We start from the raw sequence: 70,616 nt of genomic DNA on the forward strand, positions 1-70,616 counted from the left end.
TTTTCCTTTAGTTCTTGGACATGGTTTCTTTTAGTCTCTGAACACATTTAAAATACCTTGTACCATATGAGTCACTTCTCAAAGTCTTTGCTTCTTTTAAGTCCAATGTCTGAGCTTTCTCAGGGATTGTTTCTATTGATTGCTTTTTCTCCCTGTATATGGACCAATCTTTCTTGTATTTTCACATACCTTATAATTTTGCTGCTGTTAAAACTAGACATTTAAAATGATGTAACGCAAAAACTCTGGAAATCAGCTTTCTACCCCCTCCCCAGGATGTTGTTGCTGCTACCGACAAATACTCTGAACACGACACAGGCCTTGGGCCAAATTCCTTCCAAGCCTGAAGCCCTTCTTGGGTGAGTAGACTGTCACAGTGGGTTTTTTGCCTATGGGCATGGAGCTCATTTTAGGAAGATGAACATGGATTGAGCACCCTCAGTGCACTCTGATCATGACGCCTCTTTGAGGCTCTCCAGAACATCAGATGCAGCAGCAGGGATCTCCCCTCCACACTTCGGTCTTTGGCCTGTCTCCCCAGAATCACCAGAGTGTGTTGAATCTGCAGACGTCACGTTCAGTGATCCTTATCCAGCCTGGCCCACACGATCCAAGCCAGGCCTGGATGACCTCCCCTGGATGTCTGGCTGGGTGTGTGAAGAACACATTTCTAGCCTCTTCATCCAAGAAGGTCATATTAGGCAAAATAAGAATGATGCCAAAGCCTGTTACCAGCTGGAATGATCAGTGCCCAGATGTCACCTGGGCCAATAATTAACCAGGGGCCTGGAAGATGCCCAAAAGGTGGGCAGGGAGAAAACATATGGGTTACAAAGGGTCCAAACCAAAGGAAGACAGTGGGAGGGCTGACAGTCTCGAAGGGCCTTTCCCAGAGGCACAGATGGTGGGCACTTTGCCCAGGAAGGGCCTTCCTCCTTTCTAGTAGATTCAGGGTTAGGACAAGAGCTGAGAGAACAGAAATCTGTCATAGGCACACCCCCTACCCAGTGCCAGACTAAACAGTCCTGAGGGGAAGAAGGCAAGGATGCTAAGGCCCTGGGGACCTTCAACCCCAGGCTGACACAAGCTATCTGTTTGTGCAATAAGCATCTGTTAAATGCCTACGAGGGTGTGATGTGACAAGAGAGTGGACTTGGAAAGCGCTCAGACCTGGATCCAATTCCAGACTCTGCCAATTATCAGCTGTTGTCACCTTGGCCAAGTTTTAAGTTTCTCTAAGAAAAAAAAAGAGGATATTCACACCTAGCTCATGAGGTTGTCGTAGGGTTGAATGAGTTGCGTTTTTATAGAGTGCCTCATGTATACTAGGTAGTTGATCAGTGAAAACTGTTCAACCTTCTTTGAAGCATTGAATAAAGGAGAGAAATAGACCATGCCACATTTCCTGAAACCCTTCTATGGCTTCCTCTGCCTTAATCATCCTGCAGGCCTGCCAGGATGCTTTCCAGGCTAGCACAGTCCACCTTGCTCCCTCAGCAGTCTAGCATATAGGGGGGTAGTTCCTGCTCAGCCCCCTTCCCAGAAACTGGACCAGGAAACCAGGGTACAAAAGTGTTGCTCTGGTAAAGGGTGCCTTCACTGGGGGCTAGGGGGACTCGCCAGGAAATGTGGGCTCTTTCCCCAGGGCTGCCCTGAAGCTGACCTGGGCCTCAGGCTGCCCAGCCACTGCTCATCCCCTAAGAACTTTAGCTCCTCATTCAGGGGGTCATCAGACACCCACCTAGGCCCTGCCCAGACCCCAGTCCCACCCACACCAATCCCTTCTTTGTCATGGCTTGCAGTCTGCATGAGGTTAACCTCAGCTTCTTCCTGGTCGCCTCTGATTCACTTTCCTGGCTCTGGCTGGATAATGGTTTGGGGTTTGGCTGGACCCTTCTACTTGTATACTCGAAGCCAGAGTTCCTGACCCTGCTGTTAATAGGCATCCGCTGCATCCCTGGGCCATCCCCCGCTCTGTTTCCCACCTGTCCTGCCCTTTAGCCAAAAATCCTTGAGCTACAAGGTATCTGAATGTTCACCCTGGCAGGAAGCGCCTGGCTCTGCTACCTTCTGCTGAGTATAACCAGGCTCTGGCAGCATCCTGGGTCCCCAGTGCCTGCCCAGAGAGTTTGGCCTGGGCACCATGGGACCAGCTGGCAGCACAGCATCAGAACATGCTTTATCTGAGGGTAGCCTTTGGAGTCCACAAGGTGCTTTGGGGTTCGTCCCTGTGTTTGAGCCTCAGATCAGGTATTTTGTTTTTCATTCGCAAAATCATGTCTGACTCTGCGACCCCATGGACTGTAGCTTACCAGACTGCTCTGTCCATGGGATTCTCCAGGCAAGAATACTGCAGTGGATTGCCATTTCCTTCTCCAGGGGATCTTCCTGACCCAGGGATCACATCCACGTCTCCTGCGTTGGCAGGCAGATTCTTTACCACCCGGGAAAGCCCCAGATCAGGTTTATCTGTATTCTTAAACCAGTTCTAAAGTTGAGGAGAAACCTGAGGTTCAAAGAGATTAAATACTTCCCCAAGTTCACACAGTTATGTAGGAAGAGATCCAAGCCAATGGCCTGAGTTCTTTGGCTGTGAATCTGAAGTTGATAGTGTTCCACAGATACAACTGAAGCAGCGCCTGCAGCACATGAAGCCCAAGAAAGGCCTACTGAGATTTCTGGATACCTCCTGGGGCCTTTGGAAAGGAAAGTGAGGAACATGGGCATTTGTTTGTTTATTTGCCAACTCTGGCTTAAAGGCCTTGAAGTATGCATTTTATCTACTGCACAGGGATCAGTTAGGGTTTTAACAGCCTCATCTCCAGCAGAAGCTGGGGACACCTGCTGAAAATATCTCCTCTGCTAATGAGTTGTAGTCATTAGAAATACATTCCATTTGGCTAATACCAGGAAAGCCCCTAGAAAAGGTCACCATGAAATCTGGCCGGAATTTACCTTACTATACTTTTGTTCATGCATTCAGTATTAGCTGTTTGATGCACATTTATTGAGCACCTACTGTGTGCCAGATACTCTAGCCCAGGGGTGCAAGGAAGGACGCAGCACAGTTCCTGCCATTGTCAGTGGCCTGGTGGGACAGACAGGCCCTCAGTCTGTGGGAGCACAGGGGAGGAGGGAATTGAGCCAGGGTGGGCCTCTGGGATTTGGGTCAGGCTGGGAAGGCTTCTCAGAGGAGGTGACTTCTAAATTGGGACTTGAAGAAAAAAATACGAATAAGTTTCTTCAAAAATCTTTTCTGAGGGGCTTTGGATAGAAAGGGAAGAGTTAGCTTAAGAGAAATGATGAGAGACAGGGTGGTAGTGGGGACTTGGGACACAGAGGTCACTTGGTTTCTGGCATGTTCGCTTGGTGCCCATTCTTACCCTAAAACCTTGGTTTCCTAAGTCCAGGGACCCAGGCTTTCATGCAGTGCTGTCCAATATGATTTTGGAGGTGATACGAATGCTCTGTTTCTGTGTTATCCAACATGGTAGACACATGTGGCTATTCAAATTTGAAGTGTGACTAGTACTACAAAAAAACTGAATGTTTGCTTTTATTTCACTTTAATTAATTTAAACCCAAATAACCATCACATTAGACAGTGCAGCTCTACATGCTTCTGATTCTAAATCACGTGTGAATCCCTTGAAATGTCTTGGAAAGCTTCTGAAGCCTGGTGCCTGAGATTCCAATTTTGTTGATCTAGGATGGGGCTTAGGTACCAGTCTTTTTGGAAACAACCCAAGTGAGTTTCAGGAGAGCCAGTGTTGAGAACCATTGATTCAGTGCTCTTAGCAGTGGGGAGGCGCCCCAGCCCCACCCCACCTTGTCCCAGCCTTGCCCAGGGTGTGCGTTTGGGCTCTGCTGGGCCTTCAGTCCCTCTGGACCTTCCCAGCACCCCGCTGCCCCTGAAAGGCTGCATCCTTGGTCTCCTCTCCAGAAGGAAGCTCAGGGCTTAGGGCCACTCGCGAAACTTGCTGGCTCTCTTTCCTTCTGCCCACCTCACCTTGTTCCCAGTCCACAAACAGGGCTCATTCACCTCAGAGCCTGCTAGGACCTGGACAGTAGAGCTCAGTGGTCAAGGAGCCTCATCTTTACAGGGCCCTCGGGCCCTTGGACAGAGCCCAACCAGCCGTTTTCTTGGGCTGGGCTAGGCTGTGCTGGGGCAGAGGCTGGTGGCCAGGCATGAGGTTTGGCTGGGTTTTGTCCTACTAAACCCAGATATGCAGATGAATGTGTTTGGGACAGCGATAATGCAGGAAGTTTTAGTAACAAGAATGGAACTTGGAGACAACTTTTCTTCCCCAAGTATTTTGAAAAATGCTTTCTGAGCTGGAGCACCCCCAGTAGCTACTGGCCACCCCCCACCCTTTTTGCCACCCACACCCCAAAAGCAACTTTTTCCATGACTCACACATGGCAGCTTGTGCACTTCTTTTATTATTAAATATAAAAGCAGCTTCCTATTTTTTAAATAGATATTTAAATGACTTCATATAAAATAAATCACCACTTCCAAGTATAAAAACAAAATCTCACAGTGTGTGAGCCAATGTTCCCTCTCGACTTTCTCAGAGAAAAGAAGGGTTCCTGTGCAGGCAGCCAGGTAGCCACCCAGAGGGGCTGCAGGGGCCCCTCCCACTCCTGGATCACCAAGAGCGCACAGTTTCTGTGATGGGTTGGATTCGCTTTCTTGATCTTTAAAATACTATACGTTCAAGGGGTGGGGAGTGAGGGAGGAATGTTTTTTCTGTTTTTTTTTTTTTTCCCCCTTCCACTTTTAAATACAGAGTTTTTAGTATCAAATATAGAGTCTGTGACTAGGAAAATGGGCCTCCTGGGGAAAGTTCTTCACTGCCCTTTCCTCAACGGATAGCAACAGGGCAGGCAGGGACCAGAGGACCCTCACTTTTAAGGGCAGGAAGGGAAGCTCATAGGCCCTGGTCCAGTGGCCAAGTCCAACAGGATCTCGTGGTGGAGGGCCTGGAGCAGCAGGAGAGGAGGGACACAGTAGCACAAAGGCTGAAGGCAGTCTACTGGCCTGTCACCTGATGCCCAGAACTCAGAGTCGCAGCCACTGGCTGGTCAAGGGAGCTGAGGCCCTCAAGGCAGACTGGAAGCAGCTGCCTGGACTCCGCGAGTCCCTCTCCCACCCTGGCTCACCTGGTTAGAGAGATGATGCTAGTGAGGGGTGGGACGAGAGCTGGAGGGGGTCACTGCCTCCGGGGCTCCTGACAGGGACACCGCTCAGCCCAGGTGTCTGCTGACAGCAGCCTTTGGACTGTGGTGAGAGCAGGGGCCTGGACAGGGAAAGAGGCAGGCCAGGGGGATCAGGGGTGCTGACCCCTTGCCACACCTCAGGGGCAGGGCCTCAATTTCAAAGACCTGTTTGCTGTCAGAGCTCACCCTGCAGTCTCTCTCTCTGTGTCCGTCCCTCCCCTCCTTTCTTCCCTCCCTTTAGTTATGTCCCTCTTGGGAATGTCAAAGTGCAAGATGCAGAAACCTGGGTGAACAACGCAGCCTAAAGACCAGCTCTGGCTGCCGGCCCTGGGAAGTTCTCCCACCCTGATCCATCCCAGGGAGTCAGAGCCGGGTCAGCAGAAGGTCAGGGCTCAGGGGCTCCCTCAGTCGACAGGCGAGGCCGGCTCGGGCGCTCAGTGCAGGAAGCTGGGGAGAGGCTGGAGGAGTGGGAGGACGGACAGGTGTTTGCTCTCCGGGATGGATGGGGCAGGCTGTTCAGCAGGCAGGTTCAGTATTCACAGTGCGATGGTTTCCTTCAGAGGAGAGGCTCTGCACGGCCTCCTGGAGGAGCTCTGGCAGGCCTCGGGGAACGGCGGGGCAGAGGCCAGCGCTTGGTCTTGCCCTGGGCATCCAAGCCAGGCCAGGCAGGTCCTGAGGGCCAGGTTGGCATCCCCTCTCTGCCTGGCTGCCAGCAGAGGGCACTGAGGCAAGTGGAGGGTACAGACCCACTCCGGGCGATCAGTGCAGACCAGCAGGCCCAGAGGCCTTCTCTTCCCGTCTTCTGGGCTACACGCCTTTACGGGAAATCCAACAACGCTGTCCCGCCCTGTGAACCTCATGCTTCTCTCTCTGGAGACAAGTCCCTGCTTGTCGGTGCTGGGATCCCTCGGCAGCAGGCAGGTCCTCTGACACGAGGGCTCTTCCGTTCCTCAGTGCCCACCCTGCTTTCCCATGTCCCATGGGCCTCCGGGTCCCTAGAGGGGAGTGGGCAGAGGATACAGCCCCTGAGGGGCAGAGGGTCCCCAGCTGGGCTTGGCAGCCTTCCTTAAGCAGATGGGAGCCTCCAGGGCCCCTGATAAATATCAGCAGCATGGGGGGCATCCTCCAGCCCTCTCTTAGTCAGTCCAGAGTCTGAGGGTCAAGGGCAGAGGAGCCCCAGCCTGGCTGCTCTGGTCTAGCTCTGCTCTCCAGGAGTCCAGGAGCTCTCATGGTGGGCAGGCCACATTCCCAGGAGAATGGTTGAGGAGGGGTGGTGGTGGCCGTCCCCAAAGTATCTCCTCCCATGGAGAGACTGTCCTGTGCGCCCAGCTGTAGGGGAGAGAAAGAAAGGCTGTCAGCTGAGTGGGAGTCAAGGGAGGGGTCGCTGAGGACATGGGTGGGCGAGCTAGAGCGTTCCTGCGGGCTGCTGGTGGTGCAGCAGACAGGACTTCCTCCCATCCTTTCCCTAGCCTTCCCCACCACCCCAGACACCGCAAGGGCCCTGGACAGCTTTCTCTGGCGGCAGCCCAAGCCTCTGGACAGACTGGCCTCACCTCCTACCTCCTCCTGGGGAACCAGGGACCACAGGGGGAGGTAACAGAGCCTGGCAGAGGTCTGAGCAGAGCCGGGATGGGCATTACTCAAGTGTAGGGGTCTACCAAGGAGGGAAGGGCGCACTCGAGTGTCCTTAGATGCCCATCTCCCCTCCCACCACCCCCCACTCCGGCAAGACCATCTCACTATCTTTGGTCTAAAAAAACCAAGAGCGAATCCTGCTAACTCTAGCAAAGAAGAGGAATTTCTCATTCCCACTCCACACCATTCATCACAGAGGTCATCACACACAATACTCAGGGCAGCAGGGCAGAAGTATCTGAAGGGAAAGAACTGGAGGAAGTTCCAGACAAGGAAACTCCCACCCTGCCATTTGGCCTGCTAAGCCCTAAGCAAGCCAGCCTCCTTCCGGATGGGCCAAGGGACTTGCCTCCCTGCATCATGCATAGGAGTCAGGGCCCTGCTGTCTCCAAGCCTTCCCCCATCCTTGTCCTCAGAATGCTTTGTTCCCAGAGCAGAAATCCCCTGGACTCCATCCAACAGTTTGACTTTGGACCCAGTGCGGAGCTTCCCTCCCTGACTATCCCTGGGCCCTACCAGCAAAACCTGTGATGGATAAGGAGGAAAGATGGGACCACAGCTTCTGGCTCCCAGCCCATTCCCATGCTCTGGAAGGCAGGCAGGGAAGACCATAAACTGGACCTGAGCCATGCTCGGTATTGCTGGGCCACAGGCCCTGCTGGGGCCAGAAGGGAAGAATAACCAAGTGGGCAGGCCCCAGCCCACTGCCCCTATTTCTTGGTTCCTTGGAATGGAGGGGTCAGGGTCCACATTTCCTTTCTGAGGGTCCCTCTGTCATACCTCTGCCTCTGTGTTTCCCCCTCTCATCAGGGCAGCATCTTCAGGTGGCCTTAAGGCTCCTACTGCCTGGCCTGGAGACCACTTTAGGGCAGGATCCAAGTAAGGGTCTGTATGTGGCCCTGGCCCTGGATCACTCTCTAAGTGAAATCTTAAGGGGAGGAAGAAGAAAGCTTGGGAGGGCCTGAGATTAGGCAGGCAGAGGGCCAAGGCCAAGAAGGGAGGCGGGCGACCAGTCAGAGGGTAGTGCAGCATTGAGCCATGAAGTCCCCAGGGACCTTGTTCCATCCTCTGCTTGCCAGTTCTGAGGGGTCTGCCTCATTCTCACAGCCCTGCCAGTGTCCCATCTGACCCATTTGAGTCCACCTTACCAACAAGGTGGCCCCCAGGAAGTGTTATCTCTTTCACATGTGTTCCACATGTGTTATATCTTAAAGAAAGAAAGAAAGTGAAGTTTCTTAGTCATGTCTGACTCTTTGCAACCCCATGGATGTAGCCTACCAGGCTCCTCCTACCATGGGATTTTCCAGGCAAGAGTACTGGAGTGGGTTGCCATTTCCTTCTCCAGGGGATCTTCTTAACCCAGGGATCAAACCCGGGTCTCTCACATTGTAGGCAGACGCTTTTACTGTCTGATACTGGGCTGGAAGAAGCACAAGCTGGGAATCAAGATTGCCGGAGAAATATCAATAACCTCAGATATGCAGATGACACCACCCTTATGGCAGAAAGTGAAGAGGAACTAAAAAGTCTCTTGATGAAAGTGAAAGAGGAGAGTGAAAAAGTTGGCTTAAAGCTCAACATTCAGAAAACAAAGATCATGGCATCTGGTCCCATCACTTCCTGGGAAATAGATGGGGAAACAGTGGAAACAGTGTCAGACTTTATTTTTTGGGGCTCCAAAATCACTGCAGATGGTGACTGCAGCCATGAAATTAAAAGATGCTTACTCCTTGGAAGGAAAGTTATGACCAACCTAGATAGCATATTCAAAAGCAGAGACATTACTTTGCCAGCAAAGGTCCGTCTAGTCAAGGCTATGGTTTTTCCAGTGGTCATGTATGGATGTGAGAGTTGGACTGTGAAGAAAGCTGAGTGCTGAAGAATTGATGCTTTTGAACTGTGGTTTTGGAGAAGACTCTTGAGAGTCCCTTGGACTGCAAGGAGATCCAACCAGTCCATTCTGAAGGAGATCAGCCCTCAGATTTCTTTGGAAGGAATGATGCTAAAGCTGAAACTCCAGTACTTTGGCCACCTCATGCGAAGAGTTGACTTATTGGAAAAGACTCTGATGCTGGGAGGGATTGGGGGCAGGAGGAAGAGGAGATGACAGAGGATGAGATGGCTGGATGGCATCATGGACTCGATAGACGTGAGTCTGAGTGAACTCTGGGAGTTGGTGATGGACAGGGAGGCCTGGCGTGCTGCAATTCATGGGGTCACAAGGAGTCGGACACAACTGTGCGACTGAACTGAACTGAACTGAACAGTTCTCTAAACAGGCTCCCCTGGTTTTGAGCATTTGGCAGATACCCTATCTCCCTAGGAGGCCCAGACCTGTCATTCTACATATGAGAAGGCCCTGAAGTGCTTGCTTGCATTTGGCATGGGGTGTGACTAGAAACGTGAATGGGTTCTCCAGCTAGTCAGCCAGCCTGCCAATCAGCAATTTAGGCAAGCAGCCAGCTAGTCAGTTAGCCAATCAGCTTCATCAATCAACTAGCTAGTTAGGCAGTGACTAGCTAGTTAGTTGGTCAGAGTCATCCATCCAGTTGGTCAGCCAGTCAGAATCAACTAGTTAGTTAGTTAACTGGTCAAGCAGAAGGCTGGCCAGTTAGAGACAGTCAACCAGGGTCAATCAGCCAGTCAGCCCTGAAGTCAATCAGTCAACATCTATTGAGTTCTTAGTGTGAAACATGAAGAGGCCCTCTCTGTTTAGGACTCAGGATAGAAAAGAAAATGCAAAAAAAGTAGAAGACACAATCCCTGTGCTTCAGGAGCTTACAGACTCCTTAGGGGTACTCATACGCATAAAGATTTTAAAATGTATGAAAATAAACAACATCCAAGGAAGTACAAATCAATATAGCAAGTTAAATACAAAAAAGATGAGTAGGAATTAAAGGAGCAACCAGAGGATGATGGAGACCATCAGGAAGAGCTGATTCCTGCAGGCTGATTGTGTTTTGAGGGGAAGGAAGGGAGGAGGGCTGCAGAGTGCCTGGAATTGGGGCTCCAGGGGTGAGGAGTGATAAGAGTCACATGTTTATCAAATACATGGGTGAAGACAACAGAAGACACTCACTGATGTGCAGGAGACGTGCTGAGAGGGCTGTGAATACAGAATTAGGATTCAAAACAATTCCAGTTGGCTCGGGTGAGGGGCTGAAACCAACAAGGTGGTTCTTAACAAGGAGGAATATAAATTCTTGCACACTGGTTAAAAAAAATTAAGTTCTCCAAGTACAGGATAGAGTCCACAGGTTTAGGGGAAATGGAACTAGGGGGTTCAATAGACCACAAGCTTAACATATGACAACAGAATGATGTGGGGGTTTAAAAAACAAAACAAAAGAGCAATGCAGTCTTAATTGGTACAAATAAAAGAACACTGTCCATATCAAGGAAGGTAACAGTCCCTCTGAACTCTGAGCTGGTCAGACGATATTGGGGAGCACTATGTCTAGAGCTGAGAGTCACATTTTCAGAGGGACATTGACAAACGAGTGTGTCCAAAGGAGGATGGCCAGGATGGTGAGGGGTCTGAAAACCATATCATATAAGGAATGTTTAAGGGACTTGGCCACACTTAGCCTAGAGAATTCATAAAGGGGACATGGACACATGAGTTTAAATATCGGAAGTCTCTCATGAGGGAGGATGGGGAGGGGGCAGGAAGCCAATTCTGTTCAAATAAGGAAGGACTTCCCCACGGTACTATTGGGACAGGGCAGGGAGCTTGCCTGTGGCTGAGAGTGTGTAACCAGAAGCTGGCTGACTCCCCATCAGGGATGCAGAGAGGGGAAGCCCCTCTGCAGTGGGATTCTAAACCAAATGACCCCCGAGAGCCCTTCTAGGACCATGCTTCTTTGGCTCCATGATCTAAAAGCAGGGAGGCAGAAATGGTCTTCACTGGGAGGAAGGATCCAATCAGGGTGCACATAGAGAGGAAAATGGCAAGAGATGTGTGTGAGGGGCTGCTGCTGGAGGAGCTTGGGAGCCAAGCTGAGAATGTTGGTGATGCAGAGATGCTGAAATTCCCCTGGAGGCTGAAGACTTTACACAAACAGTTTGGTTGCTCTGGGATGAAAGATGGCAGCAAAAGTCGAAGCTCGATGCAGAAATAATAGCCTGATTCAGAATTAACAGTGCCTGGCCTCAGATGGGGTGGAGGGAGTGAAGCGGTGATAGGAGGCCTGAGGACCTGGGGAGCAGAGGGTTGGCCAGACTTGGCGACAAATGGAAAAAGGAGTAGCAGAGAGAGAGAGAAGGGAGTCAAGGGTGGGAGCCTCAAGGAAGTTGGTGGTGCAGCAAACAAGTTAGGGTGAGTGGAAAATTTGGGTGTAACCAGTTTTAAGGAGTGGAGAGAGATCCAGATCAGAGTCTTACCTTAGGATTCTGTCTACACTGGCAGCTCCTCCTGTCTGTCCTCCTCCTGGGTCAGGAGGCTGTGGGCAGAGCACAGGGCTGGTGTAAGACTTCAGCAGAGGCCAAGGAGTGAGAGAAGCCCCAAACCCTCACCCACATGCTCCAGCCCTCTCGGATTTGGGAGACCAGAACTGCCTAACCCTAAGGAGAAATTAGGAAAAATCCCAGATATCTAGGGAAGAAGAGACATGCTTCCTTCTCACCACCCACCCCCGCATCCTGTTCTGAGCTTCATTTCCTTAGAGCAAGCGGCAGAATGTCTCCTCCAATTCCAGATGGAAAATAGATGCCAAGACAGCACCCTCTCCGTACCTACCAGAGCCCCCTCCCCCAAACTCTCACCTGCCCTCTGGTTGCTCCATGGGAGAATCCACCACCTGTGGCTCTCGATGGCTCTGGGGGCAGAAAAGAGCTGGCTCACTGAGGAGCTGGGGGAGGGTGGGGGGCCAGGGTGGGGGGCCATGGCCCCATCCTCAAACAGGGCTGCCCTGGGGCTCTATGACAGAGTTACCCAGGTCTTCCTTCAGCCAGAGGGCCAGAGGACTTCCGGAGGCCTCTCCTGTCCTGGGACTCCTTACCCCCCAGCTCTGCAAAGTCTCCGGGAATGCCCTGCCTTGCACAGGCATCACTTTCCTCCTCCGTCTCCCTTCCAGGTTCTCACCACACTGTAGCCCAGGAAGAATGTCTCCTACTCCTCTGCCCCCGTCCCTTTGGTCAATCTTGCAGCCTGAGCCTTCCCCATTCTTGAAGAAACCCTCCACTTCAACCGCCCACCCTCTGTGCTCAGTCAACTTCCTGTCTCTCAGAAGTTGACTGTTCAACCCAGCCTGAAGCCAAGTCGTCCTCTGTCCTGTTCCTGCGCCCAGGCTGTGCCCCAGCCCACGAGATGACCTCCTTTCCCCAATGGGGCTCTTCTTACCCGCCGCCGCCGCCTGTAGAACAGGAGCCCACCGACGGCCAGCAAGACCAGGATGATACTGGGCACCAGCAGGCGGAAGACAAAACCAGGGAGCTGGGGGTTGGAGGCTTCCTTGTGCTGCCTCTCATGGCCTGTGTCAGTCAAAGGAACGGAGTTAAAACGGGCCAGGGGCCTGGCCGCCCCCTCACTTGCTTGTCCTCCTTTCAGCTCTGCGAGACTCCTCCGGTCCCTGGTGCTCCTCCTGCCTTCCAGCTCCCCAAGGGACAGCACGTGGCCCCAGGAATGGCTTCTGGGGAGCTTTGGCTGAGAAGAGGGGGCGGAGGGACTGCTGAGGCCTTGCGGGCGCAGTGCTGGGGTCTTGGCCAAGCCTGGCTCCTGGTGGTCTCTGGGCGAGGCAGAGGGACGATCTGTCTTCTCAGGTGCGTGACTCCAGGCCTCAGTGGGTCTCATGGGGCCCAATGTGCGCAGGTGTGTGCTAGTTGCATCCGCAAGCCGCAGCCCCTTTCCTGATCCAGAGAGTGCTGAAGATGCTGGGAGGATGTGACTGGGGCTGACAGGCTCTGCCTGGACACTGCGTCCTCCCAGACTGTAGAAGGAAAGCTCTGCCCCTTGGGGTATAGGACCCTCACCAGCCTCTCCAGAGGCCTCTTCCAGGGCCATGTTAGCACCCAGCAGAGAGTCAAGAATGTCTTCCATCCCAGGGACATGGGCTCCAACCGAAGGGCCAGGCTGAGGAGAATCTCCAGTGGGACGGCCCTCAACGCGTGGGGTCTCTGACGACTCAAAGCTCTGGCAGGTGCTCCTGGGTGGTCGCTGCTTGGCACTGCCCGGGTCCACTGTGCGAAGGGCCTGCTCTCTGGGCAAGAGGGAGCTGCGGTCTGTTGCCTCAGAGTCAGCCCAGGTCAAGCCAGCCATAGGGGCTGTGGAGGGGGTGGGGGACTGCTGAGGGGAGACAGAGGCCAGGTCACTGCTAGGGGTGGCTTTGGGGTACAGGCAGTTGCAATCAGGCTTGGTCACCACATCTGAAAGAACCACAGAGAGAAGGAGAGAGAAGGATGGGGAGGAGATAGAGTCACCGGCCTCCAGCACAGCTTTCCCAGAGGGATGGAGACGGGGTGTGGGTCTGGGGGGTCCCCTCAGGCCCTAACTCAGCCCTGGGGCTGAGGTGAGGACAGGACTGGAGCCAATGCTCACGACACAGGCTTTAGACAGGAAAGGAACAGACTGCAGGAAAAGAGCAAAGAGTGGGGTTTAGACACACAGGTTGGGGCATGGGGTCAGGGAAGACCAGAAAACTGCCCTTCCTGGAGATCCAGCTGGCCAGACGCCAAGCCAGGGGTGACAACAGCCAGCCAAGATGTTGAGTAGTGGCCTCTAACACAAGACACCCTCAAGCCCCAAAGACACTGTTGGTTGGAAAGCGGCAAGGTGGGTTCATGCACAGCAGGGGCTACGCAGGCACGTCCACAGGCGGGAACAGGCTGGGGCTGGCCTGTGGCCAAGGCTTGAGGCCTTGGGGTTGAAGCGACGAGACTGGACTTGGCCATTTGGCAGGTCGCAGGGCCTCAGCCCTTGCCTTGGGGAGCAAGGTTGAATGTAGGCGGGTACACGTGGCACAGGACGCAGAGACGAGGACAATGCAGGGTACATATGTGCGCAGCTGGGCCAGCACTGCCAGGGTTTGAATGACGCTCAGACTTCAAATCCAATCTTGTCCCTTGAGGGGACACTCAAGGCGTCCTGGGGACTTCTGGAGCCAGGCTATCCTGGTGATTCACAGCAGGGCTCCTGGAGCAAGCCCTGACTCCTGGATGGAGCCTCTGCTCTGTCCACGGAACCCCCCATACGTTCAGCCAGCCTGCAGAGCCAGTGGGAAAGCTGCCATGCCTACAGGGCTCTCTGAGAGGGCCCCCTTTTCCATTCCCTGATCTCACAGCCACCAGCTTGATCCTTTTTGATGCCTCAACATGCAGACATACGTAGGTGTGCATGCACACACATGTCAGAAAAGACATGTGCCTAGGACCACTCAGAGGTACACGAAGCCACATACGTACACAAAACAAGCATGTCTATACACACAGGAGCACACGAGTAGCAGCCATGCTGCCTCCCAGGGGTCCCTTCAGCCTGATGTGCCACCACACACACCCCCCCACCGCCAACCCAGTGCACCTCTGTTCCACTCATCCTGCCCCGGCCCCACACTTGCTGGCCCCTTCTGTGCTTACCATGGCTGGAGCATTTAGCAAAGCTGTTATTGCAGTTCTTGCTGAAAACGTTCCAGTCCTTTTTAAGGAGATTTTTTGTTTCATTAAAGACATTCTTGATCTTCTCCAGCAACTGGAGAGGCGTCTCATGGAATGTTCGGACACAAGCCTGGAAGGAGAGCAGAGCCCCCTTGATGAGAATAAGCACTGGTCCCATGTCTCTAGCTTGTTTGTCAAACTCCCTTGGCCTTTCTCACATCCATCTTCTTTTTCTCTTGTTTTCTCCCTGCTCTCTACCCTGGTTTGTAGGACCCCTGTGTCCTAACGTCGGAAAAGGCAATGGCACCCCACTCCAGTACTCTTGCCTGGGAAATCCCATGGACGGAGGAGCCTGGTGGGCTGCAGTCCATGAAGTCGCTAAGAGTTGGACACGACTGAGCGACTTCACTTTCACTTTTCACTTTCATGCATTGGAGAAGGAAATGGCAACCCACTCCAGTGTTCTTGCCTGGAGAATCCCAGGGACAGAGGAGCCTCGTGGGCTGCCGTCTGTGGGGTCACACAGAGTCGGACACGACTGAAGCGACTTAGCAGCAGCAGCATGTCCTAAGGTGGTGAGATTTATCATTTATTCATGGCTCCATTTAACACATAGTTATGTGCCAGGCTACCTGCTGTTGCTGCTGCTAAGTCGCTTCAGTCGTGTCCAACTCTGTGCGACCCCATAGACGGCAGCCCTGGGAATTGTGTAATGAATGAGAGAGAGGTGGTCCCTGGCTAAGTTGGACACTGAGTTCGTCAGGTCACCAGCATTGTTACAAATGCAATGAGTCCTAAGAAGAATTATCTGAGAGTGTTTAACAAGGGGAACTAAATGAGGGCTTGGGGGAATCCCCAAGGAACTGACTAAAAGATGAGCAAGAGTTAACAAGGAAAGGAGGTGGGGTTGGAGAGAGCTGTCCAGGTGGTGGGAATAGACTGTGCAAGAAAGAACCTGAAATGTTAAAAGATGAAAAAGAAGGCTAGAGTAGGCTATCGCACAGCCATCCAGGAGGAGAGTGGCCAGAAATGCAGCAGAGAGAGGTCAGCGAGGACCGGGTCCTGTGGGGCCTTGTTGGCCGTGTCAAGAACCGTTAACCTTATCCACAGAGCAAAGAAAACCTCTGGGGCATGCTGGGGAGGTGGGTGGAGCCTAAGACTGTAATCCTTTAGAAAGAGCATCATTTGTGGTGAGGAGAAAGGCCTGGAGGAGACGTGGGGCTGTGGATCCTTCTCTGGCTTGGTGTATCTTGACAGGAGAGCCCAGGCTGCCCCAGTCCTGTCTGCTGAGCTGCTAGTTTCTCTTCTGCTCATGGGACCTAGGCCCCCTACACCCACTGGGGCTCTGAGAACATCACACTCCAGGTTTTCCTCCCTCCCCTTGAGCTGCTCCATGCCCCCTCCACTTGACTTTCACAAGCTGGCATTCCACTCACTCCCAGACACTGTGCCCATGGCTTCATCGCATCTATAGCCCACTTGCTGATGACTCCCAAGTCCTTCCTTAAACTGAGCTGCACAGGGAAGAACTATGGGCTTTACCAGGCACTAAAGTCCTTGAAAGCACCACTGGATGCCCAGGGGCTGTGCACAGTAGGTCCTCAGTAAATGTTTATTAGATAAAGGAGAGCGGAACACAGGAATGGGAAGCCCCGGGCTTGGCTTCGCTACTCACCAACTCAGCAACACTGGCCAAACGAACTTTCCAGCTTGGGTTTATCCCCGCGTTTGTCAAATCAAAACGACAATCCCTGCCTGCCTCCCTGCCAGGGCAACTGTAAGGAAGAGGTGAGCTCTCTTCCTCTTGTCTTTCTTACAAAAATGTCTGTGTTCTTCATTCCTCACCTCATACGTCACAGAGAAAACAAGGACAGAATGTCCTGGTGTCTACCTGTCTCAACAGCGTCGGTGGCTTTTCGCCTCCTGAGCTCTGAATCCCTCCCCTGCCAGCTCCCCAGGAGACCTGCTCCTCTAGCTTCACCTGCTCCCTACCTCCCGGCATCCCTGCAATGTGCAGGGCAGGCGGCTTGCTAAAATACAGATTCCAAGGCCCACCCACAGGCCTAGTGAATCAGACTTTCTAGGGGTACATACTGGGAATTTGCATTTAAAAGTTTGTGTGTGTGTTTTTTTTACTAGAAGTTATTTGAGTTTTTATTTGTTTAAAAGGAAAGGTGTTTTGGAATTGGCAATTTTTAGATGAAGACTTCCTTTTGTTTTTATCATTATTATTAGCCACACCATGAGGCATGCAGGATCTTAGTTCCCTGACTAGGGATCGAACCCACACCCCTTGAAGTAGAAGTGTGAGTCCTAACCACTGGACCGCCAGGGAAGTCCAGGAATCTGCATTTTAAACAAGCTCCACAGATGATTCTTATGAACCTCAACCCTGGAAAACCACAAATCTAATACTTCTCTTATTTAAAAATCTTTCCTCTCTCCATCCCACCCTCCCTCCAGCTAGCTCTCTTTTTCTACGTTTTTTTTTGAGCCACATTCTTCCACAGTGGTGTCCCCACTTCCTCACTCTCTGTCCACTTGCTCTGGCACCTGCCTCCAACATCCACATTGTCAAATCCATCAGACACTTTTCAGCTCTTCTCCTGCTTGACGTCTCAGACCCCGGTTGATAAAGGTGACTGCTCTTCCCATCCTGAAACGCTCTTTTACACAGGCTCAGTAATCCCACACTCTCCTGGGTTTCCTCCCACCCCTTATGCTGTTCTGCAGTCTCCTTGCCAGGCCCCCTTCCTGTGCCTGACTTCTAAATCAGTGCTGAGATTCCTGGGCCTGTTTCTCTTCTCACAGTTGGCAATGTGTGCCCCAGCCTGAAACTCCTGTCCTTCCCCTGCTTTGTCCCACTTCAGCATCACCGGAACTCTATGGGCTGCAGACAAAACCGTCGTCATTCTTCTCTTCCCCCAGCTCCACATGGCCACTGTATTACCAAATCCCCTGGCTCTTTCTCTAAACTCGGAAGGTGTCCCCTGGCCTCACCTTCACTGCACAAACCTAGCCCAGGCCGCCTGGACTTGCACCTCCTTCTGGCTGCTCAGCCTCCATCCCTGATCCCTACACACCCTTCCCAGCACAGCAACCAGAATGGTCTCACAGTGCAAGCTAGACTAGGTCCCTTGGAGAAGGAAATGGCAACCCACTCTAGTACTATTGCCTGGAAAATCCCATGGATGGAGGAGCCTGGTAGGCTACAGTCCATGGGATCGCAAAGAGTTGGACAAGCACACGACTGAGCAACTTCACTCACTCACACTTTAAACAAAATCCCACATTTTTTAGACCCAGCTGATCTGGGTCACCCAGATGGGAGACCCAGGCTCCCACCTCCATAGCCCTCTTGCCTTCACTCCCAGGCCTTGGCCATGCCAACCACGCTGGGAGGGCCTGAATGTGCGTACTCCTGCTCACCAGGGCTCTGTGCCCAGCGTTCTCTATTCTGGAACACTCTGACCACTTTTCCTGCTTCCTAACTCTTACTCATCTTTGAACCTCGAGTGAGTATCTTTTTACTCAGAAGCCTTCCCTGTCTCTTCTTCCCCACTGCCTTTTAAATCCAAGTCCCATTTCTCTCTTCTGGAGCCCCACATACTTCTCCTTCCTGGCTCTCTCCCTCACCTCCTCTGGTCTTCCCTTTCTGGCTTGCTTTCTACGATGCAGTCATTGCCACTTTACTTCTACTTTATTTATGTATTTTGTTAACTGTCTCACCACCCTCACACCAACCTCCATGAATGTGGGGAATTTTGTCTGATCACAGCTGTTCCCCAGAGTCTAGAACAACAATACGCAATAGACACTCTTCTTTGTTGAATGAATGAACAGTCCTCAGGGGTTAAAATTCTGTCTACTTGTGTCATTGTTTAGTGACTGCCACTCTCACTTAACTATAAGCTCCCAGAGGCTGGGAACCATGTAGTTCCTGCTCATGAGGAACATCAGCAAGGCCTAGTACTGTCCCTCCTGCACTGTGAGTCCTCAGCAGAGGTTTGTGGAATGAATACGTGAGTGAGAGCGCAGGTGAGCCATGACCTGGGGTGAGGCCAGTGAGCATCTCTGTGCTCACAGGCAGGGATGGTACCACTGCAGCTGCCCTCTGCCCTCTCTCTCTCAGTGCCTCCAGCTCCAGGGCCCTCCTACCTTGTCCTGCTCATCATAGTCCATGGTGAAGCAGCTCTTCAGCCTCAGAGAGAGTTCCTGGAGCTGGACAATGGCTTTGGCATTGGGGGTGTTGTCTTTGAAGCGCATGGTATCCTCCATGATGTCTTGCACCAGGAGAAATGCCTTCTTAAGGTAGCACACGGGATCATCCTGGAAAGTAACAACCTGGAGTTTATGACCTGGCTGACGCCTCCTGGGAGCGCAGGCTCTGTGCTGGATACCCCCCTCCCAGACAGACTGCCCTACCACCGCTCCTGAGGAGAGGACCATCCACTCCAGAAGACAGAACGCTGCCCTCAGCTGGCTTTCACTCTCCCTTGTTGGGATCTGACACTACTGGAGATTGCATTCTCTACCGATTCCCTTTCCTAGAGGGAAGGAAATGTGGATTCTGACCAGAGTGGTCCTTGGATTTCCGAAAGGTGAGCTCAGATTTGAAGGTGCAAAGGTAGGGTGGGCTCTGAGGAACTTCTCTTTCTGTCTCTGACCCTCTTTTGGCTTGCTTTCACAAGAAGCTCTTTACCATACGGCTCCTGCTAATGCTCCCAGCCACAGGGGTACTGGAGACTACCCCAGGGTCCAAAGAATAACCTCCATGTTTTGTCTCCCTAAAAAGATGGTGGATGCCTCAATGAAGACTCTGCTTTAGCTCTGTATTCCTAGTACTTGGTCCGATAGGTTCCTTGTAGTAAATGCTTGGTGAGGTGGGAGTGAGCAAGTGAGTGGAACACTGAGGTTACTCCTTGGACCGTGAGATTGGTCTCCAGTTCTAAGGGAAGTGTGTTTGGGTCAGGTGTGCAGAAGCTCAGAGATGGGAGCAAACCCTGGCCATGATGGTGATTTTGTATCAGGCAAGAAGATAAATAGGTGTGGCATAAAGGCTGGGGTGGTGACAGCTGGAAAGGCATTACAGGCATCAGAAGGAGCATGTGCAAAGGCTTGGAGGCAGGAAGGAACGCAGAATGGGGTAGTGGGTTGGGCTGTGTGATGGAGACTGGAACTCGTAAACCCAGGCTAGACAACCAAAGCTTTCCCCTGGAGTGAGGGGATCTCCAGGTTCAGGAAAGGCAGTGAAGATAACAAATTGTGGTTCAGAGTGCTCCCCCCAGTGGTGGGATGAGGAGTGCAGTGGAGGAGAGGAGGCCATTTAGGAGGTTCTTGAAATTGTCCAAGCAACTGATGGGGTGGGGCCCCAGAACCCAGAGATGCTGAAGAGTAGAACCAGCATCACTCGGTATCTGGTTGGGCGTGGGATAAGGAGGAAGAGGGAAAGGGCTGGACTGATTCCCTTGGCTGTTAGATGGAGGTGACGTCCTTAAGCAAAGCATGTGACCCAGAAGAAGTATTGGTTTGCCTTAGGCCTTAGAGCCTGCCTTCCTGGGTTCAAATCAGGCCTCCACTGCTTCCGAGCTATGCCCTTTCCCCTCACCTTTCATAAACACGATGAGTGAACCATTTGATCCCAAATGTGGTTGGGATCAAAAGTGCTTGACACATTGTAAGACTTTGACATGTGCCAAGCCAGGAGAAGGACACAGCAGGGGACTTGAGCCCAGGACCCTGACCAACCCTGGACCCTGGCACCCCAGACTTGGGCACCCAGGGGTCCACACACACAAACCCTGCGCAGCTCTAGGATTTTTCCTGCCCACAAACACCCACCCTAGTAAGTGCATACATATGGGCTCATGGGCTTTGTAAAGAGCCATAACTCACCAACTGCTCCTGGTCTACAAACTCGAAGGAAATTTGGCACGAGGTCTCCATCTGACTGTCAATCTGTAAGAGAGAGCAGGCTAGTGGTGGCAGGTGTCTGCAGTTCCACTGAGCTTGCCTAAGAATGGGGACTAGAGTTTTTGGATGGAAACTAGAGTTTCTGGGGTTTGATCCTCATCCACCTCCCCAAACCATACATGAGATGACAGAGCTAAGGCTAGGGGAAGACTTGTGACTTCCATATGGCCAGGGGAGGGCTGGAGAAGAACAAGAAGTCTCTGTCTTGTACCTCCTACTTTATGAAGTCTGACAGATGCCAGTTTGTTATAAGGAAGAACTGTCTAATGCAGGATAGAGGACATAATCTCCTGTGGGGGGTAGTGAGCTCCTTGTCCTGGGAGGAATTTAAGCAGAGGTTAGACAAGCTCTAGGAATTCAGGATATATACGGACTGGGGCTAGATGCCCTTATAGCTGCTGCTGCCCTTTAGAGCTGTGGTTCTGTGATTCTGAGCCTCAAAGAATGCAGCGATTCTTGGTCAACTTTGTATTGCTTGAGCAGCTACATACAGGAGGAAAAGCACAGGGGGTAAGAGAGACAGGGGGCCAGCCCACAGGCCCCAAACTCAAGGCCCTGGATCTGACCTTAGCCAGTGGGGTTCCACCCTGCCTTCCTGGCCAGAGGGATGGCAAATTCTCTTCTGAGCGGGACAGCAGTCATGATAGCAACCTGATTCTGCTGGTTGGGTGAACTCTGGGAGTTGGTGATGGACAGGGAGGTCTGGCGTGTTGCAATTGGCGCGTCGCAAAGAGCTGGACACGATTGAGAGACTGAACTGAACTGATCTGAACCATGCTAGGAATTGTTGACATCTCCGCTGGCCTGATGAGGGGGAGGCATGGGTTCCTTCAAGGCCTGGGTGAGCAGGCCATCCCAGCCCCAGGGTTCAGGCAAGAGCCAGGGAAGTGTCGGGATAGGGCCGGGAGTCAGCCGGGAGCCTCCCTTTCAAATCTGGCTGAGGCCCTGGTGCCAGGCTGGCGGCACATCTGGGAGTCCAGGAACTAGAGGCAACATTTGGACACAGAAGGCAGACTGGGCTGGCTCCTCGAGGGAAGCATCCCATCGAGGGAGAGCAGGCTTTCCAAGCCTTTTCAGAGTCCTTGATGATCATTGTAGGCCATCATTAACCCAGGCAACCAGCTAGAAGCCCACCCTGTCCCCTGCCTGCAGGAGAGCTGGAGAGGGCTTCAGGATCGGGGGTGGGGGTGGGGTCAGAAGCATTGACCTTTAGAAGGTCAATGAGAAGCACATCTGTGGAGCTAGTGGGAGCCACCAGCCACACCCTGCACGGCCGTTCTCCTCTCCTCTGCCTGGCCCTGTTCCCTGCCTCCGTTTCCCCCGTGGGGAGAAGCTGGGGTGGGCAGGGCCACACACTCACCAGCTGCTGCAGGGACAGCAGGTGTCCGTTCCCGATCATGTGGCTGCAGTTCTCCGACAGCTCCTCAGTAGCACCGCTGCTCACCAGGAGACAGGCCAGCAGCAGCAGGGGGCCCAGCCATGTCTGCGGTAGAGAGGGCATCGTTTCTCCCCAGCTCTCTCACACTCCCCAGGAACCACCCCCCCACCCCCCCGCTGAGGACGGAAAAACAAGGACCTCAGACCTACAGTGCTACAGGCCCGGCCTCTCATCCCAGAATACAGCATTCCCAAAGCCACCTTCCTCAAGATTTCCTAAGAACCACACACAACCCTGCTCTCCCTTGATAACAACCCAAATGTCACCTCCTCCAAGAAGCTTTCCCAGATTAACCCAGGCCAAGCCACTCTACACACTGAACTTCTAATGAGGACATGGGAGTTGTGCCTGCCAGTCTAAATGCCAGTCACATAGGAAACTCCTCGAATGCAGGACTTGCTTCTACCCATTATTCTGACTCTGCAACGTCAAACACTGAGCCAGGCATCTTGGGAGCTGCCCACTCCTATCAAGTTCATGTTCCTACACTGGCTGGCTTCCACACTTGGAGCCAGAGACATCTCTCTGGGCCCAGCCCTTCCTCCTACCTGATTCCACACATGTCTGGCTCTGCTAATGGAAAAACTAGGGGCCCAAACTCAGTTTCACTGGGAACCTATCCCGCATCACAGACCTTTGGAGCCCTGGGGCTGTGTGTCAATAAGAGCCCAACTGATTAATCAGAGGAAGCAGTGCCAACTCTAGACCATCCCTGGCTGGCACCTGCCTATTGGAGCCCCATCAGGCTCTGCATCCAGCCTGACAGCTCTTATCATTGCAAGAACATTTTCTGAGATCTCTCCCCTCTTTCAGCATCCCCCTGACCCAGTAGCTGCTCGTCCCCAGAGTGATGGATGAGCTTCTGACACCCTGTCATTCCACTTCCCTCCTTCTTGCCAAGGTCCCCTTAGCCCTCTCCCTGGCTCTAGGTACCCCCTTCTCCAGCCAGAGGCAGAGAAAGACCCTTGGGCTGTCTCTCCCAAGCTGGATGTCGCCTCCTGGCACATTGAGGGAAATGCTGTCAGGGTGGGGTGTAGGCTAGTACCTTCCTGGGTTCTGGGCTCTGCCCTTTAATTCAGATGCTGAGACAAATAGTGCAAACAAATAGCACACTGGAGGCTGTGAAACAGCCCACAACAACATGCTGATTTACATAGAACTAAAAGCCTAAAATGTTTGTCAGCTCTTACCAGGGAAGAGAAGCCCTGGCTGGGCTCCAGGGAGGTTGCGGGGAGGAGGGGCCACAGTAAGACCTTCAAAGATGGGGGGGTGGGGGAGTGGGTGGAGAGGTGGGGGGGTGGGGGGGAGTTGATGACAAAGAGAGGAGGGGGAAGGGGGGCCTGGAGGAAAGAGGCTCAGGATGGCCCAGTGCTATTCAGCACCAGGACCCTGGGGAGGGTCCTGGTCTGACCTGGGAGAGGCAGACTGTGGGAGAGGGAAAAGAGTCATGGAGGGAACACTGGGCTCTGTTGGGTGGTTAAGGAGGGAGTTCTGGTTGGGAATGGCTGTGCCAGCCCTCAGGAACCTGCACTTCAGGACCCACGGGAGGATACTGGGTCATGCAGAAGGTATGTCTCTGCCCCAGGCTGGTTGCCCCTGAGGCTCCAAGCCTCAGGTGTCAGTGGTTTGGAGGAAAGGGTCCATGGGGAAGGGGATGCTCAGGAAGATAGCCTTGTCACAGACGATTTAAGATATTGATGTTTGAGGGCAGCCAGGAGAGGGCAATGCTTAACCCCAAGGGCTGCCTGGCTTCTGGAGTTATTTCAAGCATCAGTGTGTGGAGTGTACAGCCACCATGTGGGAGGCTGGCTTTGAAGGTGGCCAAAGGGGACCACCCCTGCACCTGGGGCCTTGACGTGGCCTGAGAGGAGGAGCTGGACAGGTACCCAAGGGTTAACACTCTAGCTTGTGTCTGGCTGGGCTGGCTCTTCTCCCCCCTCCTTTCTTCTTCCCACCCACCAGCTTTGGCCTCTGGGGCAGCCCTAGGAATCTCTGCTTCAGGCTCAGAGAGACTCTGGGACATCTCAGCCCAGCCACCCATCCTCACCTGCTTCTCACCCTGTCCCAAATTCCCCAGCAAAATGGTCCCTGGAGAGACCTTAGCATGAGTGGACCCTCAGGCTGAGGGTCTAAAATCAGCCTCTTTCCTTCCACGTTTACCTTCCTCCTCTTTCCTCACCGTCTCACTTCCAGCCCCTATTTGTCTTGTTGCCGTCACCTCACCCTTCCTGACTTCCCCTCCTAACCCCATCTCATCTCTTTCAGCTGGCTCTTCCTCCTCGTGGAAGGGCTTGTCCCTATCACCCTGCTTGCAACCTCCCCACCTTATCCTCTGAATATTTTTCTGGTTCTCTCACTGCCCACCCCCACCCCCCAAACAGGTTTCTCCTCTAGAATTCCTCAGAAGCAAACCCATTGGCAGGGTTTGCCTTACTGTCCATTAATGAAGTCACTCTGCACCATCTAGCAGCTGCCCCAGCTACAGCCCATGGTTAGGGCAGGGCAGCCCCTGTCCACAGTTCTGCAACCCCAAACATTCCTTCCACCTCCTTTACCATCATCAAGCCCAGGAGCTCACCGACTGACTGAACCTGAATCTGCAGGAAGATCCAGAGCTGGCACCAGGCAACTCTGGTACCCCCATCCCCCACAAAACGGACTTGATCCAGCCACCCAAGTGCCCAACAGCTCCTGTCTGTGAGCTGGAACAAGTAGTGGCTTGCCCAGCTCCTTCCTTCTGCCTTGCATTCTCTAAGTCGGATGGCACCTGAACTTTCCCCATTCAGAAGCGCCCACTCCCCAGCAGGACCTAGAAGCGTGCGTATGGCCCGTGTGGAATGCCCACTGGGCAGGCGCCACCCTCAGGCGCACAGCCATTCTGCCTGTCCCTTGGCGGTGGAGAGTCTAGGACGGAGCTTCTGTCCCTTGACTGCAAGCCCCTCTCCTTTGCCCGCAGGTGGCTCTTTGCACCTCTCCCTGCAATGGGGTAAGCAGTCTTCCCTTCCCCAAAGAGGCGCCGCAGCCCCAGGGGCAGCTGCAGGGCCGCTTCTGGTCGCAGCCCCAGCGCAAGAGGGGCCTCGCGCAGTCGGCGTGCAAAGATGGGCCCGGTGCTGGGAGACGGAAGAGCCTCGGCAGTCGGCGCGCGCTGGGCAGTGGGCTCTGCGGAGCCGCGCTGCGCCGCCAAGCTCCAGTCCCAGCCCGGCCCGGGCCCGGCGCCGCGGCGATCGCTTACCGTGGGAGGGCAGCGCCCGGCGGCGCCCCGCGCGGTCATACGGGCAGCTGGGTCCCGGCCGGGCGCGTCGGCCGCCCTCGCTCTGCTGCTCGCTGTCTTGATCGCTGGCCGCTGCAGAGTCCGCGCCCTGGCCGAGGGCCGCGCTGCTGACCCGGGAGTGTAGAGGGACTCGCGGCGGCGCGCGGAGCACCCAGACAAACTTTCACTTTCCCCGAGCCGGGCTCCACTGGCCAGCTCCTCGGCACAGCCTTTTAAGCGGACTTGTGAGGCATGTGCTTTATGGGAAATCACCTTGGACAGGCGCCAGACACACACACACACGCACACACACACAGGCGCGGGCGCACTGACAGACACACACACTCCGGAGGCCCACTGAACGCCTCCCCGCCCCCACCCAGCGGGCCGGTCTTCTCCGTTTGTCTTCCAGTCGCCCTGCGTGCTGCGCTCAAAGCCAAAGCCTTCAAGAAAGTAACGCGGGCTCCGCCGCCTCCCGCCCTCCAGCGCGCGGATTTTGGACAGAGCCTGGTCTTTCCTTCCGCGCTCTCCAGGCGGATCCGGTGCGCGCGCTCTCTCTCTCGTTCTAATATTTGTCTCAAGGGACTTTCCCTCTGGGTCTGAAAATTCCCAAATCTGAGCAGGAAATGGCCTGAGAGCAGAGGCAAACACTAGAGACCGACTGCGCTTGCTGCGGCACCTTGTGGAGCCTTAGTCAGCAGGTTTGGGGGCAGCCCTCTCCTTATGCAGCCCCCAAAGCGCCCGCCCAGCCTCTATCTTCTCTTCTGGGGGCAGGGTACAGGCAGAAAGGCTACTACCTGGCTAGAAGGGGATGAATTGTGTCCTGTGATGGGGACTGGGACGCTCTGCTGTGTCCCTGGAGATGCTTCCCACACCTGACCTGCAGGTGATGTAAACGCTGGCTGGAACCCAGGTTCCCTCCTGAGCCTCAGACCTGGGGAGATTGGCACCCAAGCCCGACAGTTCCCTGATGCTTTTGAAAATGCATTTACTGAAATGATTAAGCTCATTTTATCTCTATATGAGAATGAATCTAAATGAGGCTAAATAGGAGGAGCCTGTTAATCATAATGTCAAATTCAAGAGCTTTTTCTTTCTTCAGTTCCTAGGATTCAATGTTTCAGTCTCTCTGTGGCTCCACCCACCCCCAGCCCCTGGGAAATACACGATATATGCAGCCATGTCTGGAAGGGGCATCTCCTGTCACTTATTCCAGCCCCCATTAGTAATTTTATAACTGCTTGCTCTTATTAATACTGGTGCCTCTGTTTACAATTCTCCTTTCCCAACTTGTGCTTAAGGCAAAAACCTCATCTGTCAAGGCTGAAGTCACACCACATCCTTCACCAGCAGAGCTTTTTTTGACTACTCAGGCAGATCAATGATTCCTGTCCCTGTGGTCTCACTGAATTTGGCTCCTTTCTCTGTAGTTTCTCTGATAAATTGTCATTCATTCATTGTCCACAATATTCTAAAAGTGTTTCAAGGGATGCTGATAGCTATATTCTAGAGCATCAGACTAAAGCTTCAGCCCCACTGAGATTGAGACTTCCTCCAAGCTGGTCCTGTGTTTCAGATCAGTTCAGTCATGTCCGATTCTTTGCAACCCCATGGACTGCAGCATGCCAGGCTTCCCTGTCCTTCACCATCTCCCAGAGTTTGCTCAAACTCATGTCCATCGAGTTGGTGACGCCATCCAACCTTCTCATCCTTTGTAGTCCCCTTCTCCTCCTGCCTTCAGTCTTTCCTAGCATCAGGGTCTTTTCCCATGAGTCAGTTCTTGGCATTAGGTGGCCAAAGTATTGGAGCTTCAGCTTCAGCATCAGTCCTTCCAATGAATATTCAGGACTGATTACCTTTAGGATTGACTGGTTTGATCTCCTTGCTGTCCAAGGGACTCTCAAGAGTCTTCTCCAGCACCACAGCTCAAAAGCATCAATTCTTTGGCGGTCAGCTTTCTTTATGGTACATCTCTCACATCCATACATGACTACTGGAAAAACCGTAGCTTGTCTTGTGTTTACCTCCAAATTGAAAGTGGCCAGCACATACTTGGTACCCAGTTGATAGTGACTGAATCACATGAAGCCATTAGAGAATAATTCATTCATTTGACAAATGTGCACCATGTGGCTACTACGTGCTGGTCACTGGGCTACACCTGGGAATGTGATGATGGACATGTCAGCATATCTCTGCTTTCATGAGTTTGGGAGTAGTCAGAGCTTGAAAGGCGTGGGGCAGCCCTGGATGCACAGAGACTTGAGGAAGGAAGGCCTGAGCCTGAGCCCAGCCAGAGGAAGGGGGCTAAGGCCTTACTTCCCCTGGGCATTGTCAAGTGGTCCCAGTACAAAATGATTTAAGATAGATAACATGTTGACACGACTTGTTCTTAGGACTGATAAGAGGTTGGAGTAAGTCATGTGACGAGATAAACCTCGTTTTGTTGTTCAGTTCAGTTCAGTTCAGTTCAGTTGCTCAGTCGTGTCCGATTCTTTGCGACCCCATGAATTGCAGCACTCCAGGCCTCCCTGTCCATCACCAACTCCCGGAGTCCACCCAAACCCATGTCCACTGAGTTGGTGATGCCATCCAACCATCTCATCCTCTGTTGTCCCCTTCTTTTCCTGCCCCCAATCTCGGCCAGCATCAGGGTCTTTCTAATGAGTCAACTCTTCGCATCAGGTGGCCAAAGTATTGGAGTTTCAGCTTCAACATGAGTCCTACCAATGAACACCCACGACTGATCTCCTTTAGGATGGACTGGTTGGATCTCCTTGCAGTCCAAGGGATTCTCAATAGTCTTCTCCAACACCACAGTTCAAAAGCATCAATTCTTCAATGCTCAGCTTTCTTTATAGTCCAACTCTCACATCCATACATGACTACTGAAAAAACCATAGCCTTGACTAGACGGACCTTTGTTGGCAAAATAATGTCTCTGCTTTTTGCTTTGCTGTATAGGTTGGTCATAACTTTCCTTCCAAAGAGTAAGTGTCTTTTAATTTCATGGCTGCAATCTGCAGTGATTTTGGAGACCAGAAAAATAAAGCCAGCCACTGTTTCCCCATCTATTTGCCATGATGTGATGGGACTGGATGCCATGATATTAGTTTTCTGAATGTTGAGCTTTTTCACTCTCCTCTTTCACTTTGCTCAAGAGGCTCTTTAGTTCTTCTTCACTTTCTGCCATAAGGGTGGTGTCATCTGCATATCTGAGGTTATTGATATTTCTCCCGGCAATCTTGATTCCAGCTTGTGCTCCTCCAGCCCAGCATTTCTCATGATGTACTCTGCATATAGGTTAAATAAGCAGGGTGACAATATACAGCCTTGACGTACTCCTTTTCCTATTTGGAACCAGTCTGTTGTTCCATGTCCAGTTCTAACTGTTGCTTCCTGACCTGCATACAGGTTTCTCAGGAGGCAGGTCAGGTGGTCTGGTATTCCCATCTCTTTCAGAATTTTCCACAGTTTATTGTGATCCACACAGTGAAAGGCTTTGGCATAGTCAATAAAGCAGAAATAGATGTTTTTCTGGAATTCTCTTGCTTTTTCCATGATCCAGTGGATGTTGGCAATTTGATCTCTGGTTCCTCTGCCTTTTCTAAAACCAGCTTGAACATCTGGAAGTTCATGGTTCACATATTGCTGAAGCTTGGCTTGGAGAATTTTGAGCATTACTTTACTAGTGTGTGAGATGAGTGCAGTTGTGCGGTAGTTTGAGCATTCTTTGGCATTGCCTTTCTTTGGGATTGGAATGAAAACTGACCTTTCCCAGTCCTATGGCCACTGCTGAGTTTTCCAAATTTGCTGGCATATTGAGTGCAGCACTTTCACAGCATCATCTTTCAGGATTTGAAACAGCTCAACTGGAATGCCATCACCTCCACTAGCTTTGTTCGTAATGATGCTTTCTAAGGCCCACTTGACTTCACATTCCAGGATATCTGGCTCTAGGTGAATGATCACACCATCATGATTATCTGGGTCGTGAAGATCTTTTTTGTACTGTTCTTCTATGTATTCTTGCCACCTCTTCTTAATATCTTCTGCTTCCATTAGGTCTCTACCATTTCTGTCCTTTACTGAGCCCATCTTTGCATGAAATGTTCCCTTGGTATCTCTAACTTGAAGAGATCTCTAGTCTTTCCTATTCTATTTCTTTGCATTGATAGTTTTCCTCTATTTCTTTGCATTGATTGCTGAGGAAGGCTTTCTTATCTCTCCTTGCTATTCTTTGGAACTCTACATTCAAATGGGTATATCTTTCTTTTTCTCCTTTGCTCTTAGCTTCCCTTCTTTTCACAACTATTTGTAAGGCCTCCCCAGACAGCCATTTTGCTTTTTTGCATTTCTTTTTCTTGGGGATGGTCTTGATTACTGTCTCTTGTGCAATGTCACAAACCTTCGTCCATAGTTCATCAGGCACTCTGTCTATCAGATCTAGTCCCTTAAATGTATTTGTCACTTCCACTGTATAGTCGTAAGGGATTTTATTTAGGTCATACCTGAATGGTCTAGTGGTTTTTCCCACTTTCTTCAATTTCAGTCTGAATTTGGCAATAAGGAGTTCATGATCTGAGCCACAGTCAGCTCCCAGTCTTGTTTTTGCTGACTGTATAGAGCTTCTCCATCTTTGGCTGCAAAGAATATAATCAATCTGATTTCGATATTGACCATCTGGTAATGTCCATGTGTAGAATCTTCTCTTGTGTTGTTGGAAGAGGGTGTTTGATATGACCAGTGTGTTCTCTTGGCAGAACTCTATTAGTCTTTGCCCTGCTTCATTCTGTACTCCAAGGACAAATTTGCCTGTTACTCCAGGTGTTTCTTGACTTCCTACTTTTGCATTCCAGTCCCCTGTAATGAAAAGGACATCTTTTTTGGGTGTTAGTTCTACAAGGTCTTGTAGGTCTTCATAGAACCGTTCAACTTCAGCTTCTTCAGCATTACTGGTTGGGGCATAGACTTGGATTACTGTGATACTGAATGGTTTGCATTGGAAATGAACAGAGATCATTTTGTCGTTTTTGAGATTGCATCCAAGTACTGCATTTCAGACTCTTTTGTTGACCATGATGGCTACTCCATTTCTTCTAAGGGATTCCTGCCCACAGTAGTAGATATAATGGTCATCTGAGTTAAATTCACCCATTCCAGTCCATCTTAGTTCGCTGATTCCTAGAATGTCGACGTTCACTCTTGCCATCTCCTGTTTGACCACTTCCAATTTGCCCTGATTCATGGTCCTGACATTCCAGGTTCCTATGCAATATTTCTCTTTACAGCATTGGACCTTGCTTCTATCACCAGTCACATCCACAGCTGGGTGTCATTTTCACTTTGGCTCCATCCTTTCATTCTTTCCAGAGTTATTTCTCCACTGATCTCCAGTAGCATTTTGGGCACCCAGTGACCTGAGGAGTTCATCTTTCAGTATCCTATCATTTTGCCTGTTCATACTGTTCGTGGGTTCTCAAGGCAAGAATACTGAAGTGGTTTGCCATTCCCTTCTCTAGTGGACCACATTCTGTCAGGAATCAGGAGCTACCCTACATCCAAGGTAAGGAGCAGCGGCTGCATCCAAGGTAAGAGAAACCCATGTAAGACGGTAGGCACTGATAGAGGGAATCAGAGGGGAGACAGACTGAAACCACAGTCACAGACAACTAGCCAATCTGATCACAAGGAGCACAGCTTTGCCTGACTCAGTGAAACTAAGCCATGCCGTGTGGGGCCACCCAAGACGGATGGGTCGTGGTGGAGAGGTCTAACAGAATGTGTCTTGTTTAGCTGGAAATAAAATCTTACCTACTCCCTCCTTCACCGACAGCTGCTGCCCCAGGCTCACGAAGGTCAGTATTAGGACACAGTTCTGCCTCTGGAAGGTAGCCATTCTCTGTCAGCATAAGCCTTAAATTCTTGCTCCCCCTTCACTAAAATTCTTTACACACCCAGGTTTGAACCCTGACTCCATCACTTACAAGCTATCTGACCTTACAACTCTGCTCAGTCATTCATTGTGTGACCTGAGATAAACCTCTCTCGGCCTCAGTGTCTTCATCTAGGAAAGGGAGACGTTAATCTTTCTCACCAAGTGTTGAGGATTTAATGGGATGATGCCTGCGAAGTGTTTAGCACAGGACCTGAAGGTAATCAGTGCTATTGGTATTAGCCTTAGTAGTAGTATGATCTGTCCACTCACACGGGACTGAAGCAGTGGCACAACAGTAGTGCAGTAAACTTGGAAGTCCCAACGCCAGACTTGAGTCCCAGCTCTGCCATTCACGTGCTGTGTGATTTTAGACAAAACCCTTGTGACTTTTGAGCCACCCTCTTTTCTCTTTTGACAAAGGCAACGACAGTAATCGCTTTACCCAAGGAGTGGTTTGAGGGGTCAAATGGGTGACATGTGGGGGTCTTTAAGGCAACAAGCAGCACAGAATCAGTACTGGTTATGAAAGAATGCTCCGGGATCATAGGCTGTGGGATGTTGGGAGGCTCTGCCTGCGTGGAGCTGCAGAAGGATGAACAAGGTCCCAGATAACCGTAACTCTGCAGTAGGGCTTGCAGCTCACTCATCTCTGTTACCTTAAAATGAGAGGTTGTCAATCTTCTTGGCCTCAGGCAAGCTTTACCACCAGACATGGGGAAATTGAGGCTGGAAACTGAGACATGGTGGGTCTGCTGGGGGACCTCAGACAGCATCTCCCATGGTCTCTCTTGTGCTAGGTGGATATTCCGGCCCCTGCCTGTCTGACTGGGAGACCTTGGGCAGGTTGGTTCTGGCTGGATCTCAGGGCCAAGTCAGCAGGATGTTTTCCATCTGCATGTGGTTCCTTAGCTGTTCACACTCATGCAAGCCTGTGTGTGCCCGTCTGTGGTCACAGAGTGTTGGAACCACAGACCTGACCCGGAAGCTGTTCTATCCATTTTGTCCCAAAGGAGCAAACAGAGGCTTAGGCAAGCAAAGTCACCTCCTCCAAAGTCACACATGATTGGCAAAGTGCGGGGGGCAGGCGCAGGACTCAGGAGTGAGACCTGACTCTGGGTTGCCTATGTTCTCCCTGGTCAGAGTAGCAGCTGTGCTCCCTGCTGACTATTGGCGGAGTCATGTCCGGAGCGGGGTCCCGGGGGAGGCATGGAGGAATTTGGAACGATCCAAGATTTGGGGTTTTAATGGTTTCCTAATGTAGCATCATCAAGAAGGCAGCGCTCAGCTGACCCTGGAGGAGGGCACAGGGAGTACCAGAGGGATTCTGCTTGCCAGAGGAATGAAGCAAGGGTGGGAGGAGAGACATTGAAAAGAGAGACATGGAGACGGATGGCAGGAAGTGGGAGGAAAGCCTCATTTGCTCATTGTCGAAATGTCATTTCCTTGAAATTATTTGACAAGCAATTTCCCCTTGAGATCTCTTCTACGGAGTTGACTTCTATTACAAAAGACTCTTTTCTTTCTCTTTCATTTTCTTTCTTTCTTCCTCTCTCTTTTCCTCTCCTCCTCTTTCTTTCCTCCTTCATTCCTTTCTTTTCCCCTCCCTTTCTCTTCCACTCCTTCCTCTTCCTTCTTTCTCTCTCCTCTCTCTCTCTTTTGTTCTTCCACTGAAATGGCCCAGGGCTCTTTGGGAAATGGACTGGCGGTGGATAGAGTAGCCTTGGAAGCTTGGGGCTGCAGAGGAAATGCCGCTTTCCTGTCCTCATGCTCCTGGCAAGGAGCTGCAGAGATGGCCAGCGTGTGCTAAGACCCCCAGCTAACCCATCTCCTGTGCTACCCACCAAGGTCTTTTACTCTGCGGACTGCCCTCCTAGTCATGCCTTCTCCCTTTATATAGAGCAGCAATGGGTGAGGCAGGGGACAGCAGGAAAAATGGTAGTGCAGCTACAGCCGCAGTGGAGGGACCCTTGAACTGGGTTTCTCATCAATTAAACAGGAATGGTAACTCCCAGCCAGGGCTACTGTGAAGACCTGGTATTTGGTAAACTTCCAGGTGGCAACATTTGATACTTTGGAAAATGACTGATAGAGTTGTTGAGACCAGCTGTCCCCCTTGTCCCTGCAGGTACAAAAACACTTGTGCTGGCTTCAGGACCATGCCACCAGGAGTCTTGCCCCTGGAGGGGTGGCTTTCTGGGAAGCTGTCTGTACCAGGGGCCCAGCTCTTTCGTCTGCCCTGAGCTTCCTGCCAACATGAGACTGTGCTCACTCTTCTAGAGTTGGACAGGTTCTCTCAGTTGCTCATGAACTCCTCAGAGCTGATCAGTCTATCCTAGAATTGAAGAAGCAATTTATTTGCAGTGAATTTTGGCTTCCCAAGTACACTGCCTTCCCCTAGAGTTATAACCCCTTAGCTAAGGACCCTTCTAGAATGAAAGCTTATCTGAACTTTCATCGGAAAAAAAGAATCACGAAGAGGATCATGTGTCTCCTGGTTTCCAAGCAACAGACAAGCTTACTTCCTATCTTTGGCCCTGTGTGACTTCAGAGCAAATAAGTCAGACAATTACCTGGAAACAGGAAGTGAAAGTCTATGCCATCTGTAATCATTTGTTAATACTGTAGGCATTTTTGAAATGGGCTCTGTGCTCATCTTGATCAGGTGAATCACATGTCCTCCCTGCTCACAGACTGCCAGGGTCCCGACAGACACCTTAGGGACTAGCCCGCTTGAGGCAGTGAGTGTGATGATGGGGAAATGTATGAAGCGCCCCCGAACCACAGTGACTTGGCTTCTGGATGTCACTGAAGGGAGCCAGAAACCTGGAGCAGAGAAGAGTCTGAGGGTTGGAAGAGTTCTAGTCCCAGAGGAACTGGGGGGCAGACCCCTTTCTCCCATCTCTTGTGGCTTAAGATTATTCCTCACCTTTATTCTCTGGTTTGCCCAGTGTTAACTGGGAAGTCCAAAAGGAGGCTTCCTTATGTGAGAGCCCAGCTAGGTAGGATGGGAAGGCCCAGAGCAGGGACATGAGTGGGAAGGCTTCCACTCAGATTGCCCTGTGTGAGGAGAGGAGAGGCGAGACTGACTCGCACTCCAGTCTGCAGCTGTCTCGTCTCTGTGGCTGCCCTCAGCCCTGGGCCAGGGTTCTAGCCCAGCCCCAGGTCCTTCTGCCGGATGGCAAATCTCCTTTCCACTGTCTGATGCTGTGCACTTTTCCCCCGAGGAGTAGGAAGAGTCTGAGCAGCCCTCAGGAGTGGAGTGGTGAAGTGTGATGAGTAAGAGCATCAACTCTGTAGCCATACTGCTTGCGTTGAAATCCTAGCCCTGCCTCCTGCTAGCTCTGAGTCCCTGGGTAGTTTGCTTAACCTTTCTGTGCCTCAATTCCCTCATCAGTAAAATGAGGATAATAATGGCATCTTCCTTATAGGGCTTCTGTAAAGTTGCTGCTGCTGCTGCTGCCAAGTCTCTTCAGTCGTGTCCAACTCTGTAAAGTTGAGTAATTATGTATAAAATGCTTAGGACATTGGCTGGAACATAGTGGGTCCCATATAAGGGGGAGAGCTCTATCACTGTTAAGGAATAGTGAGGCCAAGAGGGCACTGTGCCTGTGTCCAGTCTGGGCTACTCCAGGCTCCATTAAAAGAGGACTCCAGCCAGGCGACAATGGGGGCGGGAAAGGGGCAGCACATGGCCAAGACTGCTTCCACCCCAGGAAAGCCCCTCTTCCACTGTGGACATTCCTCCGGATCCTGTTGTGAAGAGAGCCCTGTTCTGGGGGCCAGGAGGGTGCTGGGTTGGGGGGGCTAGGCCTCAGCCTGGAGCCAAGTGGGTGGACAGGGCCTGTGCTCCCAGCTCCCACTTGGAGTTGCTGACGGGAAGAGGAATGCAGTTTCTTGGGAGCCTCTTTCCTTCCCCTAACCACAGTTGGCCCACAGAACCGCAACTACCAATCGGTCTATTCATTAGAAAGCCTCCTGATTATCCAGCTGAGCCCAGCTCCCGCCCTCTTCCCTCACATTCCATCTCCCAGGCGTGGGGCTGCCGCAGCCTGCTCATCAGGTCTGGAGTGCCCTTCCACTCTCCCCTCTCAAGAACAGGAGTCTGGGATAGAATCCAGGCAGGGCCATGATGATGCTTGGGGGCTCCTTGGGGCTCTTAGATAAGAGTTGTGTTCCTGGGAATTCCCTGGCAGTCAAGTGAATTATGACTCTGCGCTTCCATTGCAGGGGGCCATGGGTTTGATCCCTGATTGGGAAACTAAGATCACAGCCACAGGCACAGCCAAAAAGAAAAAAGAAAAATGTTCCCAGAATTAATTCCTTCTAAGAAACTGCAGTGCCCAGCTCTGTGCTAGAAGGCAAGAGGGACCAAAACTAGATGATCCAGTCCTCAATGTGAGGTTGCAGATTTGGCTTCGCCTCAGACAGTAACCTTGGCCAACTTGCTGGAAACTTCCGCACGTCAGTTTGTTCATCTGTAAAATGAGGATTATAACAATTGTTAACTCCTGTGAATAGTGATAATATCAAATTAGAAATTTCCTAGAAAATACTCTGAACTCTTGGAAGACTCCTGCAGATGTTGGCCATCACTAGTAGAGAACTCTGGGTTTAAAATCAGATTTCAAATCCAGATTTGCTTCCTAGCTGCAAAAGCTAGGGCAATGTAGGAATCTCTTTTTGAACCTCAGATTCCTCATCTGTTAAGTGGAAATTAAGTGGATATAATGCTACCTGTTTTAGTTAGTAAAAAGTCAATACCAGAAATAACCAGACTCTTGTTGCAGAGCAAACATTCAGTGAATGTTAATTACAATCATTCAGAGAAGTAGCAGTGGTGATATGGCCAGAAGGAACTGGCCACGGGAAGTGAAGCAGATTCACACACCTCTTCTCTTCCACCCAACTGTAGCTCCCCATGCTATAGTCACTCAATAAATATCTGCTGATTTATCAAGGATGATTGATCCTAGACTCTGGTGTCAATATTCCTGCACCAGGCCTGGGGCCTCTTTCAAGGGACATGGAACCATCTGGCCTGGAGCCCCTCTCCCCTCCTTTTGTCCCCCTCCTTAGGCCAGATATGTGCTTCCCTTAAAGCTCATAAAACACTATTTTACTTACGCAAGAAGGCTGTCATGCCAAAGCTATTTTATTATGAAGAAAGCAGAAAACCATAAAAAAATATTTTTAGAACACAACAGTAGAACTCATGTTCTGTTCCTTCCTTGAATTTGAAAAACAAGATCATGGACTATATGCCTAATTTTTAAGCCAACTTCAATGGGGTCTTCCTAAAGCTGAATTTTGGGGGATGGTGGTCCTAGACTATAGACCCATGTCATCTTGGACACTCTGGGCCACTAGGGGGTTTCACCCCTTTTGGCAGGTGGGAAACAGTCCTCTAGAGGAAAACTAGACACGTACCTCTGAAACCACCGACTCTTTTTCAGACATTAATTAACTTGTTCACTTAATGAATACTGGAACCCACTGATCGCCAAGCCCTAGTCACTAAGACTAAAATCACTGGAGAAGATCCATCCTTACCCACAAGGTGCTCTTAGGCTGTGAACACGCTGCTCCCACACAGAGCAGCAGTGTTAGATGGCGCTTGGAGCAGAGAAGTGGGCCGGGAGTCTGGAGGGCTTCTGGGAGGAGGAGACCTTGGAGCTGCATTGAGAGTGATACAGAAAACCTGTACCTATATAGCAATATAGCAATACAGGTACAGAAATGGAAAAGGGAGAAAACTAAAAGGTAACACCTGCCAGGAAAAGGAAAAAGAAAGAAAGAAAAGGGTAAGGAATTCCAGAGAGAGGAAATAGCATGCACCAAGGCTAGGAGAGGTAAGTGGCAGTGTAAGTGACAGTGCGGTGGCTCTGGGCAGTACAAGTATTTTGGAATGATTGGAGTTGGAGAAAAAAGGTAGAAGTGGGAGAGAGCCCCAGAGGTCATGCACACAACATCTGACTTCAAGAGGAGCTGCTGAGGAGGCTGGTCAGGGGGGAGGCCGGATGACAAGATCAGATCTTCCATCCCTTCATGTTGGTGCATGTTTTCTGAGCCTAGGGTCCTGTCCTTAGGTTCGGAGGGGCCCATAAAGAGATGCATATGGTACTGAATGGACTCTTGTCCTCAGGAAATGCAGCATCTAATCAGGAAGTGTGGAGGTTTGGGGCTGACAGAGACTTAACTACATTTATCAGCTGAAGGAATGTCGCCTAGAGAGAAAGAGGCTAAATAGATGGAGAGACGGAGGCCGCTGGAGGAGCAGGAGTCCTAGGGCCAGGCAAGGGCAAGATCAAGGATGCAAGGAAAGATTTGTGGAGTCAAGAGAAGAGATGTTTTGTCTTTGATGTCAGTGGTGTGGGTTTGGTAGAAGAAAAGGGGTTCAGGAGACTGAATGCTGTTGAGAGAAAAGTTTAGGTGATCAGTGATGGGTCTAGATGGGGAGGGAAGGTGGAGAGGCCAGGAGAAGTTCACTGCCTCACTCAGGAAACAGGACACCTGATTATTGAGCCCTGCAGGGATCAGGAACAGAACAAAACTGCTAAAGTTCCTGCCCCCAGAAGCTCACGGCCTTCTTCTGCCTGGCCTGCTGTTCTTTCCTACTCCTCCTGGGCCCTTCTGTTGAAATATGTCTTTCAAGGTGCTGCTGCAATGGGCCTGCTCAGGAAGCCTTCCCGTTGCTCTCAGCAGGAATGCTTTTTCCCTCTTTGGATTCCACAGTGCTTTTCTCTCTGCCTTTCCTGTGTTTGTGTCTCCCTTTGCATGTATAGTTCTTACACTTCTGCCAACTAAGCTGAGCTTCTACAGATAGCTTTTGGTCTCCCACAGGACCCAAATATACTAGGTGCTCAATAAAAGTTTTGTTGAATGGATGAATTCATCAATGAATGAGTGAATGAATGGATTTCAAGAGCCCAGGTCATCCCCTCTGCTGGAAACGACCTCCCCTCCCCATACCTAAGCTGAGGTCCTCTTTCCCCATCCCACTGTGGCCTGTCCCCGGGCTGGCTGCTGAGTCACATGCTAGTCACAGGTCCTCTGTACTTGGTTGAGATCATGGGCTCAGGCAGGATGCCAGAGCTGCAGGGTTGGAACTCAATGTGTCGGTGAGATGAGGTATGGGCAGAGCCTGGGGAACCCTTCCAGACTGCAGAGAGCTGCATGCTAACCAGGATGCTAGAGCAAGCCTCGGGCCTTTCTCCCTCCTGGCTGCTCATTTCTCTTCTCTGGCCTCATGTCTCTGCAGGGCAATTCTGTCAGTGGTTCACTTAGTGCCCCAGCGGCTCCACACATGCCTCTTCCTGGTGGCAGGGCCTTCCTCTGGTTGGTCCAAGCCTGTGCTTCAGCCTCATCTCCTATCATCCACCTGTAGGCTCCACAAAGATTGGATACACATCTGCTCAATAAATCTTTACTGAGTGCTTACTACAGCCTGGCTCAAGGTTAGTTGCTGGAATTTTCACAGTAAAAGACAGTCTGCTCTCCAGGAGCTCACGGTCGAGTAGGGCTAGAGGAGGTTCGACAAATAAGTAGCCGACTCTAATGCCCCAGCCTGCAGTTAGTGCCATAGACAGGAAGCCTGGGTTGGGACCCACAAGAGAGGGTGGAGGAGTCTGGAATAGTTTGTGGGGGAGGGAAGGGGAGAGCCAAGGGAAGAAGAGAAGGGAGGGGCATTTCAAGGAGAGAGAGCAGCAAAGGCCGAGGGCAGAGAGGGGTGAGGTTTGGGGTGGCCATGTGTGAGTGACAGGGGTTTGATGGGGTGAGGACTGGTGAGGCTAGAGGCCTGTCACTAGGTCCCCATCCCCACCCATGTCCCAGCTGCCACCTTCTCTAGGAATTCCTGTTTCTCCAACTTCTGTGGTTTCGTCCTTGTCAGAAGCCCACGGCATTTTGTCTCCATCTGGGGATCCCTTTCCACGTTCCAGCTTATTTTAGGCCTATGTGTGTAGCTGTTCTGCCCTTTCCACCAGACTGGGGGCTCCCCCAGAGTTGGGACCTGTCGCTTCTATACTCTCCACAAATACTGAGCCAGGTTTTGGGTACTGAGAACGCAGCAGAGACTTAGATGGACACAATGAATTCAAACACCAAAGTGTCCACCAGATTGCCTCTGTCCCTTCATCAGGCCCTCTGATGAATCGTCAGGAGGTCATTTCATGAGTAAAGAATTCATCCAAATGGACAAGAGTCATCTGGTGCCACTTGCTCTGTGACATTTAGCAAATCTCGTAGCCTGTCAGGGATGAAAGAAACACCTCTCTCAGGATGTGGTCATGAGAAAATGCAGGTAGAAATGTGGAGGTGCCAGGTAAACTTTGCAGCAGGCTCCAGAGGCCAGAGGTTTGGGGGTGGGTGCTTTCCCACTGCTCCCAGCAGAGTGCACCTTCCAAGAGTTGCTCACTCTAGATCTGGACTCCCTGCCCGGCAAGGCCCACAGGGTCAGCTCGGCTCACCTCAAGTAAGTCTCCTCTCCAGCTTGTCTTGATTCTTTTTTTTTTTTTTTTTTCACTCAATAAGGAAAAGCTCCTCACCCTACTAGGAGACCTCACATGTGAGGGTGTAATTTCCAAATGTAATTTCCAAGACTGCAGTTTATCCTCTGATTCTGTTTCTCCGTTCCTTTAACTTCTGTGTTGTATTTCATCCAAATTTCAACATCAGAAGAATGGCCGGTTCTCAAGCACGTTCATATGCCAGAGCCCCTAGAAGCTGGCAAATTTGTGGAACTGAAAAAAAAATTAGTATGTTCAACTTCCAGTCACCCTTGGAAGCAAAAAGTGAAAGTGTCAGATGTTCAGTTGTGTCCAGCTCTTTGTTGGACTATAGCACGCCAGGCTCCTCTGTCCATGGAATTCTCCAGGCAAGAAAACCAGAGTGGATAGCCATTCCCTTCTCCAGGGGATCTTCCTGACCCAGAGGATCAAACCCAGGTCTCCTTCATTACAGGTAGATTCTGTACTGTCTGAGCCACCAGGGAAGCTGAGCTAAATCAGAGATCCCTGAGTCCTTGAATTCTCGTGGAGATAAGCAGTAGCTGAGGCCAAGGTTTAAGATTTAAGAAGAATGTCGGGATCTCATGTTCTAAATGGTGATTGAAGGAAGAGGGTCATCATTTATGTTTAGGGATGGGACTCTTGCTCTAGGCGACAGAATCTGAGAGCTCTTCAGAACTGAACCTCAAGAGCAAGGGCCCAGTGTCATAACGTCTGCTGGCCTCCCAGCTGCCCCAACATTCCCTATTTTCCCATTTTCCTTTCCTTTTTAGGAGGCTACACCCAGATGCTTGTGACTTCTTGACTTTCCCTTTCTCTTCCGGTCCCTTCCTAGAAAGGTCATGGAACATGGCAGCTAGCTAGGAACATGGGCTTCAGAGCAATACTGTTTGGGTTCAGTACCTTTGTACTTACTTTTCTGTGACCTGGGACAAGCCTTCTGTGCCTCAGTTGCCTTGCTTGTAAAATGATGAGGATGATAACAAACTGGCCTCACAGGCATTGGTGAGGGGTCAATGAGTTAACACAGGGGTCAGCAAACTGTTCTGTGAAGGGCTAGGAGGTAAACATTTTTGGTTTACTGTCCATACTGTCTCTGTCATCACTGTTCAACTCTGCCAGCATGTTTATCTCAAAGGCAGCCATAGACAGTACTTACATCAGTGGTGTGCAGGACGAGAAAGCTTTGTTTATAAAAGTCGACAGAGAGCTGGATTTACCCCGCGGCTCACAGTTTACCAAGTTAATACACGAAGAAAGTGCTTGGCTTGTCGCAAGCACTCAAAAAATGTTAGCAATTATTATTCACTTATGAATAAACTAAATTTGAGCAGTTATTCTGTGCAGACGCTGTCCTCACAGTTGAGAGCAACCTAGACAAGGTCCCTGCACTGGTGGAACCTGTGTTCTGGTTGGGGGGTGGGAGTAGATGAGGAGGCAAATGACAGGAGATAGCAGATAGTGTAAGAGCAGCTGTGAGGAGAGCCAGGGCTGAGATAGTGACAGTCAGGGAAGACCTCTTAGAAGCCCTGATGTTTCATCAAGACTGTGACAAGGACCCAGTACGGTGCCACTCTGAGAAAAGAGTTCCAGGCCGAGGGCCCCACTAGCTCTGGCTCTCGCTTACGAACCAGCTGCAGGGTCTGCAGGGTTGGGAGGACTGGGAGAAAGGAAAGGAGAAGGAAAGGACAGAAAGGAAAACAGGGCTCCCTTCTAATTGCCACTCAGGGTGCTGCAGTGGCATTGGGAAGGACCTACAGCCCCTCTCCGGGGATATGTCCTTTTCCTCAATACTCTATTCCTCAACCCAGCTCCCCTCTCACCTTTTCTCCTCTCACTGCCTGCCTCAAAGCCCTCAGCCCAGGCCTGGCACCCACATCTGCTCTTCACACCTACCTCTGGCTCCCAGGCTTGCTAATTCCAGCTGCTCACAACTGCAGCTGGAGGGGACCCCTTCGCACGGTCCAGTAGGTGAGCAGCAGGGTCTGGCTTCTGCTTCCCCCTGCGCAGGGGAGATGGGAACTCCAAACAGGAGATGATGTGGGTTTCACTGGAGCTGCTCCTAGACACAGAGCCTGGAACCCAAAGGGAACTCAGAATTCTTGCCTTCTGGTTCACCGTTCCCACTACCTTTGGTTGAGAAAACACCTGTGTGTGTATGGATTTGAGACTCCAAGTTCCCTATTTTCCCCATCTCCACACCCAAACTTGTGGCTTGCTCTCTCTCTTTCTTTTCATTTTTTAATTAATTATTCTAATTGGAGGATAATTACAATATCGAGGTTTTTTTCCCATACGTCTACATGAATCAGCCATGGGTATACATGTGTCCCCTGATCCTGAACCCCCTCTCTCCACTCTCTCCTCACCCCATCCCTCTAGGTTGTCCCTGGGTGTCCTGATTGATGGATCGAACTTGCACTGGTCATCTATTTTACATATGGTAATATACATGTTAGTGCTATTCTCTCAAATCATCCCACCTTCGCCTTCTCCCACAGAGTCCAAAAGTTGTACCTTACATCTGTGTCTCTTTTGCTGCCCTGCTCTCTCTCTCTCTTTCAGCATCTATATTGAAGTGTAACTGATATACACAAAACTATACAAATTTAATGTACACAATCTGATGAGTGTGGACAGATGCATATACCCATGAAACCATCACCACAACCAACATATCCATCACCTCCAACAGTTCCTTGTGTCCCTTTGTGTTTTGTTTTGCTTTGCTTTGCTTCTGTGGTCAGAATGTTTACCAGGAGGTCTACCCTCTTAACCAAACTGTAAGTGTATGAAATGGCATTGTTAGCTATAGGCACCTCAGCCTTCTCTTACTAAACATACTGGCTCCCACTAGAATCTTGTGGGATGACCTAGCCGAGGAACTAGGCCACCACATGTGATGTCCATCTCCTATAGAGAACAAATTCTAAACTCCAGCAACTTCGGGGGTTGGAGCCAGTCTGCCTAGCAGACCGTCACAGTGAGTTCACTCTTGCCAGCTTCTATGTCAGAGGGATGGGTTACTTGACCTGGTCCCAGTTCCAGGATACACCCTTCTGGGAGCCAGTGGCTCTCTGCCCGCCTCCTTCAGTTCTCGCTTCCTTAAAAAGGCTTGCCAGATTTCGTCCCCACGCTGATGCCCTCACTGGCTCCAGAGTCCACCCCGCCTTCACCCCAACCAGTCTGCCAGGGTTGGAATGGCGTCTCCTTGCTCCTTCATGGATCTCACACCTCTCATCTGGTGGTGACAGGGTCTCCAGGGCCGCGTGACTCACCAGCAACTGGTGTTGTCAGCCTGGCCGTCATGTGGCACTGTGGGTCCCCAGTGGGTGGGCGGGCAGCATGGGTCAGGCGGGCTTGCTCCCAGCCCATTCAAGGGCCTCCCTCCCCACTCTTTGCTGTCCTGTGTTGTTGTCTTGGTGCCCAGGAAGCCTGTGGGGGAAAGAAAGTCTGGCCCCTTTTCCTGTCAGCGATGACTTTCTGCTTGGAGCTAACCCTCCAGGGTGAGTCACCGGGAAGGGGAGGCAAGCCCTGCGGTGGAGGAGGAAGCCCCAGAGTGCAAGATTTCCTTCCATGGTCCAAGGCTGCTGGAGGTCTGAGGCTGGATGGGGGTCTCCCAGTTGAAAGAGGGGCTTGGAACAGGCTCCCCAGGACCCTCTACTGGGAGTGGTCTCCAGGCTCCTCTTTACCCCAAACCCCTGCAAGCCACACCAGGTTAAACATGACTTTGACCATGTCACAGCTTTTGCTGTAATCTTTGGAGGCTCCTTATTGCCTCTGGGATAAAGTCTGAGTGCCTTAACTTGGCCCCACCTGCCTTTTGAGCTAATGTTCCTTTACCCCACTCCTGCCCTCCATTCCGTTCAGCTGGCCTCCCCCGCTTCTAATTGTAGCGGACCCACAGCCGTCCCACACCTTTGTCTTTCCCATGCCGCTTCTGCACCACTCCCTGTGACGCCTTTTCTTTTCTAGATGCACCCATACTCTAAACCCCATTTCCATTCTCACATCATCCATCTATCCATTCCAAAAATATTTGTGGAGCACCTTCTACTAGAGTGCCAAGACCTATGCCAAGAGCTGAGGTTTCAACCACCTGCAGGCTAAACAGGTAAGTGCTGAAAGCCTTTCCAGGCTTGTGGATCAGACAGACATAAAAAGGCAATGGCAACGTAGCCAGGTGAGCTCACGGTGCTAGGGCAACACCCAGGAGGGGCATCTCATCCAGCCTTGAGAAGACGATGGTGGTCTTTCTTTGTATGTGTGGACCTTTTTGAAGTCTTGATTGAATTTGTTACAATATTGCTTCTGTTTTTATGTTTTAGGTTTTTTGCCTCATGGGATCTTAGCTCCCTGACCAGGAATTCAACCCACACCCCCTGCACTGGAAGGCAAAATCTCAACCACTGGACCACCAGGGAAGTCCCAAGCATAGTGGTCTTGCTGGAAGAGGAGGTGCTGCTGATTTCTTGAGTGTGAGTAGGAGTTAGGTAGACAAGAGAACCAGGGAGGGAATGGGGCATCAAGGATGTTGGGGCCAGAGAAAGCAAAAAGTAGGAAGGCCCGAGGCAAGAGAGTGCATTCTAGGAACTGAAAGTTGATCATAATGTTTGGGGTAGAGAGTGTGAGAGGGAGTGTGGCAAGAGGAGGGGCTGAAAGTCACCCAGGGGCCCTGGAGAGTTTAAAATTTATTCTAAGAGCCACAAGAAGCCAGTAAGAAGTTTACAGTGGAGGCTCACAATGAGCAGATTTACACCTTAGCTGGTCCAGAGTGACCAAAGTGTAGATTATGGATTGGAGGAGGGCAAGGGACAGGCTCTGTGACCTCTTAGGAGATCAGAGTCCTAGCTCTCCCTCCACATAGGACATGCTGATTTGTGTTACTGAGCTTTTCTCTAAGTGTGGATCATTTTTCTGTTCAGAGAATTATCAGAGGTTAGCTTTTAAAATATCCTCATGATAGGGGTGAGACCCCGACCCAGAAAAAGAGGAAATGGATGCAAGAAATGTTTTAAAACAGGGTTTAATGGACTGGTAATTGACTGGGTGTGTGGAGTGAGGGGACAGGAGGAGTCCCAGCTGTGTGCATGTGTTAGTTGCTCAGTGATGTCTGACTCTTTGAGACCCCATGGACTGCAGCACACCAGGCTCCTCTGTCCATGAAATTCTTCAGGCAAGAATACTGGAGTGTGGGTTGCCATTCCTTTCTCCAGGGGATCTTCCTGACCCAGGGATCAAACTGGGATCTCCTGCATTGCAGGCAGATTTTTTACCATCTGAGCCACCAGGGAAGCCTAGAGTCACAGCTACCCCAGCTTACCAACACAGGCACTATTTAAACCAGAGAGCAGAAAGAGGAGCAGGTGTCTGGAGGAAGAAAATGGATTAAGTTGTGGATCCACTGAGTTTGTGGTGATGCCTATAGAACCTCTAGCTGGAAAAGCCAAAAAGACACAGGAATTGGAGTGTGAGGTGTGGGTTTGGAATTACATGTGAGGTGGCCTCATCCACCACTTCTCTCCATTCTCCAGCTACATTAACTTTCTTTACAAGCTCATTTCTCACCTCAGGGCCTTTGCACATGCTCTTTCCTTTTTCTGAAACACTCTCTTCTCAGACATGTGGTTTATGCACTTAATTCAGGTTGCAATCTGGAGTAGCCCTTTACCCCATCACTCTCCATCTGCTTACCCAGCACTAATTTTCCTCATAGCATTCATCACCCACGAATATTCCATTGTGAAGTTGTTTAGGTGTTCTGTCTCTACCGCTGGAACATAACTTCCCTCTGGACAGGGGTTCAGAAGCCGGAGGGACCTCAGGGCAACCTCCTGACACCTAGGCCTGGGGAGAGGGCCCCAGGTAGCACCTGCAGGGCAAAAATGCCCAGAGGATGGAAAATCCTGGCAGGAGGAGGGGCTGAGATTATGGAATGCCTCAGAGAGGTCTCCTCTGAGAAACCCCTGGGAGGCTGTCTGGTGGTAGCTTCTGGGTCATGAGGGACAGACTCCAGATACAGTGAAGAGTAAATCAGGAGAGGGGCAGAGGTGAGGAGCTGGGCACAGTGTGCCAGGCTCTGGAATGATAACTGAGGAGGGGCATAGAGGCAGGGGAGGGGGGTCACTTATGATGAATGATGACCACAGCCTCCTAACTGCCCTTCTGGCCCCACTTGGGCAGTGAACACCCCGTTCAGAGTCATCTTGAAAGCATACATCAGATCAGTTCACTCCCCTGCTTATTGCTTAGAATAAAACCAAACTCCCTAACATGATAAACAAGGCCCTTCGGTCCTGCCCTGCCTTCTCCTCTGACCTCATCCCTCCACACGGGCCCCGTTCACTCCACTCCAGCCACTCGGGCTCCAGGCTGGTCCTTGAGCCAAGCATCTTCCGGCCCCAGAGCATTGGTACTGCTGTTTCCTCTCCCTGGAACAGTTTCCCAGAGTGTGGCTCAGCCCTCTTATCATACTCAGGTCTCTGGCCAAATGTTCCAGGAGACATTTCCGGAGCATCCTGAAGTGGAAATTTCCCACCTTCTGTCACCTTTTCCTTGCACAAGAGAAAATTATATCTACTGTATAGTAAATTTTTATTTATTTGCTGGTTAGCTTCTTGTTCATCTTCCTCACTGAAGTGTAAGCTCTAGGAGGACACGGGTATTTGTCTGTTTTGTGCCTTGGTGCATCCTTAGCAACGGAAGGCTGCCTGGCACATAGCATCGATAAGTACTGTGTCGAATGGAGGTCTGAATCAATGAACAGCTGAATGTCTAAAGCAAATTAACAAATAGCCCTTATCCACAATGGCTCTTCAAGCAGCTTTGCAGAGTGACATCCTCATTGTAGAGAGGAGCAAGCTTAGGCTCAGAGCAGTTGAGTGACTTGCCCAGACAGAGCCCCAGTGCATGCCTGCTGCAGGCAGGGGAGCACAGACCAGACCCCAAGCTCTTCTTACAGTTCCTATGGGTCCTCCACAGAGCCAGGCCTGTCTTGGCTTTTTCCTGGTCTAGGGGTGGGGGGAGATGAGAGGAAGACTGAGGGGAATGAAGAAATACCAGGAAGAGCATTGGGAGGGGAGCGAAAGGAACCTTGAGGAGCTAGGAGGGGTGGGGAGGGAGAGGAAGGCTTGGGCAGCTGCCTTCCATGAGATCTGAGCACCTTGCATCCCGGCCCTGAAGGGGCACCTTGGATCTCCCAACAGCCCACTTCTACCTCCCAGGGATAAGCAGGCAGTTCCCTCAGGAGGGGATGCCCTTGCTAATGCAGCCCTGAACCCCTGCTTTGGCACCCCTCTTCCCCCTCCCCACACACTGTGGGGAATTCCCCACTTCCTGGTAGGAACTGGGGAGATTTTCTTCAGCCCAGGAATTCAGGACATTGTCCAACTTTTATCATAACTTCTTCATCCTCTGCATACCACGCCACCCCCCACCGACCCAAAGTGGAGGGGAGGGTTACAGGAGGAGTGGAGAGTCTCCTAGAAATCTCTGCACTTGCCCCCAAGCAGGCACTTCCACCTCACATCTCCCCAGAGCCCTTTATCGGGACATTTTGAAGTCACACTGAGAAAATGGACCCCCTCTGTCCTCTTCATAAGGTGGATGACTCGATGGCTGGCACCACAGCTGCTGAACACATAGCCCCCCCCCACTTTAAGATGGGGCCCATTCACAGTGGTGGGCGGGGGGAGGGGGGAGATTCTGCTTGGTGCCGCTCAGGCTGCCTCTCTGCTATCTCAGTATGTCACTCCAGCCGATCCCTGTAGTTCCTGATCCTGCCCTGCTGGCTAGATTGGCCTGCCCTGCTCCTGGCCATGTGTGGAGAGAGTGGCTAGGGGATGGGCGGGTGCTGGGAAGCCTGATCAGTCAGCCAGACGTGGGGAGCCCCACCGGGATGAGCAGTGATCCCCTGGTGCCTGGGTCTAGGCAGCAGTCCCATGGATGGTGAGCACTTGTCTGGCCTGAGACAAGACAGGCCAGCAGTTTACTCACAGCTCCCCAGAGCACCTGCTGCTTCTGAGCATCTTGTCCTCTTCACTCATTTCAGCAGACGCTGGCTCTGCCATGCCTAGTACAGGGCACTGGAAGAGTGGAGAATAAAAGCATGAAGGAGACAGCTCCTGTCTTCCAGGAGCCTGAAGTTCATCCTAACAAAACACACACGGATCTCTGATGATCTGCCAGCCTCTGGGCAGAGGCATGGGAACTTAAAAGAACAAAGTATTTTTCTGAGCTCAAGGAACTTATATTCCAGCTAGAGAGACAGACGCAAGCCAGTGATTCCACTCCATGGTGAAATTATCAGTCCATCACCTATCCCAGCACACACCATGAACCTCTGTCATGGCCCATCCACTCACCCAGCACCCCAGCACCCCTGCCAGCACATGAGCACCTTGAAGGCAGGACCAGTCTTCTCTCTTTGAATTCTCAGTGTCTCATACAGCTAAGCATACTTGCCGTGTAAGTGCTACATGAACAGCTTCTAAACTGCTTACAAAACTGAAAATACATGCTAAATAGAGATGCAGGCACAGACTCCTGGCTTTGTTGCAGAGGAAGGGCTCGTTATTTCTGAATGATGAGGCTCAGATAAGGCACCAGGAAGAAGGTGTGATTTCAGCTAAGCCCTACAGGATGCAGATGGAGAATGGCAAGAGGGACTTCTCAGTCTGAGTGGATAGCAGAGCCAAATCTCTAAAGTCAAGAAAGAATATTGTTTATTTCGACCAGCGTAAAACACCCCGGAGGGGCTGGCACACAGTGCATGGAGGGAGGATCTGGGCAGCAAGGAACAAGGGGCCAGGTCAAGAGGAGTCTTGAATACTATGCTAAGGAGTTTGATCTTTGTTCTGCAGGCACAGAGATCCCTGAGAAAATTTGAGGATGGGAATCATGTAAACTAAGCAGCATTTTAGGAAGATTATATGATGGCTGAGTAAAAGGAGAATGCCTTGCTAGGAGTGTCTTGTCATTGGTCTTGGCCTCTTGGGAAGGGTGAGTAGCTGGGGAAAACTGGGGGGCGGTGTGGTAGGAGGGAAGCAGAGAAATCATTTAAGAAGCAATTGCAATGGTAGGAGACAGATGACAATAGTATGAATCAGAGCAGGGGCAGTGGAAATAGAGGCAAAGTCAACGGCCAATTGGCTAGGGATGGGAGGCTGAATTTTCTAGTTAGAGTGGCAGAAAGAAAACAAGAGAAGGGGCAGGCTCTGGGAATTTGGAGGGAAAAAATGCTCTGGGTTATGGCCAGTATATTAGTTCCTTGGGCTTCCAGAATAACACTGAGAAGAGGAAGAATCTTAGATTTTCTGTCTTGATGCATACTGATGGTAGGCTGTGGGTGCCTTCAAGCTGGAAAGGCTCAAAGGAATCCATTTAGTTCCAAGCTTCTTTAGAGTCTGTTTCTACTGTGGAAACATTTCACAGTCCCCTCCCAGTGTGAGCCACTACCAGCTCCCCTCTGCCCGCCTACCACCATAGCAACCCACGTGATCTAACAAACAGGGAAGCGTTGCCAGGAGAGGTAAGACTTGTGGAGGAAACGGGAGGCCTTGCCATCACCACGGGCGACTTCGGCGTCCATGAGAGTGACCCCGCCCGCACCCTAGCCTCTTGTACTCGCTTTCTCCGTCTCTGATAACCTCCTGCCCACTGTCTTGGCTACCTACTCTTCAGACATAGTCATCTCAGCTCACTCCACAGAACTCACTCATCTCTGAAATGACTAATTCTGACATCTTTCTAGCTTCTCAGCTTATTCACTCAATCGCCCAGCCTACACCTGTCCTCTGACCCTCTCAGGAGCACTGGACCCCTCCCCTCTCTTCCAATTCACCAGTGAGTTTTATTCTCTCTTGCCTTTCACATAAACTCCCCTTGGTCACACTACCCAGAAAAACCCAAGCTGTGGATGAATCAAATTACCTTGCCCTCTGAACGGTCCCTGTGTGGTGGGTGGTTTCTGCTGGAGAAGAACTGCCACACAAGCAAGTTGATGGGATCTACCATCCCTGGTGCTCACCAAGCTTGACTGGGTCCTCAGCTCTGCCCGCTACGACTCTCCTGTACTGTGTTTTACCATGCTTAGTCACTCAGTCGTGTCCGACTCTCTGGCCCCATGGACTGTAGCCCAGCAGGCTTCTGTGTCCATGGGATTCTCCAGGCAAGAATGCTGGAGTGGGCCGGCATTTCTTCCTTCAGGGCATCTTCCTGACCTAGGGATTAAACTCGCACTGGCAGGGGGGCTCTTTACCACTGTGCCAACTGAGAAGCCCCAAGGGAAGTGTGTGCCCAGATCAGAACTTCATTCCCTTTCTACCTATACTGTTGCTGTTATTTAGTCACTAAGTCATTGTCGGATTTAGCAAATAAAAATACAGGAAGTTCAGTTCAATACAAATTTCAAATAAACAAGGAAAACAATTTTAGTATGTCCTATGTAAAGTTGAGGACACATTTATACTAAAAATTATTTTTTGTTTATCTGAAATCCAAATTAAACCGGGCATGTTTATTGTATCTGGCAAAACCTGCATGACTTGCTGTCTTTCTTCGGGGCTCCAGAAGATTGCCACTTCATGGGTCCACAACCAAACTTCCCAAGGAACAAACTCGACCATACCCAGGGCTATACAAGTGAAAACAGCAAATTTGGGGAACACCTGGCTTGCGGGATTCAGGAAGCAGAGTAACCTACACAAGAAGTAGAGAAAGAGGAACTAGAGCTGTAGAGGGAGAACCACGAAGATGCAAAGGCCGGAAGCCCAGGGGGGTAAGGTCTAGAGAAGCAAAGGTTGCACAAGAGTCAGCACCCCGAGAGCAGGAGCTCCGAGAAATGGAAACTGGGGTTGGAAAATGGGACGTCAGTGGCGACCTGTGAAGAGGAAATTAGCTTCTCTCTCTGGTTCTGTCTTCACACTGTTGGCCCCTCAATGGCAGGGAGAATGCTGTCCTCTCTCTCTGCCCATTTCGACGTGTGGGAGAAGTGTTTAAGATTTGGGAAATGGTTGGGGAAAAGAAGAAAGTCAACCCTGGCTGAGCAAGGTCCTGGCCATGTGTCCAGTGTCTCGAGCCTGGGCCTGTGGGCTGAGGAAGGTGGAAGTGTGGTCCCAGCCTCTGGAGGCTGACGACCTGATGAGGGTGTCCAGGTGCTACCGCTCAGCTGCACACCTTCTCAGGCCCAGGGGCCTCCGCGGGCCCCCTTTATCTCTGTTCCCTTCCTTGCCCCCGCTCACACTTTTGCCTGGAGTTTGCCTCCCATGTCCCCCTTCTTGGACCTCCAGAAGCTATTTACTGGAAGAGCCACAGTCTTCCCAGTTCTCCACTTCATTTGACCCCCTAAGACAAGCCTCAACATACTTCTTTACTTACATCCATTTCGAGGAAACGAACAGCAAAACAAGTAACCCGTCCACCTCAGCTTGGGAGTTATGAGGTCTGACAGCGCTCCAATCTCTTCCAGCTGCAGGTGGGTCCTGACCCCTCCTGGAAGGCTTCATGGGCGTTGACCTCAAGGATTTGACCCTAAGGGTACAGCCTCTTTCTCCTTTCCACCCCACTCCCTCTCAGTGCCCCCCACTTCCATCTTCAGAGGGTACTCTGTCCTGTGGAGCCTTTGGTTCTGTCCACAGAGCTTCCAACTCATGCAGGAGTGTCCCAATGTATGGCATTCTCTCCCAGAAAACACAGGACAGATTAATTCCATGATAGCAGGTTATAAATAACATTTTCATTATAACACTCACGTGCTCAAAAACTTTCAGTGGCTCCCTTGAGGCCTTGGAGCTGAGGGGGAAACCCTTTGCTGGTGTGCAGAGAGTCCAAGGCTGGCTCCAGTGGGGGAAGTGCCTTCTTTTTTGGGGAGAGAGGTGGGAGGAAACCCACCTGTCTCTCTGCTCCTGAGGCCTCGCTGAACCTGGGCATGCACCCCTCCCCTGCACAGCCCCACTGTGGGCCTTCTGAGGAATGGGAGTTTGGACAGGAGGAGAGAAGGTGGGTTGGGATAAGAATGAGCTCGGAAGACCTTGACCTTGGGCTCCAGAGAGGCCAGCTCCAGATAGTACAGGATTACTGTTACCAAGTACAAGTTCAGCAGCTGGGCAGCCAAGGCCCTTCTGAGCATCTGAACTCAACCTATGGCCCAGAGGTCAGGAGGCTTGAGTGCCAGCACCTTCACCAGTTACTCCCAGACCTTGGACAAGTAGTCTTTTCTCTAGCCTTAGACTCTATAAGTGAGAATGTGGGAATTGGCTCCTCCGGTCTGTTCTAGCTCTGCCATTCTATAGCTCCTCAACTCTGCCCCTTCCTCTCCAGTGCACACACAGCATCCTGGTTCAGCCTCAGGCCTCCGGACACTCCAGGCCAGCAAGGCCCATACACTTATTTCCTCGTTAACCAGTTGGTGAGAGCAGCATTGAGAAGGAGTCTGCATTCAGAGTTGATGGGAGGCAGGGCTACAGTCAACAAAGTCATCCATAGACAAGCCATAGCAGGGTGGTCCTCACGGGGGCCATCTGTTTGCCAGATTTGATCTACACTCGTCCACCCTTTGACTCCAGCAAGTCCCCCTTCCTGGGTTCCCTCCCTTCTTTGCCACCTCTCCAAATTCTTTCAAGACCCAGATTCTTCAAGAAACTGAGGGATCTTACAGGCCTCAGAAACCTCTTCCTCCTCTGAGCCTTTTAAAGTGATTTGGGGGGAACATTTGGTTTATTTTTAAAGGTGGTCCATAGCGCAGCTATAAACAAAATTAATATAAAAATAAACCAAAGCCAAAAAAGGGTGATGACTCTTCTGCCCATTTGATGTTGAAGCCAGGCCACTTTGCAAGGTTAAATCTGTTCTGGTGGGTTTATGTGTTCCCACCATAATGCAACGGTGGGCTTCTGGGCAGCAAGGCCTAGCTCATCCTGCTTTGTCTCTGCTGGCGTAGCCCAGAGCCCATCCTGGAACAGATGCTCAGGAGAGTTTAATGAGTAGGAAACCTGCTTGTGCATAGGAAGACCTGGCAGTCGGGCCCTGGTGCCTCCAGACTGACCGTCAGGTGCCTGAACTGAACACAGAGAAGGGGCAGAGACAATGGGCTGAGTCAGACGAGGGACCTGGGGACTGTTTCCCTAGAAATCAGTTTCAAAATAGGGGAGGGCATTGTTGGGAGAGAGGAGGTGGGGAAGTTCCAGCTGTGAGAAAAGTGTGAAGGTTCAAAAGTGGGAACCAAACAATCCACTCTGGGAAATCTCACTGAAGAGAGGTTTTCATCCTTTCCCTTCCATATACATGAAATTGTCTGTGCTTTGCCAAGCTGCTGTCTGTTTTTTCCTGCCTGTGTGCCATCTGTCCCCTAGCTGTGTGTGCTGGCTGCTCCTACGCTGATAATCAGTCCATCAGTCAATAAATTTAAGATGTTGGTGGTGCCCTGGGGTTGGTGGCCAGCAGTGTGAGCACCCTAAGAGCTATAAATTCAGGACTGGAGCTGGGATGTCGCCAAGGCCTCATAGAGTCATAATTTATGGGAAGTTATTCTCTAGTCTTCACTGCTGGCCTTGCTATATAGGGATGCTGCCTGTGTGTGTGTATGTTTAGAGGGGATGGTGGAGTGTTTATGTGTGTGTGTGTGTGTGTGTGTGTGTGTGTATGTGTAGAAGGGATGGTAGAGTGTGTGTGTGTGGTATGGGGTGTGTGTGTGTGTTGTACGTATGTGTAGGGGGGATGGTAGAGTGTGTGTGTGTATGAGGATGGTAGAGCGTGTGGGTGTGTGTAGGGGGGATGGTAGAGTGTGTGTGTGTAGGAGGATGGTAGAGTGTGTTTGTGTGTGTGTGTGTGTAGGAGGATGGCAGAGTGTGTGTGCATGTGTGTGTGTGTGTGTGTGTGTGTGTAGGGAGGCTGGTAGAAGGAAAGAAAGGAAATGAAAGACCAGATGCCTGATGTTTAGGCTCAGTGGAGAGGAGCCTCCGCCCTCTGCCTCCTATTGTATTTGCTCATCCATGGTCTGCTATTTAACTATTCTAATCATGATCTGATTTGTATGTGCTTGTTTGCTTTCCCCGACTATTTCACAGGCCCCTTAAAGGCAGACACTGGCTCCTCTTTCTGGCTTCTGCCTCCCCACCCCTCTCAGGCTCCTAGCACCACACGGGGCTCATGGGAGAGCTGATTGACTGGCTGAGTGGAGAACAGCAAGGGTTAATTAATCCTAGAAGGAAGACCTCCAGGAAGAGTCCTACCGCCTGTTCCCCAAGGGCCCTCAAACCTCTCCCTGCACCTTCTGCAGCTCCATGATTCCTGCGCCTCCTCTTGCCGCCTGCCGCTGCCGGTTCTGCCTGTCCTGTCCCCTTTGGCCTCTCTGGGGAGATGTCACTGGCTTTGAGTTCTGAATATTTCAGCTGGTTCTCTGATCAGGGCCTGCTCCGAGGCCAGTCTGAATGAATTCAGCCACCTCCCTATTTTACAAGTCCCTGTTCCTCCAATCATTTCCTTTGCCTTCCTGCACAAATTGTTGCTCTTTTCCTTCCGAGTGGGGAATAAGCCTGACGTCCTGAGCCCATTTCTTCTCCAGGCCCCCGTACATCCCCTCCCTCATTGAGCAAGGACTTGCTGGGCCCTGACTCTGGGCCTGGGTGGGGGAGTGACCTAGGCAGCGGTCTGGAAGCAGGGAAGACTCCTGCCCTCCAGCAGCTCCATGTCCAATGGGGTGGCCAGAACACAAGGCTCATTGCGAAACCCTGCAAGGCAATGCTTGCTTGATAAGCACCACATGTGTGCAAAAGAGTGATCATCACAGCCCAGCCTGGGCTCCCCTGGGTGGGCTGGGGTCTGGGAGGCACCCATACAAAAAAATGGGAAGAGGATTCTTCCAAGAGCCAACCAGTTCGGCGGTTCACCAGTTGTATGACTTTGGCCAAGTCACTTAACTTTTCTGGGCGAGTCACTTAACCTCTCTGGATCTGGGTTCTTTATCCACATGCCAACCCTACTGGATACTCTGGGCTTCTGAGAGTGTGTGGCACAGAGCTTCAGCCCAGGTGCTAGACAAAGAGAAGGGCCTGGAGAGCTTGCAGAGGTGGAGGCAGAGGCCAAGGCCAGTAGGGATGGAAGTGGGGCCTGTGACCCTAAACACGACTTCCCACAACCACTAGGTAAGGGGTCACACCTCGGAACCACATCCTCTTCTGGGGACCAGGTGCCTCAGGCTGGGGCTCCAAGGCTGCAGTGGGCAAGGAGAGGAGAACCGAGGGGTGAGGGCTGCAGGACCCACATCAGCACCAACCAGGACAAAGACAAGCTGTTCCCCCCAGCCTGAGGTTGTTTGTTTGCAAACAACAGTGTTTGCGCTGGCCACTGTTCTCCGCCTCCCAGGCCAACAGAGGCTGTCTGTGTGCCTGCCCCGCCCCCCTCCCAGGCTCCATCTCTGACCTCCACCAGGGCCCACAGTTTGTGCAAATCCCCCAGCTCTTCACAGCGGCTCTCCACAGATGCAGTGTCAGCAGATTGCTCCAGACCGATGGAACAGTCAGTGGCAGTTTAGGAGGAAGCATATAAGCGGGGATACCCAGCTCTGGGGAGAGCCCACCACTTGTTAAGCAGGAGAAGTGTTTGTCTGGCCACCCAGAGCTGGCCAGACTCTGATCACACCCATCCCAAATCACAGGGCCAAAGCTCAGAGATGGCTCTGGTTATCACCCACCAGTGCTGAGAATCTAGGGACTGAAGTACCTCTGAATTGACCTTCTGAGGTCCTGAAGCCCTTAGTCCAGGAGATCAGATCTGCCCAGAGTTTTGGCAAAGTTAAGGGGCAGGATCTGTTCAGAGGATCCCTATGTGAGGTCAGACAGCCTCATCCTAGCCCTTCCGTCCTTTGGGATAAACACCTTCTATCTCACGTCTCATCAAGCAGGCAGCTACCTTTGGGAAGGGTGGCCCAAAAACCAAACAAAAATGTGCTTTCTTCTCTGAAGAGAGAAACTGCCCTAAGATGCTGGGTAGGTCTAAGGGCCTGGCCAGAGGGGAGATGCTCAGGGCCAGTGGGAAGGAGTCTCAGCTCTGGGGCCAGTAGAAACATCCAGTTTCTCCTTTGCTGAAAGAGAGCCCTGGGAGACAGGTGCCTTGCTTTGCAGCAGAGGGTTGGAAGTGAGATGGGATACTGGAGGGGACAGAGTTGCCCCACTGGGCCCCAAGACCACCACCTAAGGAGAAAGATGTTTCTTCCTTGCCCACATGCTTAGTCCTTATCTGCTCTCTGCCCCAAAGGACAGGGAAGTCATAAAACTCCAAAGATGGGTCAGCACAACCCCCTCCTTCCCCATTTCCAAGGCTTAGGCCATCCCTGCAGGCTTACCTCCATCATTCCCAGACCAGCTGGGAGGCTCCAGAGAGGACGAGGCCTCTGGTAAGAAAGCCAGGTTGACCCAGGACTTCTCCTCAGCAGACTTGTGGGCCCAGAAAGGAAGGGGGTTTGAGGGGAGGGCCTAGGAATGGGTGCTGGAGATGTCAAAACGTTGAGCCTCAGGAGCTTTGAAGTCAGACAGCTGAGGGTACCATCAGGGACCCCAGCCGTGTGGCCTCTGAACCTCTCTCGACCTCTCTGAGCTTCAGGATCATTCAAGTGGAATGATCCCCATTCCATAGTCAGGAGGATTAAAGCAGGTGCGTGCGTGTGTGTGTGTGTGTACACATGTGCATGTGTGGAAGTGCCTGGCATGAACAAGTGCTTATACATTTTTAAAGCCTCCCTCATATCTCAGGCAGGTGGCAGAGTTTTATAACCAACTTTCTAGCACAACTTTAGCAAGGAACCCTGAGTGCATCCAGGAACCCCTAGCCTGGGGTGCTGGCAAAGCTGGCTCGTAGCTGCCTCGCGCTGAAGCTTTGACCCAGAACCAGGCCCTGGAGGAGCAGAGCTTGGCTCTGATATGTAGGAGGAGCCACTCTGTGTCTTTTTTGAAGTCACCCTTGAAAGGAAGTCCAGGATGTGCCTGGGATAGGACGGTGGTGTTCAGACTCCTGATGTCACCCCGTGCGGGCAGACTTCCACCCCTCAAGTCAGTCCCCCTTCTCTGGACACACACAGAGACGCACGCATGCACACATGGTCCCTGTGTCTGCGGGCAATCAGGGTCAACTCTCTGAGTCCACATGTTCTTCCTGTAAACTGTGAGCCCAGTGATCTAGAAGAATGGGGTAGCAGCCCCTCCAGTGTGGGCGCTGTGATGGTGGGGAGGGCTGTTTCAGAGATGACTGTATTTACAAGAATCCCACATTTTTGTTGAGACAACCACTGAGTCCCTTGTACTCTCTCCCACCTGTTGCCTCCCTGACTCATGGCCCACCTGTCAGCTCTGAGGAAGCTCCCAAACATCCTAGTTTTGCCACCTCCCCAATTTAATTTCAGATATCCAAATAAGGAATTTTAAAGTATGTCCAAGAGAAGTCCCCAGAAAACATCAGGCCTTGGGAGCTCTGTTGCTTTGAGGCAGCTTGATGTCGGGGCAAGAGTGGGTAAAGTGCAAGGCCAGCTAGGGTCAGGCGAGCCAAGGGGACTAGTGTCCCAGGGACAGGATGTGCAGACCCACCCCATGGGGTCAGACCAGCCTGGGCCATCCAGGGTCTGCCACCTACTGAGTGACATGGTCACTTAGGTACCCTCCCTGGGCTGAGGGAGACTACCTCATGGGGTTTGAAGGACTGATTTGGAGCAGAGTACGAAATGGATGACCCCGGACTCGGCCCAGAGACGGTAGTCAGTAGCTATGATAACACGCATGATCTCGGTCAATAGCAACTCCACTTCTCCAGGAGCTCAGGCCAAAAACTGTGGCATCATCCTTGATGCCTCTTTCTCTCACATCTTGCACCAAAACTCTTAGCAACTCTTGTCATCTCCTGCTTTGTCTGGCACCCCACTTCTCATCACTCCCTACCACTGCACCCAGGTCCAAGCTGCCATGGCCTCTCCCTTGGCTTACTGCATTGGCTTCCCATCATGCCTCTCATTGGACCCTCCAGTCTTTTCTCAACACAGTAGTTATTGGGAGCAAGCTATCCTTGGCTCCCTGTTTCACTCACCCAAGTCTGTGTCATGACCAGCAACGCAACTCATGATCTACTCACCTCCTTACCTCTCTGGCCTCTGTTCCCACCACACTGTCCCTCACTCTCCCTGCTCCAGCCTCCCTGAATCATCCTTGTTGCTCAGCACTCAGGCATGGTTTCCCCCTGCCTAGCATTCACGTGCCCTGACACCCCTGCAACTCAATCTCCCCTTCCCTATGAGGACTGCCTTAACCATTGCAGTTGACATCACCACCCACCCCACCCAGCACCCACTCACCTCTTACCCTGCTCCTACATTAGTCAGCACCTTCTACCCTTACCATGTAATTTACTGACTTATTCTTTAATGTCTGTATTCTGTCTTCTCACATTACAGTAAAAGCTGTAGAAGGGTGAAAATCTTTGTTTTGTCCCCCAGTGAATCCCAGGCACCTAGAACTCAATGAATATTTATCACGTGAATGATGGAATCTCATCATTATGAGATGGTTAAGGCAACCAACTTCTAACCACAAGAAAAATTCAGGTTTTCTACAGCTAAGTTCTGATCTTCTGAAGGTGCTTGGGGTGAGGGTAGGGAGGACTGAAAAACCGGCTCCCCTAGGCCCTTGGCCTCCTCCCTTTTTAAATTCTACTGCCCTGGGGTGCTTCCCACTTCAACATGCTAGCAGAGATACAAACTCATTCCTTTGGCTTCCTTCTGCACAACGGAAGCTTCCCTGGTGGCTCAGACAGTAAAGAATCTGCCTGCAATGCAGGAGACCCAGGTTTGATCCCTGGGTTGGGAAGATCCCCTGGAGAAGGGGATAGCAACCCACTTCAGTATTCTTGCCTGGAGAATCCCATGGATAGAAGAGCTTGGCGGGCTACAGTCCATGGGGTCACACAGAGTCGGACACGACTAAGTGACTAACACTCTCTGCACAGTGGAGGTCAATTGGAACTTGAGTATTTACTATTTCCTACCGTGGGAGAAAATTAATACAGGAAACACAAGAATTATAAAAATGGTCTGGTTTAGGAAGTGGGTGTAGGTGTGCTTTTGTTTCCAGTTCCTTCTGAGACGTCCGCATTCTTGCCTCAGGTGCCTGGCCTGGATTGCCTCCTTCCCGGGTCCTGATTGCCCACACTCCGCTCACCCCTCTCCTTGGAGCTAGAAACCCTGGAGCTAGAAACCCAATCCACTGTTTCCCAGTCACAGTCTTGAGACGGTCACTTCTTCTGTAAAACTGGATGGCTCATGCTCTGCCTCTCGAGTCCTGTTGGCAGGCACAGATGAAATAGCAATATGATGGACTTGGAGAACTTTTGAACCTTACAAAAACCCAAGGTAACTAGGAGGTGTCAGCGCTTTCCCAGAGGCAAGAGGACTAATGAATTTGAAATAAGAGGCAGTGGGGGCTGTTGACGCAGCTGGTGTCTGCAAAAGCCACCCTTACAGGTCAGGTCACTCTTGCCAGGAGACTTGCATTCTGATCACAGACAAAGGAGCTTTAATTTCAATAAAACAATGATCCTTTGGTCTCCTGACTTGCTGGCTGTAGATGAGGCTGACAGTCTTGGGTGGGCCAGGGGGAAGAGGGAGGACCCAGGGAAACTGAGGCTCCAAATGGGGCCAAGTTGAGGTTCCATCAAATCTGAAGGGAATCCCAGGGTAGCTCATGTCCTGGGAGGGGCAACTTTGGGGGCAGAATTCTTATACTTCCTTGGGAAACTTTGCTTGGCGTAATGAAATGCATAAAGTACCTACTATGTATCAAGCACCATGATAGGTACTGGGGATATAGCAGTGATATACAATAGACAGGGCTCTTGCCCTCCAAAGGACTTGCTGTCTATCAGTGAGAGAGACGTGGAGCAAATACACAAATAATTATTATTAACCACAGAGGAAAGAGCTCGGAAGAAGAATAGGGTGCCATGAAAGTGTATGATGGGAAACCTGATTTTGTGCACTTGATGTTGGGGAGGGGGTGGTATCAGGAGGGTCTCCCTGAAAGTTCTACTTGAACTAAGAACTTGTTGCAAGACATCAGTGGGACACTTTAGGCAAGTCAAAACGGCTCTCCATGTGTCCCTGCAGGCCCCTGGAATCTGGACAGAGCGTCACCCTGAGCCCCTTGGCAGAAGTCAGGCCTCGGGGCAGGGCACACCGCCTGACAGTGAAGGGGCAGGGAGGTCGCAGGGGGTGAAGCCTGGGATCTTTGCCCCTCAGTCCTTCCAGACCCCACCCATGCCCTGGCACGTCCAGCTAGCACCATCTGCAAGATCCCAGTTGCTCGGCCACCGATGGATGGAGGCGGCGGGGCAGGGCCCCATGACCTCACTGTAATGGTGTGCTGTAGCCCCGCCCGCAGGAGGAGAAAACAACACTGAAAAGTCCCCCAGCACTCCCAGATGCCTGCTCAGGAAGACTCAGGGCTCCAGGCTACGGGCTGCGTGCCCAGCTCAGGAGGCCAGAACGGAATTCGAAAGTGCTTGTTTCTCACTGAAAAATTCCAAAGATTGCTCAACATTCCTTTGACCCCAGGAGGTGCTGAGAGACGAGGATCCGAGGATCCGGAGCCTGCAGGCAGGCGTGGCTCAGGACTGTCAGGGACGAGCTCTTCGGTCCTGCTCCCTGGGGGGCAGAGGGAGAGGGGCTGGGGAGGGCTGTGGAGACACCTCCTGTCGTCTGGACCCAGGCACACTGATGGTGGAGTGGATTTTGTAGGTCTGAAAAGAGGATGGGGAAACCAGCAGCCTTCAGTACAGAGAGCGGACATTCCTGGTCTTCCCAGGAGAGCTGCCACGTTCCTGAAAGGCCCTGACATTGGGGTACCAGATTCTCAGACTCTGGGGCAAAGGCTCCTGGAATAGCTCACTGAGATCAACTCCCTATGACCACTAAGAAGGTCAGCTCCCTCTTCCCAGCTTTGTGTCTGAGGTTGTTGGCTCAAACGCCACCTCCTCCAGGCAGCTTGCTCCCTGCCTAGATTTAAATCCTCTCCTCCGAAAAGGTGCTAACCACACTGTGTCTCACTTTGTAGTTGTTTCTCTAAGTGTCTGCTCTCCTCTGCAAAGGGGGAAATGCCCTGGAAGACAGGGGCTGTTTGGGCACAGGCTAGTATAATTCCCACAGGACTCAGGTGGCACAGAAATGTAGGTACCAAGGTAGTCCCTGCAGCACTGTTTACAACAGTGGAGAACAGCAAGTTCTCTAAGTGTTCAACAGTGGGGTTTGATTAAATAAGCTGGAGTGTATCCACACTGGAATGCTAAGCAGCCATTGACAATTACATTTTAAAAAATATTTAAAGATACAGGAGTATGTTAAAATCAATAAATTCCAATCCTGCAGAGCTAAGCACTATTAAGATTTTGGTGTTTCCTTTCCATATTTTTTCTACGTAGATATAAAAATGTATTAAAATCCTACCAAAATGGGATTATATGTGGGGATAAAAGTTAAATTGTGTTGAGTGTGGATTGCACACTTGAGAAAATTTGCTTTCTGATGAAAGTAATGGGAAATAGCAATTGGAGGGGAGTCTATATTGTCACAGAATGTAGAGTATGAAGATGTTGAAAATTATCCTGTACTCAGCATTCTGCACACTGAATTAGAAAAGCCACAAATGGCCTTGAGGCTGTCACTTCCTAACCGCACCCAGCTCATTCTCAGAATAGACCATGGTGGGGAGTGGTTTGAGAATGGTCTATTGATCATATCAAATTTTGCATAATCACTGAATTTCACATATATTTTAATGCATTAGAATCATACTGTGTACAAATGTTTCATATCATCTCTTATTTAATGTTGCATCTTAAGCAGCACTCCGTCTTATTAAATATTATTTTGAAACATATTGTTATGTACATGTTCTTGCTTTTTAAAAATGTTCTTGGGACTCCCCTGGTGGCCCAGTGGCTAAGACGCCACGCTCCCAATGCGGGGGAGCTCTATTCAATCCCTGGTTGGGTAACTAGATCCCACATGCTGCAACTAAGACCCAGCACAGCCAAATAATAAATAAAATTAAATATTAAAAAAAATATTTTTGCCCCTTATACATCAGGTGAAATTTCTGGGTCAAAAGTAGAAATATTTGAAAGATTATTGAAATATATTTCCAAATTCCCTCCAGAAATGTTGTTCCAAATTACACTTAGCAGTGAATGAGAGTGTTGCCTGGAGCCCTGTCAATGGGTGGGTTAATCATTGTTAAAGTAGAAGATGGAATTGAAAGCTATTTCCACAGGTAGAATTGATGGGATCTGACAGCTGCTTGGGTACTGGGGGTGATGAAATCAAGAGCAAAAGCAGTTGGTATTGAAGTCCTTGGCTTGAGTGTGTATAGAGATGGGGAAGCCTTTGATGGAGAAAGGGAGGAAAGAGGATTGGGATCAAAATAGAAATTTGGGTTGGGAATACAGGGGCTTCCCTGGTAGCTCAGCTGGTAAAGAGTCCGCCAGCAATGCAGGAGACCTCAGTTCAGTTCTTGGGTGGGGAGGATCCCCAGGAGAAGGGATAGGCTACCCATTCCAGTATTCTTGGGTTTCTCTGGTGGCTCAGCTGGTAAGAATCCACCTGCAATGCAGGAGACCTGGGTTCAACCCCTAGGTTGGAAGATCCCCTGGAGAAGGGAACTGCTACCCACTCCAGTATTCTGGCTTGGAGAATTCCATGGGCTGTATAGTCCATGGGGTTGCAAAGAGTTGGACATGACCAAGTAACTTTCACTTTACTGCATATTTAAAAGAAACAAACAAAAAATCACACCAGACCCAGAAGATAAAGACCTTTCCCCCAAAGAAAACATGCAAATAGTTAAAGAATAACAAAGTACCCATCTTATCATTCTGTTAACTAAGATCCATTTGGTTGAGAAACAGTAGACATTTAAGTTTTGTAAGTTTAGTTAAAGGGGAGAATCTAGGGAATATTCATTTTAAAAACCCAGAAGAACAGAGATACAACTAGGACCCAGTCTTTCTCACACATTGACAGGATTCTCTCTCTTTCATTTTTGTTTTTCTCTACAGATCAACCTTATTCTCTCTCAGACTGGCATTACCCACACAGCAAGAAGCAGGATTTTGAGAGTGCCTAGGACTTACCTCTCATATCTTTGCTACTGGGATCTGGTCTCAAGGTCAAAAATCTCAAGGAAAGGCTCTTATTCACCCAGCATGGTCCTCAACTGAGGTTTGGGGTGAGCTATTATGAGTGGTTGTCTTAGCTCAAGTATCCATCCTTGGGCTAACAGTGTCTGGGAGCAGGATTTAGAAGAGAATGGAGTATACACATGTGAACCAAAGGGTTAGACAAGACAGACTGCTGTTCAGAAGAAGGATGCTCTTCCAGGTGTGTGAAACAATGAGTATTCATCCTAGCGTACTTACATAATTCTCTTTCCATACAAACAATGTCCCTGAGTGTCCCCTCTCTTACCTTAATACAACCATCCTCTTCTCAGTGGGACATAAAGTCATTCAAAGTCAAAGTCACTGCTTCTCACTTCAAGGATAGACTCTACAATGGAAAATCTCTTTCCTCTGGTAATTTTTATTTTCTTGTTCACTCTTATTGTTTTACAGCTTTAGATCAGCATGTGTAAGTGTGGATTTAGTATTTATTCTGCATGCTCAGTTGCTCAGTCATGTCTGACTCTGCGATCCCATGGACCGTAGCCCACCAGGCTCCCCTGTCCATGAGATTCTCCAGGCAAGATACTGGAGTGGGTAGCCATTTCCTCCTCCAGGGGATCTTCCTGATCCAGGGACTGAACTCATGTCTTCCTCATCTCCTGCACTGGCAGGCAGATTCCTTACCACTCAGCTGCCTGAGCATTATTTATCCTATTCATTCAGTGGATACCTTCTATCTGAGGATTCTGGAGAATTTTGCACTGTTATCTACTCAGTCTTCTCTACCATTTTCTCTAATCGTTTCTTTTGAATCTTCCCTTTGATGGATCCTCTCAAACTCTTTTCCCTATCTCATAAATATCCTTGCATCATTTTCAGTTTTTAAAAACTCCTCTGTGCTGAGTTCTGGGTGAATTCCTCGGTTCCATCTTCCAAAGCACTAATTATTTATTGAACTATATTTGATCCAGAACTTCCCCTTAGCTATTCAGTTTTTAAGAATTAGATGTTTTTCTTTTCCAGGGTTTCTAACTGTTCCTCTTCCATATCCACTTACTCATATTCATTTCTCCCCTCATCTTTTGAGGATTCTCAACTTGCTTATTTTACAATAATTTTCCTCTTGTTCTACTGTTTTCTTCTCATCTGAAGGGAGTTTATCTCCTGCTGATTGTTTTTGTTGGCAGCCTTTCTTCACATTTAGTCTTTTTATTTCTTTTCTGTTTCCTATCCATGGACATGTTTATCTTCTTTTGAAATGTGACTGTGTCCTTTTATTTCTTCTCTCTCATATTTCTCTTTCACTGGAGAGGTGGCATAGAGTGATGTTAAGAGCTCAGGATCTAGAGACTGCCTGTGTTCAGATCTTGGCCCATGACTTAATAGGAGTACAATTTGGGGCAGATTTCTTTACCTTATCTGTAAACTAAAGGATAAAAATCATAGCACCCACCTAACAGGGTTTTGGGGAGGCTTGAAGGATATGATGCACATAAGGCAATTTGACAGTCCCTAGAACGGAGTGAGTATTTAACACATGTTTGAGCAAGCTCTGGGAGTTGGTAATAGACAGGGAGGCCTTTGCATCCATGGGGTCACAAAGAGTCAGACACGACTGAGCGACTGGAATGAACTGAACTGAACTGAGGTATTTTTCTACACACATAGAGAAAAGCAGTGTGTCCAGATGTGGATGGGATTGGTGCTCAAAGTATCAACTTGGAGGGTCACTTGTTAGCAAGTTCAAGTCCAGGATTCCTGAGCATGTCTATTCCTCTTGGTCAAGACTTCTCATTGCTCCCCATGATCTTGCCCTCACTGGCTTTGTGATCACTACCAACCACCTCCCACAAGCCTCATGCACAATGCTGGAGGGAAACAGGGCAACTGTTACAAATGCCACTGCTGAAAATGCACACTAACAAGGCAACACACCGTGGCCTCTGGCCCGGCAATTGAACCACAGCCAGCTGGACAGCGATGCTGAGGGCAGGGCTGTGGCTAGTGAGCATCACTGCATCTTGGCCACGACTGGGTTTTCCGGTCACCAGCCTGACTCCAGGTTTTGCCTGTTAGGAGCATTGCCCTTGCCCACATCCACCATACCCTTCATGAGCAGGGTGGTAGAGAGGTTTCCTCCACTCTGGGTTGTACTGCCTTACGAAACACTTCCTATTAGTCTCACTACCTGGGAATTACTTCATGATAGAGTTTCCCATACCCTTTGGATGATAGAAATCTCCTGGAGAATTTGATGAGAATTGTCAGTCACACCCCCAATCCACCAACTCTCCAGAGAGAGAGAGGATTGGGAATCTGTCCTTTTAATAGTAACAATCATCTCAGGTGATGCTTATCATCAGGAAAGTTAGAAAAGTTACTGCCTTAGTGGTTGAGCAATCACACACCTCAGTCTGGCAGACATGGACTTTTTTTAGCATTTCAACATCGAAAACCATAATCATTTGACCATGACTTTCATTCAGGGAAATCTCTGATGGCCAATTTCCAATTTCAGAGAATTGTAAGGCAGGTGTGAAGGGTGCTTTGGGCTCTGCTCACACGATTTCAGTCTCTTACTACACAGCCCTCTCCTGGGGCTCAGTAGGAAATGTGGGGAGGAAGTACATGCCTACCCTGCCCTCAGTGTGGTCCGTGCTCTGTGACGTCACACTGGGGTTGGGTAGGGAGAGGGTGCAATTCCTCATGAGGCAGGGAGTGCACAGCATGAGGTGCTTGGCTGGTTATAGTCCTTCCCAGGTATCACTATTCCAATTTCCAGGATTCTATGGCTTCTTAATCCATGAAGAAACTTTGGTGTAGGGCAGAGCATTCAGCTTTTGCAGTTGAGCAAAACTGTGACCTTAGCTACTTGGGACTGCTGACTACCAATGGAAAGGCCTCTCTTAAAGTTGTATCTGAGCTCAAGAGGGAGGGAATATATGTATACATATAGCTGATTCATTTTTTTATACAGCAGAAACTCATACAACATTGTAAAGCAATTATACTCCAATAAAAAAAGAAAAGAAAAACAGTATCAGTCTGTCCAGTGGCTCCCTGACTGCTTCCGGGTCTTCTCTTTCTCTCCAGCACCCTATCTAAGGGTGCAAGAAATTATGATACATTCTGTTATCCTGATATCTCATACCAAGTCTCCCAAAGTATAAGTCTGAATGGCCCATCATCTGAGTCCCAGGAGCCCCTGGAAAAGAGTCTAACCAACTTCCTTGATAGCATAAAAATAGGGAAGGCTGTTTTCCCAGCCTAGGATCCTTGAATGCCATAGCACACCCCTTCCAACCCCCAACCAATCTTGATTCAGCCATTTTGGGGTTCCTCAATTTCCACATCCCTGTTCATGTTCCAGTTTCTGTATCAAGATTCTTTTTGTGGTAAGTAACAGAAACTCAGGCTTCCCAGGTAGCGCTAGTGGTAAAGAACCCCCTGCCAGTTCAGGAGACATAAGAGACGCAGTTTTGAGCCCTGGGTTGGAAAGATCCCCTGGAGGAGGGCATGGCAACTCATTCCAGTATTCTTTCCTCTTTTTTTTTTTCATTTTACATATTCTTTTATGCTCCAATATTCTTGCCTGGAGAATCCCCATGGACAGAGAAGCCTGGAGGGCCGCAGTCCATACAGTTGCACAGAGTCGGACATGACTGAAGCGACTTAGCATGCTGGCGCACAGCAGAAACTCAATTCAAACTGATTTCTGCAAAAGAGACATCTATTGAAATGGTCACATGGTGGAAAAAAGCAGGAATGTATCAGGGGTCCCCAACCTCCAGAATCTAATACCTGATGATCTGAGGTGGAGCTGATGTAATAATGACAGAAATAAGTACATAATAAATGTAATGCACTCAAATCATCCTGAAACCATCTCCCCCTCTCCACCAGCTATGGAAAATCATCTTCCATGAAACTGGTTCCAGGTGCCATAAGGGTTGACTTCAGCGACCAAAACCACTGAGACGTTCTCCCTGCCCTGCTTTCTTGCTGTCCTCAGCATGGCAGCATTGTTCTCTTGGACAGGTTTTGTGTGTATGGCAGAGACATGCCCTTGGGAGCAGCTGTGACTCACCTCTGCTCAGCACCAGTGCAGAAGGATGACTTGACTTTCTCTAATCATGGAATTTCTTTAATTACAAAGAAAGGCTCTGAATGACTTAGCTTAGCTCAGGAATCCAACCCAACATTGGACCATGTTTAGAAGGAATGAAACAAAGTGAAGATAATCAATGCAGTTTTCTATTGCTGTGGCAACAAATGACTGCAAATTTAGTGGCCTAAAACAACCCAAATGTATTCTATTACAGTTCTGTAGTCAGAAGTCTCATGCTAGGCTAAGATCAAGTTGTTGGCAGCATTCTTCTGGAGGTTCCAGGGGAGAATCTGTTTCCTTGCCTTTTCCAGCTTCTAGACATCTCCCACATTCCTTGGCTCATGGCCCCTTCCTCCTTCTTCAAATCCAGCAACATGGGGCTGGGTCATTCTCACGCAGCTCTTTCTGGTTCTCTTTTCTGTCTTTCTCTTCCACTTTTAAAGACCCTTGTGATTACATTTGGACCCATCCAGATAACCCAAGATCAGCCAATTAGCAGCCTTAATACCCCTTTGCCATGTAAGGTAACCTCTACATAGGTTCCTCATCTCTTGTGGGGGTGGAGGCTGTTAGTCTGTCCACCATGGCTTGAGAGAGGGCAATAAATAGATCCTCTCAAATTCTTCTGGTCAAGGTGTGAATTTGCATAAAATTTCTGGAAAATACTTTGGTAAACTGGCCTTCAGATATTCATATTTGTTCATTCAGTAACTCTAATAATCTGTCCTTAAAAATAATGCCAGGGACTTCCCTGGTGGTCCAGTGACTAAAACTCTGAGCTCCCAACACAGGGGTCCTGGATTCAGTTCTTGTTGGGGGGAACTAGATCCTGAGTGCTGCAACTAAAGATTCCACATGCTGCAACTAAGACCCAGTGCAGCCAAATAAATAAATAAATATTTTAAAAAATAATGCTAAATATGTATATGTGGCAGTGTGAAGTTTATGCACTAAGATGTTCATCACTACTTTATTTATACCACCAAAACTTGGGAAATAACACTAATGACTGGTGATGGTAAGGCAAAGTAAGACATATTATATCTGTATAAGGAAATATTATGTTGACAGTAAAAACTTTTGTTCCTAAGAAGCTTTTAATAAAATGAAAATATGTATATCCCCTAACATTAAGGAAAAAGAGAAAGATGTCTGTACATTCTACTCAATTTTATTGTGAACTAAAAACTCTAAAAACTCTAAAAACATTGTCTATGCACTCATCTCACACACTAGTAAAGTAATGCTCAAAATTCTCCAAGCCAGGCTTCAGCAGTATGTGAACCATGAACTTCCAGATGTTCAAGCTGGTTTCAGAAAAGGCAGAGGAACCAGAGATCAAATTGCCAACATCCACTGGATCATGGAAAAAGCAAGAGAGTTCCAGAAAAACATCTATTTCTGCTTTATTGACTATGCCAAAGCCTTTCACTGTGTGGATCACAATAAACTGTGGAAAATTCTGGAAAAGATGGGCATACCAGACCACCTGACCTGCCTCTTGAGAAATCTATCTGCAGGTCAGGAAGCAACAGTTAGAACTGGACATGGAACAACAGACTGGTTCCAAATATGAAAAAGAGTACATCAAGGCTGTATATTGTCACCCTGCTTATTTAACTTCTATGCAGAGTACATCATGAGAAATGCTGGGCTGGAGGAAGCACAAGCTGGAATCAAGATTGTTGGGAGAAATATCAATAACCTCAGATATGCAGATGACACCACCCTTATGGCAGAAAGTGAAGAGGAACTAAAGAGCCTCTTGAAACTGAAAGAGGAGAGTGAAAAAGTTGGCTTAAAGCTCAACATTCAGAAAACTAAGATCATGGCATCCGGTCCCATCACTTCATGGGAAATAGATGGGGAAACAGTGGAAACAGTGGCTATTTTTCTGGGCTCCAAAATCACCGCAGATGGTAATTGCAGCCAAGAAATTAAAAGACACTTACTCCTTGGAAGGAAAGTTATGACCAACCTAGATAGCATATTCAAAAGCAGAGACATTACTTTGCCAACAAAGGTCTATCTAGTCAAGGCTATAGTTTTTCCAGTGGTCATGTATGGATGTGAGAATTGAACTGTGAATAAAGCTGAGCACCAAAGAACTGATGCTTTTGAACTGTGGTGTTGGAGAAGACTCTTGAGAGTCCCTTGGACTGCAAGGAGATCCAACCAGTCCATCCTAAAGGAGACCAGTCCTGGATGTTCATTGGAAGGACTGATGCTGAGGTTGTAACTCCAATACTTTGGCCACCTCATGCGAAGAGTTGACTCATTAGAAAAGACTTTGATGCTGGGAGGGATTGGAGGCAGGAAGAGAAGGGGATGACAGAGGATGAGATGGCTGGATGGCATCACCGACTCGATGCACATGAGTTTGGGTGAACTCTGGGAGTTGGTGATGGACAGGGAGGCCTGGTGTGTTGCGATTCATGGGGTTGCAAAGAGTTGGACACAACTGAATGACTGAACTGAACTGAACTGATTAAGTTTTATAAAAGAGGAGGATACAATAAATTATTATTATAATATAATGTAATAAAATAGATGTCTGAAAAGGCTTGGGAAGGAAAATGTTAACAATGGTTATGCTATGGGTGGTGGGATTATTTGCAGGTGACTTTTTCCCCTCTAAGTAAACATGTTATTTTTAAATTGGCCCTCAGGTACATAGAATTGTGTTAACTGTAATCCTTATTTCCTGATACACTCTTATCATTTTTCCAGGCAAGGTCACTTTTATTTGTTTATTTGGTTGGTTTCCTAGCTATTTCCATAATGGATTAAGTACCCACAAACTTAACACTCAAAACAAAAGCCTCTCTAGCCATAACCTCCCCCACACACCCTCCTTGTGACTCTCCCTGTTCAAGATAACCATGATGCTCAATCTCATGTTTATCTTTTCATTGCTTTCATTTTTATGTAGTTTTATTGTATCTATTGTGGGATCACCACTCCCTTGCAATGTCTTCCTCTCATTATTTCCTGAGAGTCTTGCAAAGGGACAATGTGTTTTTATTCCTAGACAAAAGAAATCCTTCTATACTAAGGCAGGGAGTGTTGATACAAGAGTAACCGATGAAATGCCATTTTAACTATTTTTTTCTTCAAACCTCTGTGGTCATTCCAATTATACCCATACATTGTGCAGAAGTTGCAGTTCAACACCTAAATGTATGGTGTTCAAATCCCACACTCCTCTTGAAGGGAGGTGTTGAGGTGCCATTGAGCTTCACTGGGACCCAGGATTCCTTTGAAGGAAGATCCATTTCCTTGGTCTCATTCTCTGGTCTGTCTCAGGATGTTTCTGGGCCATTTCTGCCTTATGGGATACAGTTGACCCACCTGGAGTCCAGATGAATAAATTGAAGTCCTCTGGCCCAAGCTTCCTCAGGGCCCCCAGGTTGACTTCTGATTTCAGGGATTTCATTTTTAATCAAGCACCTGCTGAATATCTCATGAAGAGATCTCTTTTGAGCAACAGCTGTCCATCTTCAGACCTGTAGGTCTTAACCAAGGACCCTTTTATCAGCATCACCTGAGAAGCTTTTTAAAAATGAAGATGCCTAGAATCAACCCCACCCCAAAAGACTCTGTAAATCTGCTATCAGCAATTTTAAGGCACTCCTCCAAAAACCAGATATGCACTCTTGGTTAAGAACCATACCGTCAGACAATACCTAGCCAAGGCCCATACCTGCCTTGGTCTTCATAAATTCTTCAAGGTAATGCCAGCTAAAACAAAGCCTTATGTTTCAGGA

General features: G+C 50.1%; 1 protein-coding gene across 2 annotated transcripts; it reads right to left on the reverse strand.

Moving 5' to 3' along the window:
• Positions 1 to 4,413: 4,413 nt before the first annotated feature.
• Positions 4,414 to 25,701, reverse strand: CSF1 (colony stimulating factor 1). 2 transcript variants are annotated; one of them, XM_040232101.1, is made up of 9 exons: positions 25,095 to 25,701; positions 21,785 to 21,907; positions 20,347 to 20,409; positions 18,610 to 18,780; positions 14,434 to 14,581; positions 12,203 to 12,333; positions 11,626 to 11,678; positions 11,245 to 11,303; positions 4,414 to 6,552 (listed from the first exon to the last, which is right to left on the reverse strand). In XM_040232101.1, exons 1-8 carry the CDS (start codon positions 25,131 to 25,133, stop codon positions 11,258 to 11,260), a joined length of 774 nt encoding a protein of 257 aa, XP_040088035.1. In that variant the 5' UTR covers positions 25,134 to 25,701; the 3' UTR covers positions 4,414 to 6,552; positions 11,245 to 11,257. The 2 variants fall into 2 exon arrangements, with proteins under 2 accessions (XP_040088035.1, XP_040088034.1); XM_040232100.1 differs by having other exon boundaries at positions 12,203 to 13,224; positions 25,095 to 25,331.
• Positions 25,702 to 70,616: the final 44,915 nt, after the last annotated feature.

This window comes from Oryx dammah, unplaced genomic scaffold (assembly GCF_014754425.2).
Source record: "Oryx dammah isolate SB20612 unplaced genomic scaffold, SCBI_Odam_1.1 HiC_scaffold_28, whole genome shotgun sequence".
Taxonomy (NCBI): domain Eukaryota; kingdom Metazoa; phylum Chordata; class Mammalia; order Artiodactyla; family Bovidae; genus Oryx; species Oryx dammah.

What these genes read in the sequence shown, in the direction of transcription:
- CSF1 (XM_040232100.1), bottom strand. Translation starts at nt 25,133, where the DNA reads ATGACCGCGCGGGGCGCCGCCGGGCGCTGCCCTCCCACG. An exon ending in TGCTAAATGCTCCAGCCATG is followed by an intron (nt 13,225 to 14,433) that starts GTAAGCACAGAA and finishes TGGTTCTTTCAG; the next exon opens with ATGTGGTGACCAAGCCTGAT. An exon ending in ATGGAGCAACCAGAGGGCAG is followed by an intron (nt 11,304 to 11,625) that starts GTGAGAGTTTGG and finishes CTCTGCCCACAG; the next exon opens with CCTCCTGACCCAGGAGGAGG.